Source organism: Coenobita brevimanus, chromosome 18 (genome assembly GCF_032717465.1).
Source record: "Coenobita brevimanus isolate Jiangsu-jjx chromosome 18, ASM3271746v2, whole genome shotgun sequence".
Classification (NCBI taxonomy): Eukaryota; Metazoa; Arthropoda; class Malacostraca; order Decapoda; family Coenobitidae; genus Coenobita; species Coenobita brevimanus.
Window position 1 is genome coordinate 15578053 of NC_136971.1, and position 60000 is coordinate 15638052.

General features: G+C 43.0%; 2 protein-coding genes and 1 non-coding gene across 3 annotated transcripts in view; 2 read left to right on the forward strand and 1 right to left on the reverse strand.

The window, feature by feature from the left end:
* Positions 1–17475, forward strand: part of LOC145391502 (uncharacterized) — a 227831-nt gene extending 210356 nt beyond the window's left edge. The window contains exons 2-11 of the mRNA XM_080266128.1: positions 3991–4152; positions 6584–6781; positions 7170–7255; positions 7665–7834; positions 8621–8789; positions 11145–11363; positions 13157–13308; positions 13721–13842; positions 14545–14623; positions 15086–17475. Coding sequence (XP_080122254.1) covers positions 3991–4152; positions 6584–6781; positions 7170–7255; positions 7665–7834; positions 8621–8789; positions 11145–11363; positions 13157–13308; positions 13721–13842; positions 14545–14623; positions 15086–17351 — 3623 coding nt within the window. The 3' untranslated portion in view covers positions 17352–17475. The remainder of the gene's footprint in view (positions 1–3990; positions 4153–6583; positions 6782–7169; positions 7256–7664; positions 7835–8620; positions 8790–11144; positions 11364–13156; positions 13309–13720; positions 13843–14544; positions 14624–15085) is intronic.
* A 9382-nt stretch (positions 17476–26857) lies between these two features.
* On the forward strand, positions 26858–53056 carry GluProRS (Glutamyl-prolyl-tRNA synthetase). The gene is made up of 6 exons (XM_080266130.1): positions 26858–26981; positions 29546–29718; positions 31121–31277; positions 32028–32110; positions 43536–43790; positions 48305–53056. The coding sequence occupies exons 1-6, from the start codon at positions 26945–26947 to the stop codon at positions 52406–52408; spliced, it is 4809 nt and encodes a 1602-aa protein (XP_080122256.1). The 5' UTR covers positions 26858–26944; the 3' UTR covers positions 52409–53056.
* Positions 44131–44249, reverse strand: LOC145391533 (5S ribosomal RNA). Its single transcript, XR_013895854.1, has one exon. It is a non-coding gene; the product is annotated as a 5S ribosomal RNA (ribosomal RNA).
* Positions 53057–60000: the final 6944 nt, after the last annotated feature.

Genomic DNA, 60000 nt, shown 5'->3' on the forward strand with positions numbered 1-60000 from the left:
AAGAGCATCTCTCAGGTGATAAGTGTAAGAGGCGACATATTAAGTAAAACACATACCTTAATTATCCCCATCCAGGGGCTTGGCCAGGATTTTGTTATGAGGGGAAGTTGCCTGAATTTTGCTATCACTGTCATTAGATACAGCGGCTAGGAAAGTATTATGTTAGTATGAAGGTTAATAAATGATGTATCTAGCGCTAATAGTAAAAGATGCAGCTCGGGATATAATCATTGATATTTGAATGGATGTATAAAAACATAAGTAAATGACTAAATAACTAGCTTCCCATCCAACTTCCCCTGTTAGAAAGTGGGGCGGACTTCTATGCCTCCCTCACTTGACTGTGCCCATGTCCCTATCATTTGAGATATTTTCCCAAAACTTAAAAGAATCATCTGCACAAATTAAAGTAAATCCAGGAAAATTTACGGCAAAACACAAGCCGAAACAAGCTCCAGGGGTTAGAGGAAGGGTTGTAGGAAGATGGGGCATTACACAGGAGCCAAGCGGCCAACCAACTGACTAACCGCATCGGAGCTGGTGTGGGAAGTTAGTCAGCCTGGGGAGGACTCGGAGCGGTTCCCGGCAGCCACACTCGCTAAACTGGCTTCATATTTTTCGAGACCCTCATGCCGGACCTTCGGGGCAAAAACCGCGAACGTGAGACTTGAGAGAGGGAGAGAGAGACAGACAGACAGACAGAGAGACAGACAGACAGAGACAGAGACAAAGACAGAGACAGAGAATGACAGACAGACAGAGGGAGGGAGAGAGGGAGGGAAGAACGAGGGGGAGGAGGAGAAGGAAAAGAGAGCACTGACGAAAAAGAGAGATGAAAGGCAACCCTAAACAGAACAAAAGGGAGAGTGCGAGAAAAGAAAGATAAAAACGTACCTCTGAGAGAGAGAGAGAGAGAGAGAGAGAGAGAGAGAGAGAGAGAGAGGGAGAGGGAGGGGGAAGGGAGGGGGCATTGTATATGAAGCATAAAGACGTCATCCCACGCTCCGTCAGAAAGAACCTCCCCCTCTTTCCCTCCTCGAAATTTTTGCTGTCTGTGTCCGGGGGGCGACAGAAGAGTTCCTTGTTCTGGGAAGGATGTGTAGAGGGATGGGATTAGTTTGTGTGTGTGTGTGTGTGTGTGTGTGTGTGTGTGTGTGTGTGTGTGTGTGTGTTGGAAGGGAAAAAGAGAGGCTGGTTTGTGTTGGGGTGAAGGAGGGAGGTGGTTGCGTTTGTGTGTGTGTGTGTGTGTGTGTGTGTGTGTGTGTTTTGGAGGGGAAAAAACGAGGCTGGTGTGTGTTGGGGGGAAGAAGAGAGGTGGTTGCGTGTGTGTGTGTGTGTGTGTGTGTGTGTGTGTGTGTGTGTGTATTGGGATGACAAATCTAGTGTGCGTTTTTTTTAGGGAGAAAAACGGATCTCTTGTGGGATGTGGGTGTGGATGGGGGTTGTGTGGGTGGGTGGATGGGTGGGGGAAGGCTCTAGTGGGTGGGTGTATTGGTCTGTCATTCCGATATCGTCAACAAAGCCAAGAATTCCAAACAGTGTGAGCCTCTCCCAGATGTGCATATATATCGGGGCATTTGTGACGCAGAGATTTGGGTGTTAGGGAGGGTGTGGGTCGGAATGTAGGTGGAGATGAGGATCAGGAGTGTAAGGGGTGTGGAGAGTAGGCATAGGTAAGAGTTTGGGTGTTGGTAGGGATGAGAAGGGTGGATGTAGGTGAGGTTGCTGGTGGTAGGTGCAGGTGTTGGTTGTAGGAAGTCACAAAACACACACACACACACACACACACACAAACACACACACACACACACACACACACACACACACACACACACACACACACACACACACACACACATACACACACACACACACAAGATCGTTCCTAACTATGGACGAAAGCTGAAAGTGTACCGATGTTTGTGCCTAGGGTGAAAAATGATGATGATGATGACGATGATGATAACAGTAACAACAGTGTTCATAATACAGCTGTGATTCTACGTCTTCATAATCTGGGTGGGTATTCTATGTTGTCGCCGACCTTCCTTAAGATACTTCCTGGACAGATCAACCGTATGCTGTGGAATGAAATAGCAGATACAATGCATAATTCATCAGACACGCCAAGCCGAATACTATACCTGTAGACCACGAATTTCGTTGGGATAATAAACAACTAGAAAAATAAGATGAGTACAGATTGGTTGTCTACTCGTTTCCCTTGTAAGACTTGCTGCATAAACAAATCTACCATTCACAGTCCCTCTCCCCCTCTCAGCTTCCCTTCCCTCACCCGCACTCTCACCCTCGCATCTATTCTCCCTCCCCGTCACACTCCCTCTCCCCTCTCTCTTACCCTTTCCCCTCACCCTCCTCCCAACAAGAAAGCCGTAAAACGTGCCCCTTTCCCGCTACTTAGAATCAATCAGAGGCGGCTGGATTCCCGTCACTGCTACGGGGGGCCAACTCGGCGTGAGCACAAGTTCACTTCCACATGACCGAACTTCAATGACGGGAGGGTGAGGCTCAAAAGGAACAAGTAAGGAACAGAAGAGTGGGGTTAAACGGTGTGTGAGAGAGAGAGAGAGAGAGAGAGAGAGAGAGATGGGAAAAGGAGGGGGGAGATAGATATGAGAGGGATGAGAGCAGGAGGAGGGATGGGGTGGTTGGGTAGGAAGAAAGGATGGGTGGTGGAATGGATTGGCGGGAGGAGAAGAGAGGTGATGAAATGAGTGGGTGGGGGGAGGAGGAGGGAAGGGATGGGTAGGAGGCAAGAAGGAATGATGGGATGAGTCGGTGGGAGAAGAGGAAGAATGAAAGGATGGGGTGGGAGGAAGGAGGCTGGAGATAGGATGGCAGGGAGGAGAAGGATAGACGGAATCGGAGGAAGGAAGGGGGATACAATGGGTGGGAGAATACAGTATGTAAGAAAAAAGGGAGGATTTAGGAAGAGAAAAAAAAAACATGACTGGTAATGTTTGGGAATTTGTAATAAAAGAAGAAAATAATATCTCCGTTGAAAATAAAAATAGATTTGAACTTTGTTGTACTGCTAATGTCTAATGGAGAAGAGAATTCATATCAGAAAAAATCTTACTAAAAATGTGTCGAAAAAGATATGAGTCTACAGAATAAATCAGAAAAAAAAAAAGATCCATAGCAAGACGAATGTTCAAAAAAGAAGGGAAAATCTGAAGGAGGGAAGGAATCTGGGATAACAAAAATGACTACGAGAGGCGTGGATTTGGTGAGTGTGGTAAAATGTCTGAGGGATGTAAAGGAGCAAAATGTGTGAATATAGTGCCACGTAGAGGAAAGAAGATGGTGGGAGAAAGAATGAAGCTTATGATGAGAGAAAAGTAGGAAAAGACAGTGTGAAACAGAGGGAGATAATATGGAGGGAGGAAGACAGGGGTATATATATAGAGAGAAAAGATGGGAGAATATTGAGGGAGAAAGTTGGAAGAATACGAGTATGGAGGGAGGAGGATAGGTGAATATTGAGGGAGAAAGATGGGAGAATATGGTGAGAGGAAGATAGGGAGAAAATTATGGGGAGAAATGGAAGATTTTGGCTGGAGAAATACGCATGTAGTTCTTTCACCTTCATGTGGCCCAGATTTTCTTCCTTTTGCAGCTTATTCCTCGTAGCTCAGTGGCAGAAGAAGGCAATGCTACGGCTCTACATCCTTTCCGTAACACTTCGCGACTAGTATTATATTCTAATGCTAATTAATTGTTACAATTCAGTATTCAAGATGGAGAGAAGGTAATTTTAGCCCAAGCTGGAGTAAAGAGAGTATAGTTGCCATCAGATCTAAGAAACTAGTTTTGTAGATTTAAAATAACTCTCTCTCTCTCTCTCTCTCTCTCTCTCTCTCTCTCTCTCTCTCTCTCTCTCTCTCTCTCTCTCTCTCTTTCTCAATACCTACCCTTAATTTCACACCCACCCACCCACACTCACACTGCCTCCCTCTCTCCTTCCAGACGACCTACGCCCCCACCCCGTCGGCTCCCTCATCCCCGTCATGGTGTACATCCACGGCGAGTCCTACGAGTGGAACAGCGGGAACCCTTACGATGGCTCCGTCCTCGCCTCCTACGGGAAGGTCGTCGTGGTCACCGTCAACTTCAGGCTTGGGGTCCTGGGTGAGTGGAGGTGTATTGGGGTTTTTGTAAGAGTGTGTGTGTGTGTGTGTGTGTGTGTGTGTGTGTGTTTTGATCACTTACTGCATGGTGCGTATTCATATTTTTTTCCCTACAGCTTCTTTCTTCTGGTTTTCCATCCTTCTTTCCTTCCGTCCGCCCTTCCTTCCTTCCACGTCCTCTCCTCTCCGTTCCTCTCTCTACGTTTTATCCTCCACTCTTTCTTCTCTCAGTCCCCTCCATTCCTCCTTCTCTCATTTTCTCTCTCTCCTTCTGTTCCCATGTTTATTCCCTTCTCTCACGTCCTTCCTTTATTTCCTCTGCCTCTTATCTCTCTTTTTTTCTCCTCCTTTGTATGCTCCTCCTCTCTCATTGTCCCTCTCTCATACTTTCATCCAACCCTTCCTTATCTCTCTCCCCCTCTCATTTTCTCTCTCCTCCTCTCCATCTCTTCCCCTCCTCCAATAAATTTTCTCTCCAAATCGCAATTATCTTCCCTCCACGCTTCCTCTCCCTTCCTCGTTCATTACCTTCATAAAGATTACTCTACTTTTCATTTCCTCCTCAGGTAGTTCGCTCATCTGCCCCTCTCTCTCTCTCTCTCTCTCTCTCTCTCTTGTTTACATTTTTTGTCCCTCATCTCTTCCCTACTTTCCCCATTCTTCTTCATCTCTCTCTCTCATTCCAGTTCTTCATTGCTCCCTCTTCTCTTCCTCCGCCTCCTCCTCTCTTCATTTCATCCTACTCCTCTCAATGTCCTTCTCCCTCTGCAGTCTTCTTTCCTTTTTCTTCCCTTCCTCGTTTCTTCAACTCCTCCCATATCCTCTTCCATCCACCTCCTTCTCTTCAGTCACCATTCCTATGTTTCCCTCCTCCTTCTCTTTTCCCTTCTCTTCTCCCACCTCCTTCTCTTCTTCCCTCCATTTTCTTTCCTTCTCTCTCAACTCTACTTCCTCTTGCTTTACTTCTCTCGTTCTCCTTCTCCTTCTCCAGACTCCTTTCCTCTCTATTCAGCTCCTTTTTCTCTCAGTTCTCCTCATTCCTTCCCAAAGTCCTCGTTTCCTTCTCCTCCAGTCTTCTGTCCTCTGTAGTCCCCTCCGCCTTCTCTCAGCTCTCCCAATTTCCTCTTACTTACTTCCTTCTCCTTCATTCTTCATTCCTCCTCTGCCTCCTCCTCCTCCTTCTCCTCTCCGGCTCCTCCTGTCTTCTCCACCTTCCTCGCTTCATCAGAGGCAATTAGAGTGGAGGAGGGGGTGCGGTGTTTTACGTGCTCTAAATCGCCGCCATTAACTTCATTGTGCTCTACCGTCGCCGACTGCACAGGCAAAGTTTCTCTTAAAATCTCGGCCAGCCACCAAGTTCGACATTCCCCCCTTCCCCCTCCCGAGCAGAGCTTTTGATTTCTTAAAGTTGGTTCTGACATCGCCCTCCGCCCAAGTCTTAAGAAAACGGAGTGCTTAAGCCGTCAAAGTTAAGGATGGAGGTGGAGATGAAAGCTGGGGCGAGTGGAGTGCCGGGTTTGAGATGCGTTTTTCCCCCTGGACTCAACGAGCGACTGATATTATTATTCAGGACTGGTGGAGGATGCGCGTCTTGGGTGCAGGTGCGTCTTGTGCGCTGATGAAGGATTAGCTCGGTGCTTCTTAACCTTGCACTGACTTTTATATTTTATGCTTTTTGTTTCACACGGATGCATGTATACATGAAAACACACACACACACACACACACACACACACACACACACACACACACACACACACACACACACACACACACACACACACACACACACACACACACACACACATGCATGCAAGAATAGGAGTGTGAGAGTGTACAGAATCCTGAGAGTGTACAGAGGAGCCTGAGACTATTAGTATAGGGGCCTAAAAGTGTTTATAGGAGCCTGAGAGTATGTGTAGAAAACTAAGAGTGTGCAGAGGAGCCTGAGAGTGTGCATAGAAGCCTGAGAGTGAGTGTGCAGAAGCCTGAGAGTGTGTAAAGAAGCCTGAATGAGAGTTATATATAGTTCTTTTATCCTAACTTGGCCCAGATTTTCATCCTTTCCAGCTCATTTCACGTAGCTCAGTGGCAGAAAAAAAACTGTACTTCGCCTCCACATCCTTTACGTAGCATTTCGTGGATAGCATCACATTCTGGTGCTAATTTTTTGCTATAGCTCAGCATTCAGGATTGATAGTTGGCAAATTCAGGCCAAGCTAGAGTGGAATGGGTATAATACTCGTACTATGAAAATTTATCCTTCCCCACTTCCCATATAGGATGATTGTGGACTACGGAAGAGGAGAAATTTGAGCCTGCAGTCCACCGGGTTCACGTTCATTTACTACTACAACTACTACTACTACTATTATTATATTCCACTTCCTACTGCATCTGCTACTACTACCATTTCCTTCGCCCACTTCCAGGCTTCCTACGACCCGCGGTGAGAGAGAACTTCGTGAGCAACTTTGGCCTCTTGGACCAAATCGCCGCCCTTCACTGGATCAAGGAGAACATCGTGAACTTTGGAGGGGACCCTGACAACGTGTGCATCTTCGGGCACGGAACGGGGGCGGCCCTGGCTAACCTCATTCTCGTGTCACCCGTTGCGCAGATTTCGACGGGTGAGTGAGAAGAGGGACGTGTATTCAGTGGCATGATTAGGTTTCAGAACATCTCTTTTTCAGTGGTTTATTTTGTATACTATATCTTTCTCTTGTTTGTTATATAGGGCTTTTTAAAATCGAGGAAGTTTGTATTAGTGACGTCCAAGATAACATTAGCCTGACTCAAGCAGAAATTAGATGGTCAGGAAAGTTGCTAAAGTCAGATTATAATATGCAGCTGAGAAAGATCTAAGGATTAAGTCAGTTCTGGCACAGTATTTTATTCCAGTTAAAGCCTGATGATTTTATGCAGATGATAGTGTGTATAGGAGCCTGAGTGATAAAGCAGATAAGACTTATAAGCTTTTACTATACACAGCAATTGTGTTTACGAACGTTTCTGCAGGACTCTTCAAACGTGCCATATTGATGAGCGGCTCAGCCATGAGCACCTGGGCGGTCACCAAGGACCCGTATAAGTACACTATGCAGGTAAGTCGATGCTTCCTGTCTCACCTAGCCATGTTCACCTTCATTAGGTTGTTTCCACACCAAATATGAGTTGGCGGGTGCGGGTGCGGGCAGGAGTTTTGCTCATTATTACAAATATAAGTACCCCCACTGAACGCGAGGGGGTGGACTGTTGACGAAAACTTCTTTAGGTTACGATGATGTGAAACTCCCGATCGCGTCAGCAAACATTTGTTGTTGACGCGGCCTTAGCCTCAGATGAATGTGCATATGATGAACTTACCACTGCAGCAAAGCATATGTATATTTAGTTTTTACATGAAATGCCAGACAAAACGCAACTCACTTTGGTTATTAATTTAAACTCTTCTATTCACCTCAGCGAAACTTTTTCCTGAACATCTTAGCTACTTGATCTGTTCTCCTGTAGATGGCGCGGGAGGTAGGGTGTCCACTGAACGACCTCGGGGACGGCCTGGTGCAATGCCTGCGTCAAAAATCTGTGGAGGAGCTGCTAGCGGTGCACCTGGAGACTCTGGGCTTCACCACCCCCATTGGTCCTATCATTGACGGCATCGTACTCAGGAGGAGCCCGCAGGAGTAGGTTGAGGGAGAGGAACGATTAGAGGAGAGAGATAGGAGTATAATGAGGGGCAGACAATGAGATGATTTGAAGAGAGAGAGAAATGGAGAAAGAGAAAAAGATACGGACGTCTTGGAGTCAGGGAGAGAGAGAGAGAGAGAGCGCAGAGGAGAGGAGAGTGTGAGATAGGAAGAAAGGCGAATTCAAGAGAGTGAGGAACGACTTGGAAAGAAAGGGAGAGAGGCGGATAAACAGAACAAATTCACTAAGTAGGAAGGAAAGTGGAAGAGATATCAGCTTCAGTATATGATGACTCTTCCTCCTTCTCTCTCAACTCTCAAGTCTTCTGCCTAATGATAAGCAGGAACGTAACAGGATTTTTTCTTTCACTCTTTTCATCACTATCCGAGGGCAAAAGAATAATGTAGCACCACAACACTTCATAACCACCACAGCCCACAACCACACCACAACCTCCTAACACTACAACCACCCCATACCACAACCTCCCAACACTACAACCACCCCACACCACAACCAACACACCTCACAACCATCCCACACGACAACCACCCCATCCCACAACCCCTACACATCATAATCACCACACAGTACCACCACCACACCACGACCACTGCACTCTACAACCACCACACACCACAACTACCTCACCTAACCACACCTTTCACCCACCACCCATCCCCGCAACTACTTCACCCCACACTTCCCACATACAACACTCCAAACACACCACACTCCAGAGCCACCAAATGCTCTCCTCTCACGTCGTCCCCTTCCCACAGGTCAATGGAACAGGAGAGCCACATCTTCGGCAAATATGACCTGCTGTATGGCGTGGCTCAATCAGAAACCTACCATATGCTTTCATCCCTGGAGGCCCGACTGGGACTCTCCATTCAGCGTCGCAACAGCCTCGTTCGAACCTATGTCAGCAATAACTTCGACCATTACGTGAGTTGGGAGTGAATTCTTGTTTATTTTGCTGCTCATTTAAAAGTTTGATTGAGACTGAATTATATATTCAAATTCTAGGTCTCAACTCATCTTTCTCCCTATCCCCCTCACCTCCTCTCTTCCATCTCCCTCCCTCGCTTTCACATTTTCAACCTCCCTTCCATCAGTCTCTGTCCTTTACACCTCCTTCCCTCTCACCTGCCTCCCTTTCCTTCCATTTCTTTCCCTTCCACCTCCTCCTCTTTCTCGTTTCTTTTTCCCCCCTACTTCTCTCCCTTCCCATCCATCTCCTCTCCTCCCAGCTCCCTCGCGCTCTCTTCACTTCCTTTCCTCCCCTTTCTCCTTCACCTTTCTCAGTTCTACTTTCTTCCCTCCCACCTCCTTCCTCCTGCTTCACATACCGGCAAAACAAGCAATAGATTTTCACTGCATCATATAAAGACATAAACTAGGAAGGAAGAGAAACTAGACAGCCTCCAAACCCAATGAAAATATGTACCATGGAGCTTAGGGACAGAAAATGAAGGAATAAAGCATGGTTGTTCAGATTAGAGGTTAAAATTAAACATAAGAAATCAGATTATTGGATCTCTCTCTCTCTCTCTCTCTCTCTCTCTCTCTCTCCCAAATCGGCTCATCTCAGGGTACTCTGGGGTTGCATTAGTGTTCGAAGATTATCTACGGCTCGGGTGGGGGACCCCTGCAACAATGAGAGAGAGAGAGAGGGGGGGGGTTAATATCAGGAGCGAGAGAGAGAGAGAGGGGGGGGGATTAATATCAGGAGCGAGAGAGAGAGAGAGAGAGAGAGAGAGAGAGGGGGGGAGGGTTAATATTAGGAGGTAATGACAACACCATGCAGCATATTTTTACGAGCATCTGTACATTTATATTCCATCGATGCTGTTCATGTGTATTTCTGTGTTCATCAGTCTTGGGGGTGTATCTCGACCCCCTCCAATAATACATCGAAAAAAAACCACCTGAATAATACACTTTAGTGTGTATCCCTATTGTCTGATATGTATTAGTTTTAGCATATCTTTTTAGCTCTGGTTCACGTTTTTATCGGCAATTTTTCACCCACTCTGGACTCATGAATAAAGTAGCATTTATACATCGTTTACAGGAAGACAATACCAGTTATCCACTGGCGATGAAAGGATTTCTGATAATGTCTCTGAAAATGTGTCACCTGATTTTTAACCCACTCTGTTTGCTGACATATTTTCATTATTATTGTTATTATTATTGTTATTATTATTATTATTATTATTACTATTATTATTATTACTATTATTATTATTACTATTATTATTATTATTATTATCATCAATATTATTATTGTTATTATTATTATTATTATTATTATTATTATTATTATTATTATTTCTCACTATCTTCATTTATTATATTTAAGTCAGGAAATGTTTCTTGTACTGATTAGTTTATTGAAGGCTGTATCTGACTTCTCCATTGAGAAAAAACCCCTCCGAAGCTGAATAAAATCGTCTGAATGTAGCAAGAACAGCATTTAAAAAATGTCATCAGTGTGAACTAGACTGTTTTTACTCCAACTTGGCCTAAAAATGTCATTTCTCCCTCTTGAATGCTGAGATGAAACAGGAAATTAACACTAGAATGCGGCCAGTCACGAAGAAGTGCTGTGTAAAGGATGCAGAGCCGTAATGTTGTCTTTTTCTGTCACTAAACTACGTGAAGTAAGCTACAAAAGGACGAAAATCTGGGCTAAGTAAAAATCCAAATGGTTAACTGCAGAATTCATTTACCATTTGGCCTAGACATGTTCTGTATCTTGTGCATCTTACCACGTTTCTGACTTTCCAATTCCAAACCGCTGGACTGCTGTTAATTGCCTATCTACCCTTAATTTGGGGCCGGTGCGTCATTTTTGGCATCCTTGCTCCTATTTCCGTCTCGGCCAGCCTGGAAACACCCTCACAACTGCCTCCTCGCCCACTCGTCCAATCAGCACGGCCCAGAATAGCATAACGAGACGGCGGGGGAATACTGCAGAAAGAAAAACTATGAAGAAAAAGGTAGTGTGCATCATCGACCAGTCTGCAGTTGGTTTGCGCGCCAATGACCCTGAACTTCACGCCGATTACATGTTTTATCTTACTCTTTGTACCTCTAGACGATTTTACTCAGCTTAGGATCGACTTCTCATACTGGAAAGATCAAGTATAGACCCCATTAACCATCTCTCACTAAAACTGATCTCTTTCCCACTTATCTCATCGATACCGCGGCTCATCTCGCTCACTAATTCTCTTGTCTTTCAGCTCATCGTTAACCAATTATCTCTCACCATTTTTCTTCCAAATCCCACAGAGCTCCCAGATCTCCATCACGGTCCTCGGCGCCTACCGTCCCTGGAACAAGTCTGCCCCCGAGAACTCACAGGAGGTTCGAGATCAGACGCTTCGAATCTTCAGCGATGCCCAGATCACAGCCCCGGTCCTCAGAATGGCCAATGCTCACTCCAGCGTTAATCAGAAGAGCTTTTTCTACGTGTTTAATCATCAGAGCGTCTATGGCGATTATCCGATGGTTAGTGTGTGTGTGTGTGTGTGTGTGTGTGTGTGTGTGTGTGTGTGTGTGTGTGTGTGTGTGTGTGTGTGTGTGTGTGTGTGTGCATGAGAAGGGGAAGGAGGCGTTGAGGAAATTAAAGGCCAAATGAAGTTATTGTAAAATCTGGTCTTGTATGATCTCATATCCCCTATTTTTACTTCCTTCATCCGTCACATTTATTATCTAATCACTCTCTTCCTTGTCCCACACTATATGAAAACCCCAGCAAACGAATCTACATAACTGTTTACCACACTGCAATCTCCTTTGTCCATTTTGTCCACGATCACGTCAGCTTTCACCTAAAGGGCTATTTTCATCCATAAACAATCTTGCGGGCGTAATCTAAAAAAAGAAAAGAAAAAAAATTTGGCCCAAAACTCGCCTACGAACTGATCGCCGAGGCTGTGGATGGTTTTATGTCGCTCAGACACACGACACAGTCCTGGCAGTGTAGGTGCCTCCCTCCCCACTCACTTTTCATGCTTTCCATTACCATCCTCCTCCTCCCCATCCACCCCCCATCTAGCCTCTCCCTCCCCCCTTAGTCTCTCCTGTCCTCCCTCCTAGCCTCACCCAGCCCCTTCCTAGCCTCATCCATCCCACACGTCCCTCCTAGCCTCAACCACATTTTACCTCCCTTCCCCAACTCCTTCCCATCCCCTCTTACTATCTCTCACCTCCTGTCCCTTCCCAGTCCCCACCAATCCTCTCCCACCCGTCTCCTAGCCTCTCCAACCCCCTACCTACCCTCTCCCACCCCTCTCCAAGCCTCTCTCAGCCAAGGCCTCCAATGCATTGCTGTAAGAGGCTTGCCAAATACACCTCGCTGCAACATCTTTCACTTGGTCTCTGAATTTCCTCGATTTGCTCTGGTACCGTTTCCTTCTCTTAAATAATTAGTTTATCGAGGCACGTCTTGGACTTTTATTTTTATTAGTTTATGGAATTAAGATTTAAGCACCATTTTTTCTCCAGATTTATGTGTACAAGGAGAAAGGGGGTAAGCCTGACAGCTCCAACGTCTTTGGTAATTAAAAATCTTTCTGTATAAACTCCATTAAACTGGCATTACACACACACACACACACACACACACACACACACACACACACACATACACTCTCTCTCTCTCTCTCTCTCTCTCTCTCTCTCTGTTTCTCTCTCTCTCTCTCTCTCTCTCTTTTCCTCCGTACCTAAGACGTCCAATTTCCCTCCTTCCATTCTCCTTTGCTGCACTTTTTAAAATTTCCTCATCTCAACTTCCTTACTTTCTCATATCAATTCACTCTCTACTCCCTCATCTTCTGTCTCTCTTCTGCCTATCAGTGCCTTGGTTTCCTTCTCCTATCCGTCTCGTCAAACCCTCTGTTACCTGTGCTTCCTATGTACTCCTGCATGCTCTCATTCAACATTCCGTCCGCCTCATTCAGTCATTCGTTGGTGCTTGCTTGAGAGGGACTCCTTCGCGTGGTGGCACCGATATAGCCGGCAGCTCCACTACCGTACTATACAAACGTCCCTCAACTCCCCACCCCCTCCCATCCCACAAAAAGGGATGGTGGATAGCAGAATGACAACCTCAGACTGCAGTCGACTGGGTTCATATCCAGACGAGCCTGTGGTTGCTACTACTGCTACCACTACTAATTATACTACTAACACTACTACTGCTACTACTACTACTACTACTACTACTACTGGTACTACTACTGCTACTACTACTACTACTATTACTACTACTACTAAAACTCACTCGTTTCCACCCACAGTCGCGAGGCACGGTGCGTGGGGAGGAACTTGCCTACGTGTTCGGGGCTCCCCTGGTGGGCGGCTTCAACCACTTCACCCTTAACTACACCCTGGATGAGGTTCTTCTCTCGGAGCTCGTCATGACCCAGTGGACCAACTTCGCCAAGACCGGGTAAGAGAAAGGCGGGAAGTTAGTGAAGTATTTTGAGATCAAGTCGTACCCCTCAGTTGAATTGGCTCTCTTATTATGTATTTATTTATTTCTTCCTTAAATTATTCTTTATACAAGTGGAGAGAACAATATTACGGATATCTAGCCTTTGGTTCTTCCTTCCTTGCATAAAAAAGCTGGCCAAAAATCACCACTACTCTGGTGGTTCTCGATGTTCTCGATGGAATGCAGATTGAAGTTGTCTTTCTTCTGAGTCCACCGTTCTTCTTTTGAAGGGATTGAGGGAAGGAGAGTTAAGGAACGTTTGTATAACTGGGTAAATTTGAGCTAGCTGGTTATATCGGTGCCACCACATGAAGGTACACCTCCCTGAAACCATAATTCGATCCTAAATGCAGTTTTTCCCCCCCAGGAATCCAAACCTGCCAACGCCTCAAGAATACAGGACAGAGACAGCCACGCCGAATTGGGTGGAGAACATGAAGACACTGTGGCCGCCCTACGACAGTCAGTTGCAGCAGTACCTCGACATTGGTGCGTCGGTGTTGGTGCTGGTGATAGTGGTGGGGGTGGGGGTGATGGTTGTGGTGCACTTGTGGTCCCAGGATCAATTGGACGTCTGAGTGTTGTGAGAGTGAGGTGCTTGAAGTGTGTGTGTGTGTTGCGGTGTGAGGGGTTGCATCACCGTGAGCGCATTGTATATTGTTGGTTAAGCAGTGTATTTTGTGTTCATGCGTCTAGAAATCTGAAACTATTTACAGTGGTTATCATAGGTCACATATTTCCAGACACACTGCCACCAAGATTAGTCTGTATGTTCTAATATTTATTTTTTCAGACGTGCTGGTTTAAACAAGGAATTAATCTTTTTTATCAGTCAAATAATTATTGTGCCACTTTTCTGGCCATATAAGTACTGAGAAAGAACTTCATTTTTCCATAAATCCATGAATCCCTTCTTCTAGACATATATATATAGGTAATGAGGATGAACTTGAATATACAGTATTCATAATTACTCTATGTGTCCCTTTTTCTGGACATACAGGTACTAGTGAAGAACTTATCTATTTTCTCAGTTAATCCAAGTGTCCCTTTTTCTAAAAGTACAAGTACTGAAGAGAAACTTACTTTTTTTTTTCTATTTAATCCCTGTGTTCCTTATTTCCAGATATACAAATAACGAAGAGGAACTTGCATATTTTCTCATTTAAACCACTTGTCCCTGCTCTCCAGACATGCAGGTACTGAGGAAGGACCACTACCGAGCACAGTACCTGGCCGTGTGGAACAACCTCATCCCGAGCCTTATATCGTCCTCCAGGAAGCCCCCTCGCCCTCCACTAAGGCCCCCCAAGCCCCCACCCATCATTCCATCCTTCCCCACGGTTAGTACCAGTATAAGCAATGCGGTGGTACTACTACTACTACTACTAATAATAATAATAATAATATTATTATTATTATTATTATTATTATTATCATTATTATTATCATTATTATTATTATTATTATTATTATTATTATTATTATTATTATCATTCGTAGTAGTAGTAGTAGTAGTAATAGCAGTAGTAGTAACAGTTTTAGTACCATCATCATCATCTTCATCAACATCATCATCTTTATTGCAGAAATGTGTTAACATTCAATGCATGAGGAAATTTGACCACTACATGTACTAATCCTGTTTTTGTTTTCCCGTACAGAAGTATCCCTCCATCTCAGGCCCACCGCTCGCCCCAAGCCCAACATTTGAGCCAGAGATCATCACCAGACCGCCAGACATTCAACGGCCACCAGACGATAAGCCAGCCAAACCCACGCCAACGCCCACACCCACACCGCCAGCAGCAGCCGGCACGCCCATCAGCATCGTCATCCTGGTGGGGATAGCCATTCTCATTGTCAACTGCTGTGCAATGGGCGGGGTGTATTACCAGCGAGATAAGATCAGGCACCAGTCTAGGGTGCTGAGGGACACCCTTCGACTACGAAAGAACGAGGACGACTCCGATAATGCTGATAACGAGGATAATGCGAACTCCGATCCTCCGTCGCCACCTGCTACGAAGGAAAAATCGCGCAAGAAGAAGAAGACTAAAGGTGAAGAGGGGGTCAACAATGAGGTGCATTCTGACGGCCCCTCTCGGTCTTCCGGCGTGTCCAGAGAGTCCTCCATTAAAAGAAAGCACCAGCAGGATTCCTCAGCTAAGCCAGAAACTCCAAAGGGTACACTTAAGAGTTCCAAGAGTTCAAAGCAGGGACACAAGAGAAACAAGAGTGAAAGTTCGATATACAGCGAAATTCCCAAGACAGCAATAGCCGAGGTACATGGAGAAGCAGCACCAGGGAGCTCAAGGTCCCTGCAGCGCAAAAACCAATCTGTAAAGTTCAACACTGTCGGTGCTGGCCTGCCTCCCAAAGCTGTCACAAAAAGCAACACCTCAATTTCCTCTAAAGCTTCAGTAAAGAGTAACACCTCTCGAACTTCAGTCAAGAGCATAACCTCCCGAGCTTCAGTAAAAAGTACGTCATCAGAAAAGCGCATAAAAAAAAATGCAAGCTGCCAGAGCCTTCCTACAGCAGAGTACTCTTGGGGAATAACACCTGAGATGACGATGACACAACGAGATGACCCTGATGGCCGAGATGATCAGAGGCCTCCAGCTGACCGCCAACAGACTGTTCTCGCCATGCAGAAGCTGAATTATCCGAAAGTGCTGCCAGATCGTACCGAGACAGGTCATGCTGCCACCCTGCCTAAGACCCGGCCACCACCCCCACCCCGTTCCACCTCTCTCACAGCCCGTGATATGCAGGAGCTAGAGGAGGAGAAAGTCCAAGTGGAGCTTCGCAAAATGAAACCTGCTCGTAGAGATGCATCAACAGACTCTGGTGATCTCAGTGGCCTGGATAATATATATTTACCTGGTGGGGAAGGTGCTCCACCAACCTCTATGTATGGTGCTCCTGCCTCCACTGCCACCGTCAACAAAGCAAGTGCTAGAAAAAGTGATGGAATAGATTACGGACGGACGGCTGGTACAAATGAATACATTTTGTCGGGGACTACTCCCGACTATAATCGAATGGGCCTTACTAGTGATTTTGGCAGACCTCCCGCCACAGTGGACTATAACCACCAGGTAATCAATCCAAACAGTGGTCGGTATGTACCATATGAGGCCAAATACTCTTATAAGGACGGTGGTGTGCCTGGGTCTCACATGCCACCTTCCATGCAGCAACACAGTGCCCCTTCTAAAGCTTATTTACCGTATGACGAGCACCGTACTCCACGTAGCCCATTGGCTACGTTTGGAAAGTCAGAAAACCACACTCCATCTGAAGGTACAGTTCAGCCAGAACACAGTAGATCGCGACCAGCATACAACTCCAACGCTGCTGCCATACATCCTCCAAACACAACAGCCATTGTGACTGCTGCTGCTCATACTGCCTTGGCCACTGCCGCAGCACCAGCATTCGTCGCAGCCTCTGGTACGAAAACCACAGGCAGGGGAGTGAAGGCACCTCCTACTGCTCCGACCCCGGCCCCAGTGGCGGCAGCCACACATACAGTGGCACTCCGGCAGCAGACTTCCACAACATCCAGTTCAGACACACCCACAGTGTATGAGCAAACTGAAAACACTGGAACTATAAAGAGAAAGAAATTAATAAAAACTGAGACGGTATCAAAAGTGAAGCAAACACCCACTACTCAAGACAACGATAAACCTTATGATAAACCTCTAAAGAGCGCATTAAAGCAGACTTCAGCTTATGATAAACCAAAACCTGTAATGGCCAAGGCTTCAGGTGCCTCGCCACCCTCTACCAGTGCATCAGCCTCCAGCCTGAGCAGCAACACCAGCGCCGAAGCCAGCAGCAGCGGCAATGAGCCCCCAAGGTCATTGCTGCAGAAATCTTCCTTATCCAAATATGCGACGCGAGTGGCAACGCCGGGTGTTAGAAGGAAAGCCAAGCAAGAAAACCACACCACTTCCACACCCGTCCAGGCAGATATACTCAAGTGACGTTGTATGTGCGTTACTGACATCAGCAACCTTTGTAAACGTTGCATCCATAGCAACGCTTGGTTGTCATATTAACCATTTTAAGCGAACCATAGTGGTCGCATTTTCTCACGGCAGATGAAGGAAGAGGACTCAGGGTTTTGTCTAAGTGTACTTTCCAAAGTAATATTTTGGCAATTAAGGCGAAACGATGACTATGAGGAAGCAGTGTTGTGTTGCGTTGTACTGTGTTTCAGCGACCTCAGCGACACACCTGCCCTGCAACACTCCCCCTCGGCAGGGATCGCTCATATGCGCCTTATCAAGAGCAGATATATATTTTTTCGTCTGTTGTAGGAGCTACTATTTGTAATTTATAGTTGCTAAGTTCCCACATAAGAGTCTAATTATCACATACTTCTTTCAGGTGATAAACCGAAGTACTATAGACACACACCAAATGAACTACCGGTATTATTGTTGGTGACACCATCCTCCGGTTGCGTTTAATGAGCTCATAAAAGGTGCATAAGGTTAATATATATTCGCAGTGTGATGATGCGTTCCTGCTTTAAATCCATAGTTTAACAGCAAAACCACCAACTTCTTTGAGAAAGGCAGTGAAGCAATGTCTTAACCAAAACTTCCCGAACTGAGGTAGAGGTTCTTGAGAAAAAAAGAAACAACGCCTAGAAAATGGACAGTGTTTTATGGTCTGTGTTTTATGATCTGAAACTGGATTGTGTACAGTAAACCTGGCTTTGTTGTTCACTGGAAATTAGGCACTTAGAATTACCTTATCATTCAGCATGCACAGTGAAGAACTGAAGTGAAAAGATGTTGTCACTGTAGTGAAAGAAAAAATAGGTTAATGTCAACATAAACAATTTTGCGTTGAAGACGGAAGATATATAAACAGGCAGCAGATAATTATTAACAACTGACACATTAAAATTCAAGAGGAAACTCAAAGAAACTGACACTGAAGGACTAGATTGTGACGGGTGACCAACCTCACGTTGCCTCCTGTTTTCTCGAAAAACTTTGTGCCCGAGAAACAAAACATATCCCATTTTCTGAACTGGAGTCATAGATGTTGTGGAGAATGGAAAGGAACCTGAATAATGCATTTTGATGGAACAGTTAGCTTTAAGGAGAAACTCCATACCTACATTTTGTTAATGGTCAATTATTACCGTATGTATTTTATTTCAAGCCAAGAGTTCATTTGTTTGTCTGGATTCCGGCGGTGTCGCTGGATATTTTTAAAGTCTGCCGCGGTCATTTACGGTAGCGATAATTTTAATAGATTTTTCATATCATTTTCCAGGTGTACGGTTGACTAAAGCTTTTGGTATAAATAACATGTAAAACTTTAGGAGAGTATACAAGATTGCAGGCGTTGACGAGGAGCCTACATGTGGTGGCGCTGTTCACCCTGGATGAAGCAGCTACAGCGTCCACCTGGAAGCTAAGCTTCCTCATATTTCCCTGCACCTAACCGCGACTCTGGCGAGGTAATGTTGTCTGCCACAAGGGGGTTCCGGCTCCCTACACTTGTGCACTGCACTGTACCTGCAAGACTGTCCGACAGAAGCAGTTGCATACCTGTCGTCGACAGGTCTGCTCCGCCAGACAGACCGGGGTCAAGCAACAACAACACAACTAGATTGTATCCTAACTAGCATTGTTACGAGAGAAGATTTACGTAGGTCAGGGTACTCGCTCATTACGAACAGCAAGTGATAGAAATGTAGCTTATGATAGGACGTTAACTTTTCCTTCAGTCAAGTATGGAGTCACCTACTGTAGTCTTGTGTTTTATCCTCTTCCATACGCGTACCCAAAGTTTAAGTCTACCGTACGCCAGTCTTCAGTCACATATACTGTCATTCAGATCTGATCATTCCAAGCACGGGGAGTGGAGAGCAGTTCTGTTTGGTCTCCACCCTATTTGGCTCCCAAGCTATTTTGTCCTTGTTGGCAATGATTTGTACTGCTGTGAAGAGAGAGGAGATTTTGATGTTAAAGTTACTTCTTAAACCGTCGTGATACCTGTAATTTGTAGATGAATTACAGCATGATGAACGTCGAGACTGAAAAAAGAAAAAAAATGGGTGTTTGTTATTTCAAGTTAGGAATTTTGTAACTTATATCACGCCAGTTTTTCTCCTCTCATATTGAGTCACTTGTGTACTGAAAATACCTCAGTGAATCATGTGTTAAATTCCTGCAGTGCCATGCTGACTCATATGGCACCTCATTGACCCCTAAATGATGCACAAATAATCCTCTGTGCTGTTCCATTAGTAGGCTAAGTGTTTCAAAGATATTATTTATGAGATTGTACCAGTAATCTGATTTCCTATGTAGAGGTACTCGTATTTTTTAGCAGAGTTCCATCAGTGATGACGTTACTGAAAGCTGGCGGTCATGGTGGTTTTCTTTACTGGCAAAGAGTGAGGTTGTCTGGACACTGAGGGTCGTATTTCTGGTTGACTTAGAGATTTCGCAACGACTTTTCTAAGCGATTTATTATGCACATCATTCCTTAATAATCCTTCTGTGGGTTACTGATACAGACTGCATCGATATTCAATAGACAAATAATATAAAAGGGTAATTAAAGTGCACCTTGGAAAATGAAACCATAAGAAAGAAGCGTTACAGGTTTCCATTGCAAGTTTGGATACGGCCAAGGAGATGTGATGCTTGACTCATTCTCTGCTTAATAAAATCGTCCTCTGTTGACTGGTATAGCCTTCTTTAATTATCTCTTACATGAGAGGGTTGGTGATGCCAGTGTTGACATTCTTGCTCCTCAGATGACCAAAATAAGTCTAAAGTCACCCAAAATCATTAAGTCATTGTGACTATGAGAGAGACATAACTATGGTTGACATAACTAATTCCTATAAAAGAGGGGAAGGGTAATGCTACAGTTCTTACTTATAACAATTACATTTCGTTATGTATAGCCTTTAGTGTCACTGTCAATCACATTACCAACTTGAAATTATCTGCAGTGTTGAAGTGCCAAAAAATGGAGTTACTCTTTGTTGTTTGTGATGAAAAAGGTCCTCTGTTTAACCCCTTCTCTCCAATGACGTATTTGACCCCCCTTGCTGGCTTCAAGTGACGTTGTTCAAGTTACAAGAGACATCTCGAACTGCAGGGTTAATATGTAGCCTTCGTTGTGGCCTTCATTACAAGAGGTCTCCCCTAAACTGAATAAAAACTTCTGGGTGCAGCAAGATTTAAGCAAGAAACATGTAATCCTGCTGAAATGGCAGTCTTAAATATTGAGAGGGAGATCAGTTCCCCAGTTTTGGATAAATATTTCTCGGGCCTGCGACGAAAATGGAACGAGTATGGCCTTTACTGTTCATGATTCAGTTGTGTACTGTGAGATCCACATAAAAAACTATAGGCGATCCATTAATATCAGTCAAAATTAGGGGATTGTTTATCTTCGCGATCCATTGAAAGTTTTAAGCATACTACCCCAATGATGAAAAATAGATATTTTATAATTTTTATTTTTTTCTTTATCTTTACACGTATGGACCCTTATGGCAGTTATGATTCAGCATTCAGGATGAGGGCCTTGTAGAGGCACAATTATATTTTTAACTTCAAGAGAGAGAGAGAGGGGGGGGAGGGGGAATGTCCTCGTAGTCCCTGGATTTTTAGCTAGAATTTTTTTTTTTAAATGCGAGGAAGAAGGAACCAAAGACCATGAGCCAGCAATAACAGTTCCCTCCAAGAGAAAAACAAAATACAAGAGAGAGCCAAAGTCAAGATCCGATCATTTCGAGATGCCTAGACACACTGCGTTTGAAAGACTGGAGGACATAGGATACAGGAAATACAGAGAGAGGGAGACATTTCCAGAGCTGGCCTGTTGCATGAATGAAGGACTGGGTCCATATTGTCGTCAGCTTAGGATGTTTTCTAGCACTTCTTCCATACTATTTATTTATTTATTTTTTTATGATCTGGCATGGTAGTTTTTGGTGGTCTGTTACCCCCGCCAAGGAGGCTATGTTTTTGCCGGCGTTGGTTTGTTTGCTACCTCAGCCAAAGTTATGTTTTACCCCGCGATAGTTTGTTTGTTTGTCTGTCTGTCTGTTTGTTAGCAGGATTACTCAAAAAGTTATGAACGGATTTTGATGAAATTTTGTGGAAGGGTGTGCCTTAGGCTAAGGAAGAAATGGCTAAACTTTGGGGCGTATGTGGGTCCGGATCCGGAGTTTCTTGCACAATATCTCCAAAATTCTCCATGAAATCCAATGAAATTTTGTGGAAAGGTGGGCCATAGACCAAGAAAGAATTGATTAAGTTTTGGGGAGGATACGGATCCGGATCCGGGATTGCTTAAAAAGTTATTAACAGATTTTGATGAAATTTTGTTGAAAGATGGGCCATGGGCCAAGGAAAAAATGCTTAAATTTGGGGGCGGACCCGGATCAGGATCCAGAGCATCCCGTACAATATCTCCAAAAGTTCTCAATGAATTTCAGTGCAATTTTGCAGAAAGGTGGGCCATGCACCGAGAAAGAATTGATTAAATTTTGAGGAGGATCAGGATCTGGATCTTTTATCCACGGATCTGGATCCGAATCCTTTTTAAAGACAATGGTATTGGCAGAGGTATGCGCTCTCTGAGTGCTTTTTAGTTATTTATGTAATCTATGACGATATTAACCTCTTGAAGCCGTGGGATGTCCTTTTTAAATCTATTCTTTCTACTTTCGGGGGGTTAAAATCAACTTAGGAAAGGCCTCTGATGCTGAAGAGGAAGGAAGAGAGAGAGAGAGAGAGAGAGAGAGAGAGAGAGAGAGAGAGAGAGAGAGAGAGAGAGAGAGAGAGAGAGAGAGAGAGAGAGAGTTGACAATAAATAAATAAATAAGTAAATAAAAGACATCCCGGTCCCAAATGGTTAAAAAGATATAAATGGCATAAAAGAAAATAATGGGATTTAGTATTCAGGATAAATCGCTCAGAAGAAGGTGCTGGAGAGGGGCGCCTTCGTGTGGTGGCACTGATATAATTGGGTGGCTCATCTGACTTCTTATACAAACGTCCCTCGACTACTTCCCTATCCCCCAAAAGGAGGACGGTGGACTGTGGGAGAAGGACATTGTAAGCCTGGAGTCCACCTGGTTCATGTTTCAGATGAACCTACAACAACAACAACAACAACAACAACAACAACTACTACTACTACTACTACTACTACTACTACTACTATTACTACTACTACTGCAACTACTACTACTACTACTAATGTAAAAGGTATAATAGAAATTTTATGCTATGTTGCTTAAGCCAAATAGGTCGATAGCAAAATTCTATAAACAGCACTTGAGTGGATACAAGTGAATAAAAGAGAATACAAAAGGTTAAATGTGAGATAAATCGCTTAGGATGAAGTGTTAGAAAACCCCGTACGACCACAAGCAATACAGGCCATAGTGTCATCCTGGTAGTGATTAACTGTTGGAGCCCCATGTTCACTCGACGCCCAGTAAAGTGGTGTTGCAAAGAAGGTGGTTTTAGTATCCTCCCTGAAGAGTGGGAATGCTGTTTGTGTCCCCTAGAATTATGTGATGGTTGTTTTACTCTCCCTTTAAAGAATGTGTGTGTGTGTGTGTGTGTGTGTGTGTGTGTGTGTGTGTGTGTGTGTGTGTGTGTGTGTGTGTGTGTGTGTGTGTGTGTGTGTGAATCTGTCAAATAAAAAATCCATGTGCTTCGGAATTAACACTGGAGGAAATATGGATAGAGGGTGAGGATGTTCCCCAGAACATCAGGATTAGTGGTAAAATAGCCACACAAGGCAAAAAAATATCCATCCATCCATTCACCATCCAATCCCACATTGTCCCATGAGGAGCGTAGGAGCCCGGAGGTAGGCAGTTGGTCCCGACATTTAATTAATAAATAAATAAATAATAATAATAATAATAATAATAATAAGCCAGGAGGTCTAAAGGGAGCAACTGTGGGGTAATTCACGATGTGTTGCTGGGAGAATAAGTCATCTATAGGAGCGGTATAGAGGTTGGGGGTCTTGACAGTGGCTGGAAGTTCAGTGACTTACTTCAGTGAGCGATATCTTACAAGAATGCGGCCAACAGCCACATCTAAGAGGCGGGTGAGAGCGGATGCTTGTCTTGGATGTGCCGCAACCCACTGTAGTTGTAGTAGCGCTGGATGTGCATGACGCTGGTGGGATGGTCAGCATCAGTACGTTAGTCTAGGTCCTGCCTGGCCCATTCTGGAAGGATTCCCCAGACAGTCGCTTTAGACAAAGAGAGGAGAATGGCAGGAAGGGTGAACTGCAGACATCTAAGGCAAGGATATCAACCTGGTCATGTCGGGTGTGACCAGCTTGAGCTGGAATCCAAACAAAGGTGAGCCTGAGATGGAAGATGTGAGTCTGATGGAGACGGGAATAGAGTGAGGAGAAAAGATGAGAGGGGAAACATGGGGGACGGGGTTGGAAAGGAGGAGGGCTGCTTAGAAATCGCTGATGTTTATGCCTAAGAGATTTTGAGAGATAAGTCAAGGGCAGTGATAAGAGCAGTCAATTCACAATGGGTGTGATGCATAGTAGGTGGAGAAGGGGAAGTTATATTCAGTAAAAAAAAAGAAAAAGAAAAAGAAAAAAAAGTGCCTCATCCCTGCTATTAGCGAGAACAGAACGGTCATGATAAGCTTGAATGGGATTGGTAATGTTGGTACAGGCTACTGAGTGGAGGGTTTTAGTGATGGAGAACTGTAGAGGGATAAGCGGATGATCAGAAGTGGCAGAATGTTTTTAATGAATAGTAGGAGTTGTACGTTTCCATACAGAGGGCAGAGGGTCAGCAAGGATAGGTGTGACAAGGTCAACTCGAATACAAGTGGGACCTCTGCCAGAGGTGAAGAGGCGAGTAGCGTGTCGAACGAAGTTTCTGGAGCCAAGAGGCCATGCTAGGGACATGAGTGCACCGAACCCTGTCGAGGTGAGTAGCATCAGAGAGAACATCAACCAGTTAGGAGGAAAAGAACGGAGCAGGAGAGGGATATATGGCGAAGCAGACATCGAGCATATGAACGCTATCAGCAACAGAACACAGACTGCGGACAGTGAGGATCTTACCTACTCTGGTAGACCTGGGACAGCGGCGAGAAGCACGGATGGTTTAATTTTGCATAAATTCATGAGGTCGGAGTTGGTCAGGGGAGATAAGGACGAGAGGGACGGTATGATAGCCAAAAAGAGAGCGATTTTACAAGTAAAATCCACGAGCAACGGAGATGCTGAGCCTCCGCGAACCACTAGTGAGGGTGCCAGTGAAGTCGAGTCTGTCAAGGAGGCCGCTGCAGAGAGTAGAGACATACTGAAATAGGTTAAAGAGGGAGAAAAGAGTAATGTCGAGATGTTTATAGTCCCTTACTACACCGAGTTGAGAGCCAAGGTGGGTAACGTTAGTACAGGCAAGCCTGTGAGTGGGAATGCAAGTAACAGTTTGATTTGAGGCATTGACATTGTCAAGAATACTTAAGTTAACCCTATGGCAATTTACATTTCCCACGTTTTCTCGTGTAAAACTACGCTTTCTATGACCAAAATTATATGGCTATCTTACATAATATGCTCAATGTGCGTGGCAATAATCAATGGCATAGCCAGGTCTCAAATGGATGGGGGACCAAGGTAGGGCCAAACCCTATTTTAAGGAGCATAATGGTATGCATTGTCCACACATTAAGTCATCTGAAATTTCAAATGAGAGGCCAATGAGTGAGGTCAAGGGTCTGACTGGGGGGCTCGATCCCCCCCAGTCCCCTCCACCCGAAGCTATATGCCATTGCATGCTATAATATTTTTTGGGATTACATCTACCTTAACAGAAGTTTGGGTACTTTATCCTTATTATGTAAAATGACGAAACTAGACTCAGCGAAAACTAATGAAGAACAAGAAAAAATTGTGCAAAATACAAAGTTTGTCGAAAATGTTAGGGCCAGGTGCTTGAACATGGGTTTAGAAGTTTCTGGGCTCTACCCCGTTCTCTCCACTGTCGCCAGTATCCACACGGTTGAATCTCTGCTCGACATATTATCTGAATTTCCTGCCAGATTTCAAGGAACGAGATGCAGCCTTGGCACACCAGTACCGGGTATTTTCCAAAGATGAATCAAACTCTCCACGAGGACAGTTTCTTCAAGATCTTTACTGATGGGTTGCCTTTACTCCTCCCCTACCGCCTTAACAGCAGCAGTGGCTCTCCGTTTGCCGGACTTGGAGGCTTACGGGCCCTCATTTCATTTTCATAGCAGAGTTACTGGCCATAGTCAAGGCCCTGTGGTTTGCCCGCCATCACATGTTCAGCCAAAATATGATCGGTATACTGACTTCAAATTCTTGCAGCATCTCTTGCTCTCTGGCTACACCCAAGAGCTACACCCACATTCTCATCGGCAACTGGTCTCCGCAGTTCAGTCCATTATCTTCCTGCTTACATTGCAAAGGATGAGAACCATGCAATGGGTGCCTTCTCATGTGGGTATCATAGGAGGAATGAAGATGTGGACAAGGCTGGCCCGATGCTTCACTCCTCTGGCGTGTTTGCCCTGGTAGGGCAGGATGTGAACAGTCTCCAGACAACTTAAAGGCCGTAGCATGGATATGTGAGATGAAGACTTTCATCTTGCCTTGTCTAGGATCACCTTAGGTCAAGACTGGACAGACTCGTCACTCTTTTACTGAATGAGGCACCGTAAAGGTTGTACGGATGTAGCACTGACGCGCCTGAGGCTGGGACACACTGTATCGACATCACGTATCACAGCCTGGGAATAATGTTGTGGCTGTCAGTAGTCCCACCAAGAGGAAACTATTGATCATGTGCTTCGGCTTTGCCCACTCTTAGTCTCCATGAGGACTCGCTGTGTGGGCTTGGTGTTCATGCTTTCTATTTACTTTCCTTGGAGTGTTGGTTTCAGGGAGGAAATTCGTGGAATGCTGGTAAAAGCCTTGTCTGTGAATACCTGTGGGATACTGGTCTCATGTGACGCGTCTTGCATCTAGATTCCCCAAGCACCAAGACGAGAGAGCCAGAGCAGGCAGGATTCCTGTCTGGAAAAAAAAAAAAAAAAAAAAAAAGTATTTCACCAAGAAAATTTAGAATATGAGGTTATTGGAAGCAGAGAACGACTACAGGTTGCTGAAATAGTTGGAAAGAGAAAGAAAGAATAGTGAGGAACTTTTGAGAAACAGTGTTAATTTAGTTTTACTATCCGGGGCTATAACCAGGCATAAGTAATCATGAGGTAGGTGTAGCGAAAATTTAAAAGTACCGCGAAGTAATCTTTCTCACGTCTAAAGGATATGCACGTTACTGCTCGTCAGAACAATATCATACTGCAATGGAGTATAATAAATACTGTTGATTATAATGTGATTTAGCAATAAGAATATACATCTTGGTCTTATTTAATAAACTCTGTATATTGCATCAGCCTGTGAAAATAATCATTTGTGCACATCGGGCTTTCTCCGTGTTGTGTTGGCTAACGTGCAGGCGGTGCTACGGAAATAGCCTCATTGACTCACCCCTATAATGAAGGTTATCGCATCAAAATCTGATCCCCCTCTTGGTAAGTGAAAGTGCATCACATATGATAAAGATGCATGGGAATGCTTGTAGCATTTAGTCCCTAGAACCCGAGTATCAACAAATTTTTTCGGTTGTCAAATCTGTTTTGGCGTTACAACACCCCAAAATGTTACCAGTAGTTTTAGAAAATTCTTCATTTATGTTTTATATAAATATGGAGGAGCTTGTTACAGTCAACCTGTAAGCTTAAAAGTTTAGACGTTTAAGATAAGAAAAGTTAATGATAGGCCCAAAGCTAAGAGAAGTTAATGATAGGCCCAAAGCTGGTAGCTTTTTGTCATCTATGTGAAATTACGTGGAGGCCAAGGTAGGTTTTACGGCTATATAATCATAGTTGGTGGTAATAACAGATATGAATTCTGGCTGAGTATAGAAGGCACAAGGTGGTTAGGTTTGGAGAGAAGGGTATTGTAGCTCTCCCAGCTGGATATATAAAAAATATCCAAACACTTTCAGCAGTGATATTTTTCATTTTATTCTTTCTAGTGTTAGATGATCATATTTAGTTTAGGAAGAGTCACTAAGCAGATTAGAAGGTAATCTATCTATCTATCTATAGCCCGACGCCCTAATCCCGCAAAGGGTGGCCGCAGACAAACGCCTCCAAGTCACTCTGTCACCCACCATTTGACTCCCCTCCCTCCAACTCACCTCCCCCTCCCTCATATACCCCTCAACTCCATCCCTCCACCTCATCCTCGGTCTACCCCTCCCTCTCCCTCCCTCCACCTCACCTACATACACCCTCTTAGTCAGTCTTTCATTCTCCATCCTCTCCACATGTCCAAACCAGTGTATTAGAAGGTAATGAAGGCCATATTTGCCAGTTACCCATGTAGTTTTAAAAGCCTCTTGTAAGATGAATTTGTCTGACGGTAGCAACACTAAAATTGAAAATAACTATCAGATTCCAGCGGTTTAAAGCATTTTTAGGCTGATTTGGCTATTATTGGCATTTCAGATGTTCTGTTATGTAAATTTTGGATGAAATACACCAATAAGAGAGCACTTCAGGTTGAAAAGTTTATGTCGATTACTGGTACCAGGTATCGGAAGTTTCATCATGATTTAATTCATCTATGATTCCCAGATTTTGCACAAGTAACATACAGAAAATATACTCAGACCAATAGGAATCTAATCATGGCTGTAAATTATAAAATGTACAATATTGTATTTCATTTAAGAAGATTAAGCTTGTCCCATATCTGTACATGGATGGGGTAATAAAAATGGTACAAGGTAGGGTAGTGGATGTTGGAGTGGCCCTGGTGAGAGAGGATAGTGTTTGGAAACTCCCTGTACTGTTGTTTGCAGATGATACTGTGTTGTTGAGTGAAGACGAAGGGGAGCTGCAAGGCTTGGTGGATGAGTTTGGGAGTGTGTGTAAGAAACGGAATCTAAAGGTGAATGTAGGGAAGAGTAAAGTGATGGTCTTTGAGAGGGGTGAAGTCAGTGAATGTACAGCAAGGTTGGATGGTGAGGAATTGGAAAATGTGAGTACGTTTAAGTACTTGGATAGTGTGATGAGTAAGGATGGAGGTTTGGAGGGTGAAGTGCTTGAAAGGGTACAGCAGGGAAGAAAGGTTGCTGGTTCTTTGAAAGCAGGATGAGAAACAGGGAAATGAGCATGGACGTGAAAAAGTTACTACATGACAGTATTGTGATACCAACTCTAACGTATGGAAGTGAAGCTTGGACGTTGTTGGAAGGACACAAGTCAAGAGTGAGAGCAGTGGAAATGAGTTATTTAAGAGGAGCCTGTGGAGTCACGTGGAGAGACAGGCTGACGAATGAGGATATAAAGGAGCGTTGTGGTGTGGATGTGGATGTGATAGGAAGTGTTATGAGGAACACATTGAGGTGGTTTGGCCATGTGGAGAGAATGGAGGGTGAAAGACTGACGGAGAGAGTGTATGTGAGTGAGGTGGAGGGGGGAAGAGGGAGGGGGAGGCCGAGGATGAGATGGAGGGATGGGGTGGAGAGGTATATGAGAGAGGGGGGTGTGAGTTGGGAGCAGGGCAGTGAAATGGCGGGGGACAGGGCGATTTGTTTGTGGCCACCCCAAACGGGATTGAGGAGTCTGGCAATAGATAGATAGATAGATAGTTTTTTCTCTTAAGAAGCTTTCATTACCAATATTAATTACATTGCTGATTGTTGGGATTTATTTTATCTGTTTTTGCATGCAATTTCTCTTAAAGGATCACAGTACACAGTACGTACGGTATTGTATATTGGCCATTAGACGACCAAGGCTGATGCATGCAAGCATGTTGGAGCCGTCAAAAACGAAATGGTGCTGTATACGAAGGTGCAGTGAAAATGTTCATTGTATTTTTTATGCCAGGCTTTACTGTTTGGTTTCTGTGTTTTGATGCAAGATTACATTATTTCCACTTTGTTTTATAAGGTGTCCAAACAATTCTTTCTTTGGAAAACATTGTATTAAGACATGAAAAAATCAGATTGGTAATCAGGGTCGCTGTCATTATGATGGTCATAATAATATATTGCTATTGAGTTTCATTTTGTTATTTCCAGGGGCAGTTTTAACATGTCAGAAGGCTGGGGTGGAAGTGGAATGGGGAGAAAGGACCAGCCTTGCCCTGAATGACACATTCTCTATCACCACCTCCCATGGCATCTCAAGACACTTGGCCCGGGTCAATCCTTCACTCAACCTTTACCCCTCTCATATTCTGCATCGCACTGAGGTAAGATGTGCATAAAATGTGTGTTCTGTTTCTCAGTAGATATATTGTACCTGGATTGCAAGATGCTATTTACACAAGAGTAGGATGTGCTTGTTTTCTGCTTTCCCCCCCCCCACACACACACACATACTGTCTAGCCTACCATACCAATTTGTGCAGGGTTTCTAGCATGTGGTTGAGAAGATTAGGAGAAATACAATGAGGTGGTTTGGACATGTGGAGAGAATGGAGAATGAAAGACTGAAAGGGTGTATGTAGGTGAGGTGGAGGGAAGGCAAAGGAGGGGTAGACCAAGGATGAGGTGGAGGGTTGGAGTTGAGAGGTATATGAGGGAGGGGGGGGTGAGTTTAGGGGAGGGTTGTCAAATGGTGGGTGACAGAGCGACTTGGAGGCGTTTTGTCTGTGGCCACCCTTTGCGGGATTAGGGCGCCGGGCTATATATAGATAGATTGATAGTCTAGCATCATAGCGTGGAAAGTATCTTGATTTTTTATATGGGCTAGGAATTTATATGGGTGTCCAGAAATAGAATACCTTGCTAACTGAAATGTAGTTCCATTCTTTCGTAATTTGAGAGTAAATGCCTCACAGTGATTAGGTGGATGTGTAGGGTGTCCTTGAATGTGAGGCCTAGGGAGGGTAGATTGTACAGTTGAGAGGAAGGATGGGAATGGACTGTATTGGTGTTGTGAATAGGAGAGGTAGACTGAGATGGTTTGGGCATGTTGAGAGGATGGAGAAAGACCATTTGGTGCAGAAGGTGAGCAGTGTGAACATCACGGGGTAGGGTTGTGAGAGGCAGACCGAAAAGACCTTGGACAAGGTCATAGATTGATAAGGGACTGAATAGAGAGGCTGTTAGAGATCAAGCAGTGTGGTGAGCTGCATTTAAGTGACCAAGGCCAAAGTTTTGCAAGCATGTTGGAGACTTTATAATATGATACAATTTAAGGTTTCCTTACAGGTTCAACATTACTGTATATTTTAATTTTTTCCAACTACTATTGCCATTTTTTGTGTGTTAATATTGTTTCTGGCTTGCTCAAAATAGAGTAAAAAAAAATTCTGAGTTTGTTGGTGTACGTGTGTCATGTCAAAATTTATTGTTGTTGTACGGTATGTGTTGATCATGTTTCTGTGCAAAGTCAATACAGTATTATATTAATTGTTAACATTTTATGTTTCTTTGCTGCTATTGTGCCATATTGCTTTTAACATGCTTGAAATTGTTAAAATTTTGTCAGTGAGAAAATAGGTCAGATTTTTTTTTTTTTTTTTTTTTTTTTTTTTTTTTTTTTAATGCAAATTACATAATTATGTACCGTAAAATCAGTATATATTTTTCTGATGAATATTATTGTAGTATGTTGGTTTCATGTATACTGTACTCACTGGTGTTTAGGTGGACCACTGGCTGTGTACTGCCTCTGGTCCATTATCTTGTGGAGGAGACATCAACTATACCCTGGCCCAGCTTGACAAGGCTTTAGCTCCTGCATCATCCCTGGTTGCCAAGACCATCACTATAGCTGACATTGAAGTCTTTGCAGCACTGTATAGTATGTATCTGATTGCACATTGATACTGATTTATTACTCTTAATTTCGGTGTTTTTGGTTGTAAGTGTAGATGTCTCTTTTTTCTGTTTTTGGTCAGGTGTTATTTTGGAAGGTCTTCTCACCTACTGCTAATAACATGTGAAAGAAAGAATGGGGAAGATAAAATCGTGGTGTTAAATTGCTAGCTTGGCTTACCAAACAGTTGTACAGTACCTTTGAGTTGTGTTAATGGTTAGGGACTTTCTGCTAAAGGCAAATATAAATGCAGAAGCTGTATGCATATACATATACTAGTAGCTGAGTAGATCTATCTATCTATCTATCTATTGCCAGACGCCTCAATCCCGTACGGGATGGCCACAAACAAATGGCCTCCACATCGCCCTGTACCCCGCCATTTCACCGCCCTGCTCCCAACTCACATACCCCCTCTCTCATATACCTCTCCACCCCATCCCTCCATCTCATCCTCGGCCTCCCCCTCCCTCCCCCCCTCCCCCCCCTCCCCCTCACTCACATACATTCTCCTCATCAACCACCTCAGTGTGAGTAGATCTGCAGATAATTAAACAGATAGAGAGGGTACTTTATTTTTGTAGTACTGTATGTACTGGGATTATTGCATCAGCTTGATATGTGTGCTAGAAGAGATAATTGGTAGTCCTAGACTGAACTTAAGGGAGGGATAGGTAGTGTCAGGTTCAGAAGAATAATGCAGCTGTAAATGTACAGTATACCACTGTGTTTCAGAAAATGCGGCATGGAATGCATTGGTCAGCAGTGGAAATGCCCCAGTACATGTACTTCGTTGGTTCAACTCCGTGGAGGCACAGGTATATCATTACATTTCCATGCCTTGAGGTTTACCATATGGAGTACTTTTCATCATCATCATTATCATCGTTGAATCCTGTGTTGCCCCATGAGGAGCGTAAGAGCCCGGGACCAGGCAAATTGGTCCTGACATTTAAGATGAGAATGACCAGCCTCACTCATCCCGGAATGACATTACGTGAGCAATAAAACCCAAACCACCCCTTGGATATAAACCAACACAGGCTCAGTCTGGTTTGAGCACCTTAATTACCCATTAAACCACCAGGCGCCATAGTTTGGTTGTATGGTTAAAACCCAACATTGTAAATGGTTTCCTGGTGCACTGGAAACCATTTGGCTTGTCACTCAGTGTAGAGTCACCCATAGACAGCAGGAAGAGGAAAGAAGAGAGAAAGAAGGACATATGATGGAGGAAGAAAGAAAGGGAGAGAGGAAAGGGCAGCCACCCAAGAGCAGCACTGCTGTACATTGAGTGGATGGTAAGCATCCCCACCTACCACTAGCGGAGTATTTTTAGTCCATAAATATGGTACAGTTTCCTGGATATGAATAAGCTCAGAACTGCATATGTAACCTTGTAAAAATTAATTGTTGCCCTGTATTGATAGTTTGTCATTCATTCATTGGTCCATCATCCAATCCTACGTTGCCCCATGAGGAGCGTAGCAGCCCGGGGCTAGGCAAGTTGGTCCTGACATTTAAGATGAGAGTGACCAGCCTCACTCATCCCTGAGTGGCATTACATGAGCATTAAACTCCAACCACCCCTTGGATATAAACCTTCACCGGCTCAATCCGACTGGAGTGCAATAATTACCCACTAAACCACCAGGTACAAAATTTGGCTATATGGTTACCACCCAGCATAGTAAATGGTTTCCTGGTGTACAGAAAATCATTTGGCTTGTCACTCAGTGTAGAGTCACCCACAAGCAGGAGTAATATAAAATATTTGTTTTTGAAGTACAGTAGAACCTCTGGTCCAGACCCCTTTGATCCGGATTTCTGTTAATTCGGACAAAATTTAAAAATAATAAGCTCCAAAAATATGTTGAAAGTAATTCTAAAGTCATTTTCAGTATCGGCGCGGAAAGCGATCGTCATTCGTTTAGTCTCGGACCACGCTAGGTCGCAACATGGGTGCCTGTTTAAACACACACTAGCATTCGTTCCATCAACTAGTTCACCAACCATTTATATTTTTACGCTGTATTTCAAAAGTTAATGCTCCTTACCATGCCCCTTAATGCAAGTGTAGCTTCTGCAATGAATAAAGGTGTTAAAAGGAAGCATGTAACACTAAGTATTGCAGATAAAGTGAAAATACTGGATAAACTAGAGGCTGGTGTTCCTCCAGGAAAACTCGTGAACGAGTTTGGTATCGGCAAACAAACTGTGTCGGACATCAAGAAAAACAAAGATAAAATTAGACAGTTTGCTTTAAAATTTGATGTTACAAACAGTGACTGTGGTGAAAATAAAAGAAAAACTCTAAAAATGCCATTGGACAAGAATCTAGAAGAGGCTGCTTATAAATGGTACATACAGCAGCGATCATGCGGAGTGGTAGTGAGAGGAATTGAACTCCAATCTGCAGCAGAAAGGCTCACCAAACATCTTGGTCATAACAATTTCAAAGCTAGCTGTGGATGGTTATGGAGATTTAGGAAACGACATAATATACGGAACAAGAAGGTGTGTGGAGAATCCCTGAGTGCTGATGCTGCAGCTGTGGAACCGTTCCAAAAAAAACTGAATGGCATCATTGATAGTTCAGATTTACGTCTGTGTCAGGTTTATAATGCAGACGAAATTGGTATATTCTGGAGATCCTTGCCAGAAAATACCCAGGCATCAGTGAATGAAGCCAAAATCCCTGGGAGAAAATTAAGCAAGGAGAGAGTATCAGCACTCGTATGCGCAAATGCCGACGGCAGCCACATGCTCAAGCCTGTCCTTGTTGGCAAATCAAAACAACCTCGAGCTATCAAAGATATCATGCATGAGCTCCCAGTACATTATTACAGCAGTGCAAATGCATGGTTTACTGGGGAGATAACGTCAGACTGGTTTTACCATCATTTTGATCCTGAGGTAAGAAAATATCAAACAGAGGTGCGTAAAATTCCCGCAGAAAATGTTAAGGCATTACTGCTTCTTGATAATGCCCCATCACACTCATACATTGAAAAACTGTGCAGCAGAGATGGAAAAATTAGGTGTCTTGCTCTGCCACCTAATACAACCTCTCTTATTCAACATATGGACCAAGGTATCATCGTGACCTGTAAGAGACTTTACAAAAGAAAGTTTTTGGAGGAAGTAATGGTGGTGTTGGAATCGAGTGAGGACAGATTTGATGACACAAGGGGCAAGAGGACACTCGAAAATCTTAGAAATTACAACCTTAAATCCATGATATTTAACTGGGCAATGGCTTGCAGAGAATTGAAAACCACTACTCTGTCGAATGCTTGGAAACAGTTGCTGTATTCAGACGATGTTGAATTTGACTTCGAAGGATTCCAGCCTCAGGATTATCATAAAACTCTGTTGGCTGCTGGAGAGACCTTAACCCTCGTGGATGTGGACGAATGGTTGGATGAAGATGGTGATGATCCTGGATGCCAAAACCTAACAGATAAAGAAATTGCAGACAGTGTTGTAGGAGCTGATAATGTTGATACCCCTGATGATAACAGTGATGATGATGATGATGATCTCCCTGAAAAATTACCATTGTCACAAGCCCGGGAACACATGGATTGGCTAGTGAAATTCCTCGATCACTGCCCCTACAGCAACATGAAACCTTACTACGAGCATATGAGGACTCTATGAGATATAGTAATTAAGGAGCAGTGGAATAGGAAGACACAAACGAAGATTGATAACTTCTTCAACCCACGTCCTTCATCACGGTCTGCTTCTACAGAGCCTCAACCCTCCACTTAACACATAACTATTAAGTAACCAGAATCAATTAATTTCCATATCAGTTTATTTCTGAGTAATTTATTTTATTTTTTATTATTTATAGCATCATGATTATAAAGGTCAACTGCACCTCACTCCCCACGTTGAGGGATAAGTTGAGATTACGCACTGAGGGCTGTTATTTTACTATTCATTTTGTTTTCTTCGCAGGTCTTGTACCGCATTTTGTAGTCTGTTTCCCAATTTTATGTGAGTACAGTGCTGTTGTCATTTTATAAATTATGAAGGGGTCAGTGCAGTCAACAGATGTTTGGCCTTGTGTAACGCATGGATGCTCCAAAGTCTCACCACACTACACCACCAGCCACCCGATGATACCACAGCACAGTTTTTTGTAATTTTTCATCACAAGACTTCATTAGGGATGAGTACTCGACGTGACAGATATTTGTTTCAATAGATTTTAACATACTGTATTTTGATGGGCATGCGGTATTTCTTGCTAGCAACATGAATGTAAAACAAATTGCAGAAACGTGTGAGCAACAGTACAAAGTCAGGCGTTTGTGTGGTTGTCATAGCAACCCCACACTGCTCAAGACAACGGTGCAGCAGTGCACCGCAAGTGGATGTCGTAATGCATTATTTTTTCATGACTGCCTAACAGTTCCTTGCTATGGATATGTCAAAAGGTAGCAATGATGGATGGTAACTCTGGCTTCGAACACTAGTACTGTATGATCATAATTTATATAAACTGCTGAGGACAATTGTGAGCACAAGGCGACTGTGGCTACCCGTAGTTCCACACCACACTACACATTTTTTTTTTTTTTTTTTTTTTTTTTTTTTTTACTCCAGAGGAGTTTGCTTACACAAAAATGGGTCAGAATATTCTGCAGTGTTTAATGATTACTGTAGGTTATTCTTTGTACTTAATGTGCTTTACTTGTACATCAAACATTAGCTCCTTGCCCATATGGGTGTTATCAATATGCCAAAGATGACAATGTATTTTTTGCCTACATAAGTTTTATTTTTATTCCAAATATTACAGTTAATTAATTTATTTTTTTTTGCCTACACGGGCCTTAGTCACTTACTACAATTTAAAATGTAGGCTAGTTTCTTGTCATGGCCGTACCTGTAAATTATGCAATACAAAACTATCGTACATGATTAGTTTGGTTATTTTAGTATCCTTTCATCTTTTGCAGTTAAGTAGGGTTGACATATGCCACATATGTTAATAATTAACAAACATACCATATGTAGATAGGTTTTGGTATGAACTGGAGATTACCCTGATGGTCCGGACAGTCTGCTAATTCGGACAACCCATCCCCCCATATAGTCCGAATGAGAGAGGTTCTACTGTTTTTTTTTATTTTTATTTTTTTATTTTTTATTTTTTTATGTGTCCGACTCTGGGCATAGGCTTCACAGCCTGCTATCAAGGCCCAGCAGTCCTCCTACATACCATACACCTCACGTGTCACCACTTCGGCGCTAACACCCACCGTCCGTATTGAATACATGCTAGGGCTGTCTCATACAGGACTGGTGTATTGGTATTAGCGAGGGTATTTTTACAACATGTCGGCGGGTCTTCTGGTAGATCAGTAAAGCCTGATTTTAATTAAATTCAAATCCTTAAACTGTTCCCTGCCCCAGCCGGGATTCGAACCTGGGTCCATTAGGACTGCAAGCCACCTCTCTACCGATTCAGCCACCGCCTCCCCCTGCAGGCATTCGTATACATTCTTCATGTTGTGGAGATGGGGCTGTTGAGGAACGTGTGTGGAGTGCAAAGAGTGGAGATCATGAGGAATATCGTGATTCATAGTAAAGAAGTCTGTTCATGTGAGAGTTAAAAAGTCTGCTTAAGATGGCTTGGTCATGTGGAGGAAATGGGTATGAATAGAATCATGAGAAGGATTTATCTGTGTGCATTTAAAGGTGAGAGGGGCCATGGTAGGCCAAGAAGGTGATGGTAAATGGGAATGTGGGAGAGAAAGGTATGGAAGTTGATGGGACTCGGAAACTGACAAGGGATCAAGCTAGCTGGATGAATTTTGTATGGAGGAGTATATGATTTAACTTTATGGATGCTGCATTGACTGTCAGATAGGTAAATATGAAGCTACTAGTAGTGGACAGGTGTACAGTACCTACCACATGGAGACAGGATTCTACGGGCTTGAATGACAAGTTAGTGTATGTTTGGCATATATCATTGGGCATGTTATTAAGTTCTGTCTATTGTTTTCTATAATATTCCTGGCTTTCTGTACCTCCTCACTCCACCTGCAGTGGGAAAAAGAGGTTCAGTGATAATGATGATGATAAATTTTGAGAAATTTGTAAACTACCATATGTGAAAATGTTTATGGAAGCTTGCCTTCCCTGCCACTCGGAATCACATAAAGACAATAGTTGTTGAAAATAATAATTTGAAGAAGAAGGATGAACCATTTAAGTAAAATGCAGTACATTAGCATAGATGGTTATATTTGATGTCAGCATTTCAGATACATGAATACTGTATAAATGAATGTGCCATTAATTTCACTGGTTGTACAGTGTGATAGTTCTCTTGTGTGCTTTCTCGTACTTTGTTTCGGAATCCTACCCCAGCCTACATTTTAGGTGGGAATTATGGTTTGGATGATAGTGATATACATATGCACAGAAGAAAAAGAAGTTGCCTGTAATATCTATCTATCTATCTATTGCCAGACGCCTCAATCCCGTTTGGGGTGGCCACAAACAAACCGCCTCCAAGTCGCCCTGTCCCCTGCCATTTCACTACCCTTCTCCCAACTCACACCCCCCTCTCTCATATACCTCTCCACCCCATCCCTCCATCTCATCCTCGGCCTCCCCCTCCCTCTTCCCCCCTCCACCTCACTCACATACACTCTCTTCGTCAGTCTTTCACCCTCCATCCTCTCCACATGGCCAAACCACCTCAGTGTGTTCCTCATAACGCTCCCTATCACATCCACATCAACACCACAACGTTCCTTTATATCCTCATTCGTCAGCCTATCTCTCCATGTGACTCCACAGGCTCCTCTTAAATAACTCATTTCCACTGCTTTCACTCTTGACTTGTGTCCTTCCAACAACGTCCAAGCTTCACTTCCGTATGTTAGAGTTGGTATCACAATACTGTCATGTAGTAACTTTTTCACTTCCATGCTCACTTCCCTGTTTCTTATCACTGCTTTCAAAGAACCAGCAACCTTTCTTCCCTGCAGTACCCTTTCAAGCACTTCTCCCTCCAAACCTCCATCCTTACTCATCACACTACCCAAGTACTTAAACGTACTCACATTTTCCAGTTCCTCACCATCCAACCTCGCTGTACATTCACTGACTTCACCTCTCTCAAAGACCATCACTTTACTCTTCCCTACATTCACCTTCAAATTCCATTTCTTACACACTCTCCCAAACTCATCCACCAAGCCTTGCAGCTCCCCTTCGTCTTCACTCAACAACACAGTATCATCTGCAAACAACAGTACAGGGAGTTTCCAAACACTATCCTCTCTCACCAGGGCCACTCCAACATCCACTACCCTACCTTGTACCTCTTTTATTACCCCATCCATGTACAGATTGAACAACCATGGAGACATGACACATCCCTGTTTCAACCCAACTTTCAAAGAGAAAAATTCACTTAGTTCACCATCCACACACACTGCAGCCATCGCACCATCGTACATACTCTTCACAGCATTCAACAACTTCCCAACTACTCCATATATTCTTAACACTTTCCACAATCCTTGTCTATCCACCCTGTCATATGCTTTCTCCAAATCCATGAAAGCCGCATACAACTTCTTTCCCTTCTCTAGAAACTTTTCCACTAAAGATCTAAGAATGAATATCTGATCTACACAACCTCTTCCCTTCCTAAAGCCTCCCTGTTCTTCTCCAACTAATTTCTCTGTTCTTTCTCTAACTCTGTCAATAAGTATCCTACCATACACTTTTCCTACTATACTAAGAAGACAAATGCCCCTATGATTACCACACACTTCTTTTTCCCCTTTTCCTTTGTACAAGGGAATAATTATACCTGACTTCCAATCCTCCGGGACTCTACCTTCCTCCCAGGCTAATCTGCACATCTTCCACATCCACTCTACTACTATCTCACCCCCATGCTTCAGCATTTCACCACACACTCCATCAATTCCCGGGGCTTTCCCAGATTTAACTTTCTTCATTGCTTCCACAACTTCTATCCTACTGATTTCTTCCTGTCTTCTCACCTCCCTCCTCCTCCCAGCCATTCCCCAGCCACCTATACTCGCATTACTTCCATCCTCTACGTTCAACAATTCCTTAAAGTGTTCTCTCCATCTGCTCACTTTTTCTCCCTTCTCCACTAGTAATCTACCATTTTTATCTTTCACTCCCCTGCTAACTTCACTTCCACCCTGTCTTACTCTTTTCACCTCTTTCCAGAACATTTTCTTACAGTCCCTCCACTTTACACTCAAATTTCTACCAAATTCCTCATCCACTCTCTTCTTACTCTCTCTTACTAATCTTTTCACCTCTCTCTTTCTTTCTACATATAACTCTCTCTTCCGCCTCTCAACTTCTTCCACGCCCCTATTTCTCATCCATTCATTGTATGCTTTCTTCTTTTGTGCCACAGCCTGTTTCACCTCTTCAGTCCACCACGCTGTTCCTTGCACCCCCCTCCGTCCTCTCTTCCTTCCACACACCACATCACATGCTGCACATATTTCTTCTGTAAATATGCTACACACACCTTCCAGGTCTCCCATCTGCTCCAATTCATATTTGCACAATCGTTCCTCCACTTCTCTCTTATACTCTGCCTTTTTCTCATCCTCTTGTAACCTTTCCACTCTCCTTGCAACTACTCCTTCCTCTCGTCTTTCCCTTCTTCTATTTCTCCATTCTAATTGGACCTTGATTCTGGCCACCACCAAGTAGTGGTCAGAAAGTCCCCTCCCCCAACCTCTATAAACTCTTGCATCCATTACACATCTTCGCATCCATTCATCCACACACACATAATCAATCATTGCCTTCCTTTCATTCAGTTCACCACCCACCCTTCTCATCACTCGCCATGTATACCTGTGGATCATTTTATGCCTGAAGAGGGTATTGGCTACCACCAACCCCCTCCCAGCACAAATGTCCACTAACGCACTCCCATTCTCATCTATCTCAGCAGGCACACCCCACTCACCAACTATTCCATCCACCTTCGCATTCCCAACTTTACCATTCATATCACCAATCAAAAACACTCTCTCATTCCTTCCAAACTTCTCCATGCACACTTCTACATTTGTCCAGAACTCTTGTCTCACTCTTCTAGCACGATCTTGCGTTGGCGCATACACACACACAATCGCCCACATTTGTATTCCAACTTTCAACTTTACCCACACAATCCTTGAACCAACTGATCCATACTGTCTTATGCTCTTCTTCCATCTTTTACTCACAACTATACATACTCCTTCCTTCGCCCTCTCATTCTCACCTACTCCTGCACATATACCCCATCCATACTCCCATTCTCTCACACTTTCTCCTCTCCATTTTGTTTCAGTTATTCCACATACATCCACTTTCGCACCCTCAAGCACCTGGACAATCTCTCTCTCTTTCACCTCATCATTCGCTCCTCTTACATTCCATGTACTCATTACCAAGTCCTTTGTCCGGTCCTGGGTCGTCATCGTTTGGTCAGTCCTTGTCCGAGGCTTCTTGTTTGTTTTTTTAGTTAGTTGTTTTCCGGGGAGGGGCACTAACCCTCCGCCAACCCTTTTAGTCGCCTTTTACGACAAGCAGGGATACTGGGGGAGTATTCTTGAAAACCCCCCTACCCCCAGGGGGGTAATATGTTCCTTTTATATATATATATATATATATATATATATATATATATAAAGCAAAAAGTATTTAACAGTAAAATTAAAGTTGCTTTGCCTTCTTTAAAGCAGGTTTGCAAAGTTTCTGCCAATTGAGAATATGTGTCGTATTATTATTTTTTTTATTATTATTATTTTTTGTAACATCACTTAACATATGAGGCCCCTAATAACATAGTGTACCGAGCGCCACTGCAAGCGAAACCGAGTTAAGTATACCACTATGTAGCCCAAACCCTCTTTGATCTGGAAAGCAACCACGAGGTACAGAAAGCAACTGGCATTAGGGTCCAAATTCCCCTTCTGTAACATGGTCTCACTGCCTGCTTCACCTCAGTGCGTCGACAAGCCTTCACGCTGGTCACAGAATGTACCGAGTGCCTCCCAGCAATGTGTTGTGTGGTGTTACCAGATACGAGCATTTCTTTATGCTCACAGTCATGCATTTTTTTTTATAGCATTATTAATTATTGTACCATTATTCTAACAATGGAATATTTTAGCATAAAATTACATGATTTGAAGGGTACGTTAATCATAATGTACAGAAAACAGAAAAGGCAGAAAGCTCAGCAAGACATTGGCAACTTTGATCTGGGACGTGATGCAGTTTTTTGTTTACCAGCCGGTGTAGAACACTGCCTGGATTAACAGGCTATTATCAGAGCTGTTTTAGTGTTTTTTCTCATTGTCTTGAGAACATGAGTGACTCTAGTAGTGAGCAAAAAGCTGCTGGTCATTTCATAACAGAAAGAGAGCGAGGAGGCCTGAGATGTAGGCAAAAATGAAAGATTCTTTTTTTATAACAGTTTTTAATTTCTGGAGATAGTATTACATACATCTATTTTACTTTTGTCCACATTTCCTATTGATATCTCTGGTTTGTTTGATTGTTAAAAATGCTTGCTGAGAGTACGTTTTGTCTCTCAATAACCACACTGGTGAAAAATGCAGTTATTGTTGTACCTTGCAGAATGCTGCTAATTTCTCTTCTACCGAGATTAGCATGACATAAAAGCACGAACTTCAAGCTAAAATATCTATAAATTAAAGAAAGCACAAAAAAATATACACTACTCGTAGTTCCGAAGTTATGGCATTTTGAAAGTTACGCAACTTTAACTGCGTTTTTCTCCATTTTCAACATGTGGCGTTCGGTACACTATGTTATTAGGGGCCTCATATAGTGTGAGAAGTATAAAGCATACTTACTGTATTATAAAATGCATACTAGCATGTTAACACATGGCTCAGATCATGATAAAAGGCAGGCATTGAATGGATGAGTGGCAGGAATGTGAAAGGGACAGAAAAATACTTGTGCTCTTTGACTCCCAAGGAGGCAGTGGTGCCTTCCCAGACTGCAGTATGGTTGTCAGCATAAAATATAACTCTGATAAGCAATTTTCTGTGGTTGGTTGGGGCGCTCACCATCCACTCATTCGATGTAGTGCTGCTCTTGGGTGTCTGCCCTTTCCTCTCCTCCATTCTTCTTACCTTCCATCCTCTTCTGTCTTTCTTTCCTTCAGTCTCTCCTCTTCCTGCCTACGGGTGACTTTACACTCCCTCTTCTGTCTTTCTTTCCTTCATTCTTTCCTCTTCCTTCTGCCTGTAGGTGACTCTACACTGAGTGACAAACCAAATGGTTTCCTGTACACCAGGAAAACATTTACTACACTGGGTGGTAACCATATAACCAAATTTTGGCGCCTGGTGGTTTAACGGGTAATTATTGCGCTCCAATCAGATTGAGCCGGTGTAGGTTTATATCCAAGGGATGGTTGGGGTTTATTGCTCACGTAATGCCACTCAGGGATAAGTGAGGCTGGTCACTCTCATCTTAAATGTCAGGACCAACTGCCTAGCCCCGGGCTCCTACGCTCCTCTTGGGGCAACGTAGGATTGGATGATGGATGGATGGATAAGCAATTTTGCTCTTGCAGTAATGACATGTCTTACATCACAGCACATACAGCTTTTGCACCATCTTTTTATATCAGTGAAAAGGCTCATCAGAAGATCTCATGGGACAGTTGACTAAAGTGTCTTGATTCCTTCATTTCACTCTTACATGAGCCAGGGGTGGCAACATTGTTGTATGTAATATCATACTGGCCTTTCCAGTTGGTGTTCATCCATATATTAATAGAAAACTTAACAGATATTATTGGTGGAGTGTAGGAGCCAAAGGTGAGAATATATAAATAAAGCACTGAAATGCCCTAATGCCATACTAGCCAGGATATGATTGTAGTGTACAGTACTGCATGTCACTGGTGACCCATTGCAGATTATTATTAGTACGGTAATGCATCATAGTCTGTACGTTTACCAGTACTACCTGATTCTTGACCTGTTGTGTACACCTTGTCAGCCTTGGATAGGCTTGTTTCAAAGTGTGTACAAGTACAGGTATTTCACTCATTTTTAGTTTCATTTGTACTTAATTTCTTGTGGGTGAATTAACTTTAAAAAGTTGAGTTGCAGAACACAAAGATAATGTATGCCAAGAACAAGATAACTCATTGTATATTGCTTACAGTTTGGTGATATATTATCGGGACTACCTGATGACATCAAGAAAGTTCTTGACTCTGAGAAAACGGTCTCAGCTGCTGCTGCTGATAAACCAGCTGTTGGGATGAAAAAACCAGAAGAAGGGGGCAAATTTGTTGAATTACCAGGAGCCAAAATTGGAGAGGTTGTTGTCCGCTTTCCACCAGAAGCTAGTGGATACCTTCACATAGGGCATGCCAAAGCTGCCCTTCTCAACCAGTATTACCAGCAGGCATTTAAGGTGGGTATTGCTGATGATAATATAGTAGATGGCTGCCTTTGATCCTGGGAGGTACTGCCATGAGATTGAAATGTGTTTGCACACTTGGTAGTTAGCTACACAATCATCACTCAAAGGCAGGAAACTTGACCAAAGTAAATAAGAGTCAAATAAGTAGCCAAAGTCTCACATTCTTTCAGACCATTTTAAACATCTGAGATTTGTTTTTTTTTTTCCAGCGTTATCCATTCATTCATTGCCAGACGCCATGTATCCCAAATGGGGTGGCCAAGGGCTTAGAGTTAATTGTTTTACAGGGAGGGGCACTAATCCTCCACCAACCCCACTTGACACGTAGGGATGCCAACAGCATCTGGTGTTCCCAGGCGGTCACCCATCCAAGTACTAACCAGACCCAACGTTGCTTAACTTCGCTGATCGGACGGGAAGCGGTGTACTCAATGTGGTATGGCCGTTGGCAGCAGCTGTTAAATAATTAGCTGACACTTGGTATAGATTCCAGTGCATAGAATACATCAGTTGAATAGTCTGCCAAAAAAGCCGTGTCTTCGTTCAGAACCCCGTAAGTATTCGAACAGATAAATCGAAGCAGCAGGGATAACTTCACAAGTCTGGCACCTGTGTCAGACCAGATGGTGGTGGGGGTGAGTGGTTTTGGAGTGGAGGTTGGGTGTGGAAGATGTGTGTGCTGTAGTTATTGCTGGCAGTGTAGTCTAGCAATACACTGCAGAGTAAAGGTGCTAAATGTGATCCTACACCTTATTTAACCCCTTATGGGTGATCAACTTGTCAAATATACGATCGTGTGGGGCAGCATATTTTCGGAAAAATAATACCGGTATATCAAGGAATAAGCCTAAACATGCATAAATCAATGAAAATAGATGAAAAACGAAGGCAAGAGGTGTTACATGCATGGTAATATGTTTCTGGTGGCTGTGGGAGGAGGAGGGGAGGAGTGATGGAGGAGTGTGGGCAGGCAGCTTATCACCAGGCACGCCTGGGGCGAGGCTAGCAAACTATTCACTCATTTGCTTGTTCTTCACCACAGAACATTATATTTATCATTAATGCATTCTTTACACTATTCATTGTCTTCTAAATCTTAAGTATGTGTTTTCTGTTATACTTGAACACTTATAACAGTAAAACTTACGTATGTGTGTACTATTTTACTTGAACAAGTACAACACTACAACTTTTGTATGTTTATTCAATTTTACTTGTTTCAAGGCCTGGGAGAGTAGAGAGCAGGACAGTTGGTGACAAAGGTGCCTTATCACCCAATTTCACCAATAAATTAGGACCGAAAATGGCTGGACGTTACGTAACGTTGCCTGCCTCCTCACACATGGACGTTACCTAACATCGCCCACCTGTTTGGGGTTAACCCCTTTTTTACCGAAAATGTGTTTTGATGTACCCCCGTACATCGCCTGTAGACACCTGTGAGACACCGGAACTGCTACCGTGGTACACTGGTACACCCTCTAATGAATGGCAGCAGGGCTGCTTCTGAGGACCTCGTGTTAGAAACAGCTCTGTGTTTTGACAACGAAGACTGTGACGAAGTTCTGACGAATTCTGACATCATAAGATACGTCATGACTGAGTTGTGGTGGCACCAATGGCTTGCTCACTCATCTGTGATGTAACCTCTTTTAGACCAATCATTTTTTTATTTATAATTTCTACTACAGATATCGTACTATATTTTCTGCTGACATGCGGCAAAATTTACACCCCTTGGCCTGCCTGAGAGAGTGTTACCACGCATTTGACCACGAGAGAGTGTGTATAGGATATTTTTCTCTCATGGCGTCTCTGGCGGATTCCGATAGTGACGAGTTTATTCCTCATGAGGATACTTATTTAGATGTATCAGATGATGATGCAGCAGTGTCTGATGTGTCAGTAGATGACTGTGATCCTGAAAATGATAGCAAGGTTGATGTGAGTGAGGAAAAGGAGGAAATTAGTAGCGAGCTTAGTGACACTGCACTCTTAGCAACAAGTGGGTCAAGGTTGCCATCACAATCACGCGTGTCCACACACTTCATGCTCAGCTTACAAGGTAAATAAGTAAGCCATCCATCTTTGCAGGACATTTTTTTCAAGCCAGTTTGTACAGTAGTTACCTTGGTAACAGTACTTCAGCATAAGATTTATAAACTTATATACCATAATGATTTATTTTATAATCTTTTTTTATTACCAACATCATGCTGGGTTTATGTGATCATCTACAAACAAATCACAAAGAGTGGATAGTTTCAACATGGACAAAATATACACTACCTCTCACACTACGGGAGGGGGAGCTAGCAGGTCGGTATGGGGGGTAAACGTAGTGTTTACATTGGGGCGAGGGGTCGGTAAAGAAGGGTTAATACCAGTAAACAGTGAGTGTGTCGTCAACCTGAAATAATGCCTAGAATGTGTAGCCAAACAAGCATTAGCAGAAATCATGAGGTGCTACCCCTCCCCCCTCCCCACCTGCCTGCCACACCCCCTCTGCTGGGTATCAACTAGCAACATAACATTGGAATAAAGGATACACAGCTGTGTTTTTACTGTATGGTTACCTTCTGAACATCATGGGATATATTACATACCATGTGTGGTATGGCACTTAACGTGATCACCATATTTACTAGAAACAGGCAGTTTAACCACATCTTTTTATTATAATAAGCAAAATAATATGCATGTCATACCAATGCAACTCTGTCATACCACACATGGTAATTTGTTTGTCCTGTGATGTTCAGAAGGTAAACATACAGTAAAAACATGGCTGTGTGTCCTTTATTCCTATATTGTGTTGCTGGTTGATACCTGGCAGAGAGGGTTTGGCAGGAAGGTGGGGAGGGGGTGGGGTAGCACCACATCATTTCTGCTAATGCTTGTTTGGCTGCACGATCTAGCCATTATTTCAGGTTAACAATTCATTTCACTCTTTACAGGTATTAAATCAGGTGTAATATCATATTTCGCACCTTTTCTCTGCAGTGTATTGCTTGACAACACTGCCAACAATAACTACAGTGCACACATCCTCCACTACCTCACCCCCACCCCAAAACCACTCACCGCCACCACCGTCTGGTCTGACACAGTTGTTGGACTTGTGAAGGTATCCCTGCTGCTTCGACTTAACTGTTAAGGGTATTTATGGGGTTCCGAATGAAGACACAGCTTTTTTGGCTGATTATCCCATGACCAACTTCAGTACGAGGATTCATAGGAGAAATCATAGTACTATTTGATATGATGTAATTTACTGAGTACGTTGAGAATCTTTCATTCAAGTAGTGAGGTGGTTGGCTGACAGCCACTGCCCATGGGAAATGCTGCAGTAAGAATTTAATTATAGTGTTTGCTACAACCATTATAACTAGCGACATGGTCTTTAGTTTTAGGGTCTTTTCACCCAGTCTCTTCTGATTGTATTATTATTCCCCCCCCCCCCACACTTAACTATTTCACACACCTTAATCCCTGCCATTCTGATTCTTCATAAGGTAATTTGCCTCCCCTGAGTCATAGTTTTATATCTAATGTAATTTGTACCTCATATGAGGCTTGCAGCTTGGCCCATGCAGACCTTCATTTTAACTCACGATGAGGTCAGCAGCTTTGCAAAGGTTAACTCAGAAGTATTCTCTTTCCTTGATGTGAACTTTTTTTTTTTCGTGTCCACCTCACTTACTTATTCTACTCCACTGCCTATCCTACTTTTATTTCCCATTAAGTTCTCTCTTGACTGTTGCACTCCATTCAATAGCTTACACACACACACACCTTGCACATTCCTATTTAGAAATACTTTATATGCGCTGAAAATTTTTTCTAATCCATTTCCTCTCAGTTTAATCTATCTGTCTGCTGCCAAACTTCTGAATCCCACAAGGGGTGGCCACAAACAAATCACCTCCATGTTGCCCTGTCCCCTGCCATTTCACTGCCTAACCCCCAGCCCACACACCCCTCTCTCATATGCTTCTCCACTCCACCCCTTCATCTCATACTCGGCCTCTCTCTCCTACTTCCCCTGCTGCACCTCTCTCACATACAGTACAGTATCCTTGTTAGTCTTTCACCCTCCATCATCTCCACGTGGCCAAACCACCTTAGTATACAGTATTTCTCCTAATGCTTTCTATCACATCCACAGCCACATCACAACGCTCCTTCACTTCCTCATTTGTCAGTCTGCCTCTCCACTTAACTGCACATGCTCCTCTTAAATAACTCATTTCTGCTGCTCTTACTCCTGACTTGCGTCCTTCCGACAAGGTCCAAGTTTTGCTTCCATACGTTAGAGTTGGTATCACAATGCCTGTACTGTCATGCAGTGAATTTTTTACTTCCCTGCCCACTTTCCTGTTTCTTAACACTGCTTTCAAAGAACCAGCAACCTTTCTTATCATATATATATTTCGTGTACCGTAGTTCATTTGCACTTGCTGTTACAGTGAAGATACTGTTAACTTTTTTTTTCCTCTTTTCAGGGGAAGCTGGTCATGAGATTTGATGACACCAATCCTGCAAAAGAGAAGTTGGATTATGAGAAAGTCATCTTAGAGGACCTGATGTTGCTTGAAATCAAGCCTGATATTTTTTCCCACACTTCTGATCACTTTGACTGCACGCTTGAGATGTGTGAGCAGCTTATCAAACAGAACCTTGCTTATTGTGATGACACTGATGGAGAAACTATGAAGAAGGAACGTGAGGAGAGAAAGGAAAGTAAAAATTACAATAATTCTGTTAGTAAAAACCTGTCCATGTGGGAAGAGATGAAGAAGGGAACAGTCTATGGACTGACATGCTGTGTTAGAGCCAAGATTGACATGAAGAGCGATAATGGATGTATGCGTGACCCAACCATCTACCGTTGTAAAAATGAGCCTCATCCTAGATGTGGCAATAAGTACATGGTTTATCCAACCTATGATTTTGCATGTCCCATTGTAGATAGTGTGGAAGGTGTGACCCATGCCCTGAGAACTACCGAGTATCATGACCGTGATGACCAGTATTTCTGGTTCATAGAGAAACTTGGTCTTAGAGCCCCACACATTTATGAATATTCTCGTTTGAACATGAACAACATTGTGATGTCCAAGCGTAAGCTGACCTGGTTTGTAGAGGAAGGCCTAGTTGATGGCTGGGATGATCCACGTTTTCCCACTGTGCGTGGAGTTCTTCGCCGTGGTATAACAGTGGAGGGACTTAAAGACTTCATAATTGCTCAGGGCTCATCTCGTTCTGTTGTCAATATGGAGTGGGACAAGATATGGGCTTTCAACAAGAAAGTAATTGATCGCATTGCCCCTCGTTACACGGCACTTGAAGGAGATCTTGTGCCTGTGAATGTGGCTGGTGTGAAGGAGGAAGCTACCACTGCACAGAAGCATCCTAAGGATGCATCTGTGGGAACCAAGACTGTTTGGGTTGGCCCTCATGTACTGATTGAGGCTTCTGATGCTGCTGAACTGAAGGAAGGACAGAATGCTACTTTCATCAACTGGGGAAATATTATGATTAAGAAAGTCAATAAAGTTAATGGAAAGGTTGAGTCAGTTGATGCAGAAGCAAACCTCCAAAATACTGACTATAAGAAAACTCCCAAGTTGACATGGCTTGCTGATACTGATAAATCACCTTTCTCTCCAATAGTTTGTGTATACTTTGATCACCTCATTAGTAAGAGTGTACTTGGAAGAGATGAAGATTTCAAAGATTTTATTGGACATGAAACTCGCGCCGAAGTGAAGATGGTTGGTGACACAGAACTGAAGACTTTGGTACCTGGAGATATTATACAGCTGCAGAGGAAAGGGTTCTTCAGGGTAGACGAGGCCTACAAACCAGTGAGCTTGAGTACATGCCGGGAGACTCCTATTGTATTGTTTTCTATTCCAGATGGCCATTCCAAGGACATGCCAACAGCTTCATCTATCAAGAAGTTAGCTGGTATGAGTGAGAAAGAGAAAGTGAAGAGTGCTCAAGGCAAAAAGGCAGAAAAGAGTCCCCAGGAGGAAATGAAGCCAGTTGTTAAGGAATCTGGCTCTGGAATGGGACAGAAATTGTTGAATGATATTAAGGAGCAAGGAGACAAAATCCGTCAAATGAAGGCTAATAAAGCAGACAAGAATGTGGTGATGGCTGAAGTGGATGTACTAAAGCAACTAAAAAAATCATTCCAGGAAGTCACTGGTCTTGAATGGAAGCCTGATATTGTATTACCAGTGGCCTCCCAAGTCACAGTGGGAACAGCTGCACCACAGAGGAAAGGAAGTGCAGTGGAAATCCATCAGAGGATTAAGACACAGGGTGACAAGGTTCGTGATCTGAAATCCAGCAAGGCAGACAAAGATATTATTAAGCAAGCAGTTGATGTGCTTCTTGAGTTAAAGAAGGAATTTAAGGGAGCCACTGATGTTGATTGGAAGCCTGACATTGACATTACAAAGTTTGATTCAGTCTCAAGTTCATCTGGAGGTGCATCCAATGCAGGGAATAGTGCAGAACTGGAGTTGCTGAAGAAGATTAAGGACCAAGGTGATAAGATTAGGGAAATGAAAGCAAGTAATGCTGATAAGAACAGTATCAAACAGGAGGTTGATATACTTTTGTCCTTGAAGAATGACTTTAAGACTGCTACAGGTATGGAATGGAAACCTGATTTTGATATTTCACAACTTAAAGCCCCAGCTTCTGACAACAAAGCTGGTTCTACAAGTGCTGCAGCCCTTGATTTACACAGTCAGATTAAAGAACAAGGAGATATGGTGAGGGCGCTGAAAGCAGATAAAGCTGATAAAGAGATTGTGCAACAGGCAGTAAATGTGTTGTTGTCATTAAAGAAGCAGTTCAAAGAATGTACAAACATTGAATGGAAGCCTGATATAGATGTGTCACATTTTTCAGAAGATGCAGCTACTCCCTCACCATTAGGTGGGAAGGCAAGCCCTCCCGCTAGTGCTGATAAAAGTAGTAAAGGACCAGCAAAGGGTCAACAGAGCAAAAAAACAAAGGAAAAGTCCCCCATTAGTTCTGATAAACCACAGGCCAAACAGGAAGACACTGGGATGAAGAAGCAAACGAGACTTGGATTAGAAGCTAAAAAGGAGGAAAACCTAGCTGATTGGTATTCACAAGTTATCACCAAGTCTGAAATGATTGAGTACTACAATGTGTCTGGTTGTTACATTCTGCGCCCATGGTCATATGCTATTTGGGATTTCATCAAGGAATTTTTAGATAAGAAAATCAAGTCTGTTGGAGTAGAAAATTCTTATTTCCCCATCTTTGTCGCAAGAGAAGCACTGGAGAAGGAAAAGACTCACATTGCAGATTTCTCACCTGAGGTTGCATGGGTCACAAGATCAGGGTCAAGTGAGATGGCCGAACCTGTAGCTATCCGCCCTACATCAGAAACTGTGATGTATCCAGCAGTTGCAAAGTGGGTTCAGTCTCATAGAGATTTACCATTGAAATTGAACCAGTGGAACAACGTAGTTCGCTGGGAGTTCAAGCAACCAACTCCTTTCTTGAGAACTCGTGAGTTCTTGTGGCAGGAGGGCCATACTACTTTTGCCACAAAAGAAGAAGCTGAAGAAGAAGTGTATCAAATTCTGGAGTTTTATGCTCAAGTTTATGAAGATCTCTTGGCGATACCTGTGGTAAGAGGCAGGAAAACGGAGAAGGAAAAGTTTGCTGGTGGAGATTTTACAACAACAACTGAAGCTTTCATTTCTGCCAGCGGTCGAGGCATTCAGGGCGCAACGTCCCATCACCTGGGGCAAAACTTTTCAAAGATGTTTGAAATTGTCTTTGAGGATCCTGAGACTAAACAGAAAAAGTTTTGCTACCAGAACAGCTGGGGATTAACAACACGAACCATTGGAGTGATGGTGATGGTGCATGGGGACAACAAGGGACTTGTTTTACCCCCACGAGCTGCATCTGTTCAAGCTATCATAATGCCAGTAGGGATCACTGCAAAGTCTACTGAGCAGGACAAGACTGACCTTATTGAAGCAAGTAAGGCATTGGAAAAGGAGTTGGTTATGCATGATGTACGAGCTCGCTGTGATTTCCGGGACAATGTAACCCCTGCTTGGAAGTTTAACCATTGGGAATTAAAAGGTGTCCCACTGAGGCTGGAACTTGGACCACGTGAGGTAGCAGCTGGGCAGGTGTTTGCTGTACGTCGTGATACTGGAGAGAAGCAGGCTGTCAACCGCTCCGATATAGGGGAAGGTATCAAGAGTCTGCTGGACACAATCCACAGGGACATGTATGATCGTGCACTTAAAGACTTGCTGTCTCATAAAGTAAAAGTTTCAAGTTGGAGTGACTTCACAAACAACTTAGACAAAGGAAACATTCTTTTGGCTCCATTCTGTGGCCAAGAAGAGTGTGAAGATGCCATCAAGAAGGACTCTGCTCGTGAAGAGGCTGCAGAACCCGGTGCTCCAGCCATGGGTGCCAAGGGGTTATGCATACCATTTGAGCAACCTGGTAATGTGAATGGTCTCTCCTGCATTCACCCATCATGTAAAAGCACGCCACAGTACTACACCCTCTTTGGACGCTCATATTAATATGATCGCTTTGCTGTTTAGTGAAGTCAGTACATTATACTGTACAGTTGGGAAAATGTGATTGTAAAATCAGTGTTTTTTATTAATAATTCTGGATGGCATTGCGTAGATGAATGTTATTCTGCAAGACTGATCAAGTAACAGTTACTTGTGAATATATGATAATGTTTTGCATATGATATTTATAATCTAAGGCAGTAATGCTTTTGTATAATGGTATAGATTTTGATCATTGGGTTTTAGATAAGGTCAATAACCAGTTACATGCTTTTGTGATGTACATCAGTACCCATCCATGTAACTGTTAATCATCATTTACATAAAAGATATACATTAAGATCATATTTTAGCCCTTAATTTTCCTTTAAAAAATTAATGAAATAATGCATTATTGGTCATTAGAGTCAGAACTAATCAGCCAAAGATGAACTTTATACTGTACACAATTGCTGACAGGTTCTGGTGCCAAATGTTGAGATGATGATCAGTTAGAATCAAAATTCAGGTAATTGAACTCTTGAGCACACCAAAGTTCAAAATATGATGGAAAAAAAAAAAAAAAAAAAAAAAAAAAAACTTGGGCAACTGTACAGTCAGCAAAAGAGCGTGTCCCCTCTTCCCACACCTATTGTACTCTTTTATTCTAACTCTGCATCCATTTGTAGCCTATTTCCTGTTGCTTAGTGGCAAAAAGACAATACTACAGCCCTACATCCTTTTCATAACTCCTCATAAAGTGATCATATTCTATTGTTAATTTGTTGTTATAACTCGTCATTCAAGATGGAGAGTTGGTAATTTTAGCTACTTCCATTCAGTTCTGTTCATCTGAGGAAAGATTATTTGAACAAAGGATTAAATGTAACTAACTCACTTCCACTAGTGCGCTTTTCGTAATTCAGCAAGCCTCTTCTTTATTTTAAACTTTCACGGTCATAATCATATACTGAATTTATTAGCAATCAGTGCTTTCTTGAAAATGTTGGCTTAATATATGCTTCCCCAATAATTTCTGACAATTGTTGGCCAAGTAAATACAGCAGCTTGTTTTGGCACTTAGTTTAGCGTCCAGTCAATAGAGAACATCAGCTCAACCACAGCCAACGTTAAGGGGATTTCTTAGAAACGTGGCCTCCTTTTTATTGAGTTTATGTTTGTAAATATGTAACCACCCTCATTTGTTATGTTTCTTTTTCGTTTTTAAAGGCACCAACATGCTTGCATGCGTCGGCCTTGGTCACCTAATGGCGGCTGTCCGTGCTGCTCCATCTCTAGCTTCCCTGTTTGGTCCCTTAACCTTGAGGTCACACACAATGACCTCGTCCCAGGTCTTTTTCAGTTTACCCCTGACTGCCCTACGCCCATCATTAACACTTCACACTTTCTGCACCCAGTTATCATCCCTCATCCTCTCCACATGCCCAAACCATCTCAATCTATCTCTCCTCATCACAACACCAGTACACTCCAGTCCCATCCCACCTCTCAACTCCTCCATCGTAAATCTAGCCTCCCTCCAGGACTGGGCAAACTTGGGCCGTCAGGACATTGTTACTCATCTCCCTGCCCTAGGATGGGAAAGGAGGTCCGGATGATGATGATGGCTGTAGGACACTTTTTACACCAAGACCTTTGTATTTATAATTACCAGTTTAGTTTTCCTTCATAATGTACAAGATTGTGATAGGTGGGGACGCTCACCATCCACTCAGTGTAGTGCTGCTTTGGGTGTCTGCCCTTTTCTGTTTCCCTTCCTTCCTCTTGTGTCTTTCATTTTTTACTTTTCCTTCTGCCTGCAGGTGACAACACTCCCTCTTCCGTCTTTCTTTCCTTCATCCTTCCTACTTCCTTCTGCCCCTGAGTGACTCAACACTGAGTGACAAGCCAAATGGTTTTCCGTACACCAGGACACTTTACTGCGCTGGGTGGTAACCATATAACCAAATTATGGCGCTTGGTGGTTTAGTGAGTAATTAAGGCACTCCAGTCGGATTGAACCAGTGCAGGTTTATATCCAAGGGGTGGTTGTGGTTTATTACTCATGTAGTGCCACTCGGGGATGAGTGAGGCTGGTCACTCTCATATGTCAGGACCAACTTGCCAAGCCCCGGGCTCCTACGCTCCTCATGGGGCTACATAGGATTGGATGATGGATGGATGGATGTACAAGAGGATAAGAATGTGAAATGTGCATGTCACAAAGAAAAATATTACCATGTCTCCTATGCCACCTAGAAAACGGTCAGGAATCTGACTGTTCCCACTGTGTCCTATGACGCCAGCATTTTTACGAGTTCATAGAATGGGTCAAGGATGATACCAGAATCCCTCAAGATGTAAAATTATCCCTTTATTTAGGTACCTTACCAATAATCTATATTTTTTTAGCCCAGATTCAAAGGCTAAGACCTGACATTACCCAAGAGAAGAGTGCAGTAAATAATTCTATCCTTTTTGGGGTTGCAGTACCTATGATCTGTTCGGTTTTTACATAGTCTCTGAGGGTGAGAAGAGACATCAACTGAGAATTAAATGTCTTTGAAAATTATCTCGAGTTACATGACATACGTTTCTCGTTCTTTACCATAGTCTATCAAGCTAAGTGATGCCTTTAACCAGGAACTTATATTAGATGAAAGTGTGAAATCATGTTGTATTGTTGTAGGTCTATATGTGAATTAAGTCTTGAGTTGTAACATTACTTCGCTTATACAATCCAAACAGCAGTGTCCATATTCACAAGACGTATTACTCCCACGCAGCCTCAATATCCGCTGCTGTCTCAACCCATCCAGCTTACTCTTCATCACGCACCCTCCTAACTCTCCTTCCACCTCGTCCTTCCAAGAGAAGTATGTGACTTACACCTTCTTACCTCCTACCTCTCTTTCCACTTCATACTTCCAAGAGAAATCTGTGAATTATACCGTCCTACCTCCAACACTACCCTCAAACAACACTCATGATTGTCCTCCATTTCCTTGCACCCACCGTCATGTTGGTCCATCATGTCCCCTCCTTTCAATCCTCCCAATCCAAATTTGTGTTGATGTGATAGGCTAAACACCATAAAATTGATAGCCTTGGGTACCAGCCGACCTACAGTTCACACATTTGTTGGATATACTTCCCCTTCTTGTCACCCAGCACACACCACTAATGCAGTCCATTGTGCCCTTGTATCTCTACCTGCCGTACCCAGTCATGACACACACACACACACACACACACACACACACACACACACACACACACACACACACACACACACACACACACACACACACACATTTTAGAGAGAGAGAGTCACTTCTGAAGTACACATGTATCGAGACATCTCCCAAGTAAAGATGCTCCAAGAACCAATGGTCACATGTTTTATTGGGACTACAGATCGATGCGACCTCACGATAAAGCAGGTGTTATGCTGGGTCAGAGATTAGTGTGTGTGTGTACAGGCCGCGCAACACATCACTCCACTTCTCTCAAGGTGTACGGCTATTGTAAGTATACTTGTATTGCCAGTGTGTGCGTGTGTTTACACGTAGTGTGCTTAAGTATATCTGCAGTATAAGTGAGTAACTAATATTAACATGTTTGAATATATCTTGTCAACGGATACGTCGGCCTGAGTATAGCCATTCCACCCACTCAAATTCATTCCAGTTTATACCACTCATTCTAGGTCATTTTAAACCATTCCAGTCCATCTAAGGCTATTCCGACCCATCTCAACCTGTCTATGGTCTGTTCACTTTATCTAGGCAGTATCCTGAAAGCTGAGTTTTAACAAGAGATTAACACTAGAATACGGTGCGAGCCATTGAGATTTCCTGCTGAAGAATGTGGAGCCATTGTACTGTTTGATTCTGTCACTGAACTACGGGAAATAACAGAAAAAAAAAGTTGAGCCATATTAGTGCCTGAACGATATAGCTGTCTGTATCTGTACCGTACTTTCCTGTGTTGATGAGAAGTCTGATAAAACTGGAACATGCGTGAAGATATTCATTTGCCGACAAAAACTTGGTCATCGGTATTCCTGTGTTTCGAAGTCCTTATACGGCGATGGGGAATATTATTAGTATCATTCCCATTATTTTATTTTATTTTATTTTATTTATTTTTTTTTGCATAATAGAAGCATAGCGACTTGTCCAGAGGTCTATAAGCATTTAACTCCAGTTCGATTACTTTTTTGTTTTTTCCTTCATACAATTTTTCAAGCTTAAGAAGAGAAATGAGGTTGTGAAGAAGTTAATGAAGACAGTTTTTAGTCCTGTCACTGCAAGTGGTTTCTCTTAATGTTAAAATCTTCCGAAAGTGCCAAGAATAAATTGCAAAAGTACGTTGTGCACAACGATTTGAACTGACATGGTGATTGGGGAAGCGACATAATCTCCAAATTGCATCTTTGTTTCACAGGATATGCATGGGAAAGGTCAGCGAGGTAGCATATTCACCTATAGCCATCATCATCATCATCCCAGCACTGTTCCCCTGTAATGCATGGGGGTGGGATGGATCCAGAAACAGAAACATGCCTTGCTATCATCATAAAAAGCTCTTTATAATATTTTCGGTTTACTGTGCACGCTATACATGCATAACATCTTACATAATCCCTCCCTGTTCAGATATCTTGTTTAGCAGCTCCAGTCTTTGCACCCATCTGATCAGTGACACCTTTTTGAATTTGCTTCTAACGTCAGACCCCCTCTTGGTGATGGGGTTAATGAAGGTTATATTATGTAATACTTCCAGTCCGAAGGCTCTCCAGAGTTTAATAACATCGTCTAGACACAGCAAAACTAACTTGATTAATAAATAAACAAATAAATAAAAACGTCATACATTTGAAGGAGTTCAAGTTTGATTTCAGACATATTTCTCCTCGCCGACCCTCCTCATCTTCGAGATTAGGCGGCATCAGTGAATCACCAAGGCAACGCTTCGAACCCTGAACCCATGACTCTCGCATCTTCTCCTGCCGGTCTTAAAGGTGTGCCAAAGTTCTCGTTTTTCCCTCTCTACTGATAAGTTTATAAACTATGTCAGACTTACAAAAATTTATCTGTCGTGTGTGTGTGTGTGTGTGTGTGTGTGTGTTTTAAATTCTGATTTGCTCTGCAGTGGCGGTGTGGGCTTGCGCTTGCACCTTTACCCTCGCTGCCCCTCGCCTTCCAATCTTCAGCGAGTATGAAGACGTTTCAGCAGGCTTTTCCACTCACTCCATCAACATGACAGAAGCCCCAGACGACTGTCACTTGTCATCTACAGATTTCCAGCTTCATGAGGAACATGGATTCAGAGCCGGGGAGCTCATAGAAGCACTAGATATTCCAGCCTTTGCACTGATTACACAGTGTGACACGAGTAGGTTTTCTTCAGTACGATATATATATATATATATATATATATATATATATATATATATATATATATATATATATATATTCGTGCTGCCCAATATGACATTCAAATAGAATGATGGAATTAGACATTTTCAAAGGTTAATAAAAGGGGGAAGCCCAGGGTATGACTTCATGGTTATTAGGCGAGAAGGGCAGGACGGTAAGGTAAGTACTTTTCCAGTCAAATCCCACACATTGGAACTGTGAGCAGTAATAGATTAACACAATTGTATCTCTTAATTTATTTTTGCTTTTGGGGCTGCTATATTTTTCATTTTCGCTTCGTAACGTACGTTTCTTAATTGTTTTCTCCTGTTTACATACAGAGAACAGACTCCAGGAAATAATGGAAACTATACCCAGATGTTTGATGCTCCTGTCTGTCAGAAGTACCATTAATTCTGCCATCTTTTTATGTTCATAAGGCATATTCACCATGATACTTTTGTCCTACTTGTTCCCCTTACCACACCATGCCTATTCATATGAAAAAAATCTGTTGTTCCAAACTGAGTCTTGCACATTCATTTCCTGTGATATTTCCCCGAGTCCGACCGACGCTTTCTCTCCTCTGTTTTATTTATTTTTATTTTATTTTATTTATTTATTTTTTCTTTTTTGAGGGAGGCAGCCATGGCGGGTGTGAAGTCGATAAATTCCTAGGTTAGCAGACACGAGCTAGCGCATGATTTTCTCCAGCGGCACGTGTGTCATTCATACTAAATGCATATGTACTTAGAATCCCAACCCTGGACAACCTTTTTGCTCGTAGATATCCTCCACCTAAGTGTGTTCTCCGAATTCCATAACCCCTTCACAATGATGACGTATTTTTTTTATTCTATTTAATCTTACAAGACATTTTTCTTCTGCATCGAAGAGACATTTAGGCCTGTACGACTTAAATATAGGCTTCTTTAACCACTTCAGTACTTGGATGCCATTTGCATTCCCAAACCGAATAAAATCGCATGTAAGTAGTAAGAATATAGGTAAAAAAGACGCCATTGGATTAAAGAGGTTAATAAACCTTGTGTTCAAACTTGACGAAGATTCATAGCTCCCTATCAATTCAATTGAAGCTCAGGTGTAGCCACATTGAAGGATTGCTTTGGCTGATAACCAAGGAGACTCATTTCAGTCAAGTGTAGTCATATTAGAGGATTACTTTGATAAGCAAGGAGCTATTCCAGTCAGGTATAGTCATATTGGAAGATACTTTGGCTAATAATCAAGGAGACTCATTCCAGTCAGATGCAGTCATATTGGAGGATCACTTTGACTGATAACCAAGGAGACAGTCTTGCCTGATACTTAAGGCTCACCAGATTTCATGCAAGCATGACGTTGCATTCAAGTGGTGGCAATGACTCGGTTCCGTCAGGTAAAGACAGACCGACTAGCTTAACCAACCTCAACCAATATCCACTCTTCCTTCGCAGTAAAATAACCTCATATTGTCATGCTATCTTGTGATCTATTTATACGCCAGGAATATTTTAGTGGTCGGGATGTAGGTGGCAGGAGGACTGCAAGATGTATGAGGAAGTATTCATAAAGAATAATTTAAAACGCACTGACAAGCGGGCGCAATGTGTTGTCAGTTGGGAAAGGTTTGCGGTGGGGTGGACATTCTTGCAAAACTTCCGTTTCTGCCTTGTGTGTGTGTGTGTGTGTGTGTGTGTGTGTGTGTGTGTGTGTGTGTGTGTGGTTCATGACTGTAGCCACCCCCTCCGGGATTAAGGTGTCTGGCTAGATATAAAAAAAAAAATAGAGAGATAGATAAGTAAAACTTAACAGTATCGTTTGGAGTTAGCATGCATACCTAAAAAATAATAAATGAAAGGGCATCGATCTGAAGAGGTTAATAAAATAGCTACTGCCGAGTAGTTTCCATTAACCTGTATCCTTTCCTTTGCCAATGAATCCAAAGCACACTGAGCACCATAATGCATAATTCTGGATAGCGCGAGGCAGAGGTATGTAACACGCAAGTACTGTAATTTATACCGGACTCTTCATATATCACTATATCACCGTGGTAAATGAAAAAGCTGCGAATTTTGAAACATATACATCAGTGACACAAACCCGTTTTCTCGCCAGTTGAGGAATCTCCCCAACACCATTTCCTAAGCGATTTACTTTGTTATTTCGCCATACTGTCCTCTTCTGTGT

Excerpts from the sequence above, each read along its gene's own strand:
- GluProRS (XM_080266130.1), top strand. The coding sequence starts at position 26,945 with ATGAAGGTTATCGCATCAAAATCTGATCCCCCTCTTG. Across the intron at positions 26,982-29,545 it reads AAAATCTGATCCCCCTCTTG|GGGCAGTTTTAACATGTCAG; the intron begins GTAAGTGAAAGT and ends TGTTATTTCCAG. Across the intron at positions 32,111-43,535 it reads TCAACTCCGTGGAGGCACAG|TTTGGTGATATATTATCGGG; the intron begins GTATATCATTAC and ends TATTGCTTACAG.